The sequence below is a fragment of the Pongo pygmaeus genome, chromosome 7, assembly GCF_028885625.2.
Source record: "Pongo pygmaeus isolate AG05252 chromosome 7, NHGRI_mPonPyg2-v2.0_pri, whole genome shotgun sequence".
Classification (NCBI taxonomy): domain Eukaryota; kingdom Metazoa; phylum Chordata; class Mammalia; order Primates; family Hominidae; genus Pongo; species Pongo pygmaeus.
In genome coordinates this window covers 146,525,718-146,597,806 of record NC_072380.2, presented here as the reverse complement: position 1 = coordinate 146,597,806, position 72,089 = coordinate 146,525,718, and the positions used below count along the sequence as shown (strand labels likewise).

General features: G+C 44.6%; 1 long non-coding RNA gene across 1 annotated transcript; it reads left to right on the top strand.

Moving 5' to 3' along the window:
* The first annotated feature begins 31,510 nt into the window (after positions 1 to 31,510).
* LOC129043056 (uncharacterized) lies at positions 31,511 to 52,919 on the top strand. Its single transcript, XR_008504279.2, has 4 exons — positions 31,511 to 31,608; positions 32,289 to 32,367; positions 51,699 to 51,972; positions 52,746 to 52,919. It is a non-coding gene; the product is annotated as an uncharacterized LOC129043056 (long non-coding RNA).
* The last annotated feature ends 19,170 nt before the right edge of the window (positions 52,920 to 72,089 follow it).

Sequence of the window (72,089 nt, the reverse complement as noted above, 5' to 3'; positions counted from 1 at the left end):
GTTCCTTGCCATGTGGACCTCCAATATAACCACTTGCTTCACCAAGCCTGCAAGAGAGAGAAAAACTCCAACAAGATAAGCTTGACAGTCATATACAGTGTGCATTCTTTGCCATATTCTCTTGGTTAGAAGCAAGTCATAGGTCCTGCCTACACTGAACACCAGGAGTGCCTAGTTCACTAGGCACTGAACACCAGGAGGCAGTTATTATGGAAAGCCACATTAGAATCTGTCCACCACTTTAACAGATCACTGTGTCAGACTAACTACATAAATAGTTATGGTGGAATTAAATTTTCAGCTCAGTTTTTAGACCAGGTCTGTATGAAATATGATAAAACTTCCAGTGTTCTTATTTATCACTTATGAACTTTTTGACCTTGAGTCAGTTGTTCAGTCTGTCTGAGATTGGATTTCTTCACTAGTAAATTGAAGGAAAATAAAAACACCTTCTTTGGCTGGGCACGGTGGCTCATGCCTGTAATCCCAGCATTTTGGGAGGCTGAGGTGGGTGGATCATCTGAGGACAGAAATTTGAGACCAGCCTGGCCAACATGGTGAAACCCCATCTCTACCAAAAATACACAAATTAGCTGGGCGTGATGGTGGGCACCTGTAGCCCCAGCTACTCGGGAGGCTAAGGCAGGAGAATCGCTTGAACCCAGGAGGCAGAGGTTGCAGTGAGCCGAGATCACACCACTGCACTCCAGCCTGGGTGACAAGAGCTAAACTCCACATTTAAAAAAAAAAAAACACCTTCTTCATAGTGTTGTCAGAATTAAATGTGTAGAGTGCTTTAAGTAGTCCCAGCATGTATTTAAAGCTGCGTAAATGTCAGCATTTACAGCATTTATACACACACTAAACACATGTAAGTCTGAACAACATGCTGGCTTTTTCCTTTATCAGAACCCTCCAAATACAATATGAAAGCCCCACTTTACAGATGAGAAAAACAGAGACTTGACACAGCTATAGGACCTACTTGAGCTCTCAGAGTTTCTGAGTGGCTGAACTAGGTTAGAGACTCAAATCTTCTATGATTCCCCAAGCTAGAAGGTATCAGACTATCTAACCCTAAGAATTCCACTTGTTCCCCACAGCCTGATTTCCCAAGGGCTTCTAAGGGAGTAATGGGCTGACCAGGAGGATAGAACTGTAAGCCCAGAGCTGCCACAGGCTTGTCCATCTCCCAACTTTACAGAAAAACAGAGTAAGTCTCAGGAAAGAGACGTGCTGGCCCAGGCTCAGCGTTGTTTGAAGTCAAGGAGAGCATGAGAAATCAGGTCTGCTAACTGCCGTCTCTCCAGGTCCTCTCAGTCCATGCAGTTCCGTAGAGTGTTTTACCCTGAGTTTGACTGGGCCACTTTAAATTATACAACTGACTCTACTCACTGTGTCTTTGTTTAAAACAACCGTGAAGACAACTGGAAATACCAAGCTAATGACGTCTCAGGCTGGCACAATTCTATGAGTGGATACATGCCATTTTAAACATAGACTGCATTTCTAAGCAGTGCAACGCTAATAAAATGTGGGCAATAAATTGCATTTTAAAAGCATCCTGGGAGACTGAGATTGCTCTTTTAAGAAACCCTATGAGGAATACTTTGATAGAGTAAGAAGGAAAAAAAAAAGCCTTGAACAGTGGAATAACAATCACTCATTTGAGTCTTATAAATCCAGACTTTGGTATATGAGGCTTCCTTTGAGCACACTGCTTTTTATGTGTGTAACATATGCCTGCATATTCGTAAATAAATCAGCGAAGTAACTACGGCTGAAAAGCAACAGCCCTGCTCACTACCAGTCCTCTCACTTTGCTGCTACCGCCTCCTCAAAATCTACGTCCACCCGTAAAATATCTAAGTGACTGAGGTCAGAAATTTAGAGAGAGAACAGATTGGCTGTTTGGACACTTGAGAAAATTGATTTTAAAGTAACCCATTCTGTCACCTCTCTGAGACTCAGTTTCTTCATCTGTAAAGTCAAAATAAATTCACTCAAACTAAATTAGAAGACAATTTTGAGGATTAAATTAGGTGACAATGCAAAAGCCTTTACCCAAAGAAAACTAGCTAAGTGAGTGGAAAGAACACAGGCTTTGGAGTGAGACCACTCTCTTTCTTCTCCTGCATTCTTATATACAGTCAGTCACCAAGTCCTGCAGGTTCCATCCCGTTGAGTTCTCAGTCTGCGTGTCCCTGCTCCTCCATCCCTATGCCATGAGCCTCATGCAGGCTCCCTTCTCCTTGGACCCGTAGGGTTAAAACAGGCTCCTCCTGAGTTTCCTTGCATTGAGGTTTATTCTCCCCAGATCCATTCTCCACATTGCAGCTAGGGTGATTTTTTTTTTTCAAAATGCAGTTTTGAATTTTTTTTCAAAATGCAATCTTAATGTCTCCCCATTGCTCACAGGAAAATAAGAACAAACAGCTCCTCTGTAAAGCATAACAGAACCTCCAGATTCTGCCCTGTCATGTCTCCATTTTCCTGTGTCATACTTTATACAATAGCCATATTAAGCTTTTAGAGTTTTTCATATCCAAGAGGCTATTTCTCACCTCCACATATTTTCTTGTGCTCTTTTTTCTTGTATTTGTATTTTATTTATTTATTTATTTATTTATTTATTTATTTATTTATTTTTGAGACGGAATCTCACTCTGTCACCCAGGCTGGAGTGTGGTGGTGTGATCTCAGCTCACTGCAACCTCTGCCTCCAGGGTTCAAGCAATTCTCCTGCCTCAGCCTCCCAAGTAGCTGGGATTATATGCACCCACCACCAGGCCCAGCTAATTTTTGTATTTTCAGTAGAGAGGGGTTTCAACTTGTTGGCCAGGCTGGTCTTGAACTCCCGACCCCAGGTGATCCACCTGCCTTGGCCTCCCGAAGTGCTGGGATTACAAGTGTGAGCCACTGTGCCCAGCCTTCCTGTGCTATTTCTACTGCCCTTGGTGATGCCTTCATGTTTTAGTTAGGGTGAGCTAAGTTATGCTGCAGAAACAAACATCCCCTTAATTTTATTCTACATGCCCAAAGTTGTAACTGGGAGCAGGAGTTGTGGGGGGAATATCTGCTCATTTAGTCACTCTATGACTCAAACTGATAAAGCTTTATTCTGTCATCACAGCAAGAAGAAAAGACCATGGCAAATCATTTTCTATCTCTTAATCTTTTCATTCAACTTTCCACTGACCAAAGCACATTGGGAGAGGCATGGGAATGCAATCATACCCTAGCTTAGAGAGTAGGGAGGGACAGCAATATTTGGATCAAGAGATCTAATGATTTTTACATTTTAATGATTTTTTTCAGGCACTCTTTCTGCCTGGTAAATAAATCTATACTTTTTGGCATATCCCAAGTGCCTCCTTCAGGAAGACTTCTTTACACATGCTTCCCTCATGGACCACACTGTATCTGCACTGGTTTAATCAGGCTCTTTCTCCTTTGCTACATAGAACACTTCTCTGGGGCAGGCACCACATTTCACTGATGTCTGTATTTCTTGGGTCTAGCATAGTGTCTGGAGAGAGGTAGAAACCAGATATCTCTACATCGAAGGAATGAGGTTTTTGGTATATGGCTCCACATATGGCTTGCCAATTCCATGTACCCAAAAGTTTCCTGGATGCTGGTGGGTATGGAAGGAGAGGTGAGAGTGCTCTAAGGGTTCTGGAGTCTGCTGAGCTCCCCCTCAGATGTCGGCAACTCCAAAGACAACTCAGATGTGAGGCTGTAGACACAAGGCAGTCAACTGCATTTTCCCCTAATCACCAGCCTTTCCAATCTGAGTATCTTTTATTTATTTTTGTTTTTATTTAATTTTTCTTCTTTTGGCCTCATTACCCTGGCCAGAACCTCTAACATATCAGAGGTTAAATGGAAGTGGTGAGAGCAAATATCCTTCTTCCTGATCTTAAGGGAGAAACTTTCAGTTTTCAGAACCATTAAGTAGGGTATTATCTGTGGGGCTTTCATGGACAAACTTGATCGAGTTGAGAAAGTGCTATTTCTTTTTTTTTTTTTTTTTTTCTTTTATTGTAATTATTATTATTATTATTATTATTATACTTTAGGTTTTATGGTACATGTGCCCAATGTGCAGTAAGTTACATATGTATACATGTGCCATGCTGGTGCACTGCACCCACCAACTCGTCATCTAGCATTAGGTATATCTCCCAATGTTATCCCTCCCCCCTCCCCCCAACCCACAACAGTCCCTGAAGTGTGATGTTCCCCTTCCTGTGTCCATGTGTTCTCATTGTTCAATTCCCACCTATGAGTGAGAATATGCGGTGTTTGGTTTTTTGTTCTTGCGATAGTTTACTGAGAATGATGATTTCCAATTTCATCCATGTCCCTACAAAGGACATGAACTCATCATTTCTTATGGCTGCATAGTATTCCATGGTGTAGATGTGCCACATTTTCTTAATCCAGTCTATCATTGTTGGACATTTGGGTTGGTTCCAAGTCTTTGCTATTGTGAATAATGCCGCAATAAACATACGTGTGCATGTGTCTTTATAGCAGCATGATTTATAGTCCTTTGGGTATATACCCAGTAATGGGATGGCTGGGTCGAATGGAATTTCTAGTTCTAGATCCCTGAGGAATCGCCACACTGACTTCCACAAGGGTTGAACTAGTTTACAGTCCCACCAACAGTGTAAAAGTGTTCCTATTTCTCCACATCCTCTCCAGCACCTGTTGTTTCCTGACTTTTTAATGATCGCCATTCTAACTGGTGTGAGATGGTATCTCATTGTGGTTTTGATTTGCATTTCTCTGATGGCCAGTGATGGTGAGCATTTTTTCATGTGTCTTTTGGCTGCATAAATGTCTTCTTTTGAGAAGTGTCTGTTCATGTCCTTCGCCCACTTTTTGATGGGGTTGTTTGTTTTTTTCTTGTAAATTTGTTGGAGTTCATTGTAGATTCTGGATATTAGCCCTTTGTCAGATGAGTAGGTTGCGAAAATTTTCTCCCATTTTGTAGGTTGCCTGTTCACTCTGATGGTAGTTTCCTTTGCTGTGCAGAAGCTCTTTAGTTTAATTAGATCCCATTTGTCAATTTTGGCTTTTGTTGCCATTGCTTTTGGTGTTTTAGACATGAAGTCCTTGCCCATGCCTATGTCCTGAATGGTATTGCCTAGGTTTTCTTCTAGGGTTTTTATGGTTTTAGGTCTAACATTTAAGTCTTTAATCCATCTTGAATTGATTTTTGTATAAGGTGTAAGGAAGGGATCCAGTTTCAGCTTTCTACATATGGCTAGCCAGTTTTCCCAGCACCATTTATTAAATAGGGAATCCTTTCCCCATTTCTTGTTTTTCTCAGGTTTGTCAAAGATCAGATGGTTGTAGATATGTGGCATTATTTCTGACGGCTCTGTTCTGTTCCATTGATCTATATCTCTGTTTTGGTACCAGTACCATGCTGTTTTGGTTACTGTAGCCTTGTAGTATAGTTTGAAGTCAGGTAGCGTGATGCCTCCAGCTTTGTTCTTTTGGCTTAGGATTGACTTGGCGATGCGGGCTCTTTTTTGGTTCCATATGAACTTTAGAGTAGTTTTTTCCAATTCTGTGAAGAAAGTCATTGGTAGCTTGATGGGGATGGCAGTGAATCTGTAAATTACCTTGGGAAGGATGGCCATTTTCATGATATTGATTCTTCCTACCCATGAGCATGGAATGTTCTTCCATTTGTTTGTATCCTCTTTTATTTCCTTGAGCAGTGGTTTGTAGTTCTCCTTGAAGAGGTCTTTCACATCCCTTGTAAGTTGGATTCCTAGGTATTTTATTCTCTTTGAAGCAATTGTGAATGGGAGTTCACTCATGATTTGGCTCTCTGTTTGTCTGTTATTGATGTATAAGAATGCTTGTGATTTTTGCACATTGATTTTGTATCCTGAGACTTTGCTGAAGTTGCTTATCAGCTTAAGGAGATTTTGGGCTGAGACAATGGGGTTTTCTAGATATACTATCATGTCATCTGCAAACAGGGACAATTTGACTTCCTCTTTTCCTAATTGAATACCCTTGATTTCCTTCTCCTGCCTAATTGCCCTGGCCAGAACTTCCAACACTATGTTGAATAGAAGTGGCGAGAGAGGGCATCCCTGTCTTGTGCCAGTTTTCAAAGGGAATGCTTTCAGTTTTTGCCCATTCAGTATGATATTGGCTGTGGGTTTGTCATAAATAGCTCTTATTATTTTGAGATACGTCCCATCAATTCCTAATTTATTGAGAGTTTTTAGCATGAAGGGTTGTTGAATTTTGTCAAAGGCCTTTTCTGCATCTATTGAGATAATCATGTGGTTTTTGTCTTTGGTTCTGTTTATATGCTGGATTACATTTATTGATTTGTGTATATTGAACCAGCCTTGCATCCCAGGGATGAAGCCCACTTGATCATGGTGGATAAGCTTTTTGATGTGCTGCTGGATTCTGTTTGCCAGTATTTTATTGAGGATTTTTGCATCAATGTTCATCAAGGATATTGGTCTAAAATTCTCTTTTTTTGTTGTGTCTCTGCCAGGCTTTGGTATCAGGATGATGCTGGCCTCATAAAATGAGTTAGGGAGGATTCCCTCTTTTTCTATTGATTGGAATAGTTTCAGAAGGAATGGTACCAGCTCCTCCTTGTACCTCTGGTAGAATTCGGCTGTGAACCCATCTGGTCCTGGACTTTTTTTGGTTGGTAAGCTATTGATTATTGCCATAATTTCAGCTCCTGTTATTGGTCTATTCAGAGATTGAACTTCTTCTTGGTTTAGTCTTGGGAGGGTGTATGTGTTGAGGAATTTATCCATTTCTTCTAGATTTTCTAGTTTATTTGCATAGAGGTGTTTGTAATATTATCTGATGGTAGTTTGTATTTCTGTGGGATCGGTGGTGATATCCCCTTTATCATTTTTTATTGCATCTATTTGATTCTTCTCTCTTTTTTTCTTTATTAATCTTGCTAGCGGTCTATCAATTTTGTTGATCCTTTCAAAAAACCAGCTCCTGGATTCATTGATTTTTTGAAGGGTTTTTTGTGTCTCTATTTCCTTCAGTTCTGCTCTGATTTTAGTTATTTCTTGCCTTCTGCTAGCTTTTGAATGTGTTTGCTCTTGCTTTTCTAGTTCTTTTAATTGTGATGTTAGGGTGTCAATTTTGGATCTTTCCTGCTTTCTCTTGTGGGCATTTAGTGCTATAAATTTCCCTCTACACACTGCTTTGAATGCATCCCAGAGATTCTGGTATGTTGTGTCTTGGTTCTCGTTGGTTTCAAAGAACATCTTTATTTCTGCCTTCATTTCGTTATGTACCCAGTAGTCATTCAGGAGCAGGTTGTTCAGTTTCCACGTAGTTGAGCGGTTTTGAGTGAGATTCTTAATCCTGAGTTCTAGCTTGATTGCACTGTGATCTGAGAGACAGTTTGTTACAATTTCTGTTCTTTTACATTTATTGAGGAGAGCTTTACTTCCAAGGATATGGTCAATTTTGGAATAGGTGTGGTGTGGTGCTGAAAAAAATGTATATTCTGTTGATTTGGGGTGGAGAGTTCTGTAGATGTCTATTAGGTCTGCTTGGTGCAGAGCTGAGTTCAATTCCTGGGTATCCTTGCTGACTTTCTGTCTCGTTGATCTGTCTAATGTTGACAGTGGGGTGTTAAAGTCTCCCATTATTAATGTGTGGGAGTCTAAGTCTCTTTGTAGGTCACTCAGGACTTGCTTTATGAATCTGGGTGCTCCTGTATTGGGTGCATATATATTTAGGATAGTTAGCTCTTCTTGTTGAATTAATCCCTTTACCATTATGTAATGGCCTTCTTTGTCTCTTTTGATCTTTGTTGGTTTAAAGTCTGTTTTATCAGAGACTAGGATTGCAACCCCTGCCTTTTTTTGTTTTCCATTTGCTTGGTAGATCTTCCTCCATCCTTTTATTTTGAGCCTATGTGTGTCTCTGCACGTGAGATGGGTTTCCTGAATACAGCACACTGATGGGTCTTGAGTCTTTATCCAATTTGCCAGTCTGTGTCTTTTAATTGGACCATTTAGTCCATTTACATTTAAAGTTAATATTGTTATGTGTGAATTTGATCCTGTCATTATGATGTTAGCTCGACGTTTTGCTCGTTAGTTGATGCAGTCTCTTCCTAGTCTCAATGGTCTTTACATTTCGGTATGATTTTGCAGTGGCTGGTACCGGTTGTGCCTTTCCATGTTTAGCGCTTCCTTCAAGAGCTCTTTTAGGGCAGGCCTGGTGGTGACAAAATCTCTCAGCATTTGCTTGTCTGTAAAGTATTTTATTTCTCCTTCACTTATGAAGCTTAGTTTGGCAGGATATGAAATTCTGGGTTGAAAATTCTTTTCTTTAAGAATGTTGAATATTGGCCCCCACTCTCTTCTGGCTTGTAGGGTTTCTGCCGAGAGATCCGCTGTTAGTCTGATGGGCTTCCCTTTGATGGTAACCCGTCCTTTCTCTCTGGCTGCCCTTAACATTTTTTCCTTCATTTCAACTTTGGTGAATCTGACAATTATGTGTCTTGGAGTTGCTCTTCTCGAAGAGTATCTTTGTGGCGTTCTCTGTATTTCCTGAATCTGAATGTTGGCCTGCCTTGCTAGATTGGGGAAGTTCTCCTGGATAATATCCTGCAGAGTGTTTTCCAACTTGTTTCCATTCTCCCCATCACTTTCAGGTACACCAATCAGACGTAGATTTGGTCTTTTCACATAGTCCCACATTTCTTGGAGGCTTTGCTCGTTTCTTTTTATTCTTTTTTCTCTAAACTTCCCTTCTCGCTTCATTTCATTCATTTCATCTTCCAGGGCTGATACCCTTTCTTCCATTTGATCGCATCGGCTCCTGAGGCTTCTGCATTCTTCACGTAGTTCTCGAGCCTTGGTTTTCAGCTCCATCAGCTCCTTTAAGCACTTCTCTGTATTGGTTATTCTAGTTATACATTCTTCTAAATTTTTTTCAAAGTTTTCAACTTCTTTGCCTTTGGATTGAATATCCTCCCGTAGCTCGGAGTAATTTGATCGTCTGAAGCCTTCTTCTCTCAGCTCGTCAAAGTCATTCTCCGTCCAGCTTTGTTCCGTTGCTGGTGAGGAACTGCGTTCCTTTGGAGGAGGAGAGGTACTCTGGTTTTTAGAGTTTCCAGTTTTTCTGCTCTGTTTTTTCCCCATCTTTGTGGTTTTATCTACTTTTGGTCTTTGATGATGGTGATGTACAGATGGGTTTTTGGTGTGGATGTCCTTTCTGTTAGTTTTCCTTCTAACAGACAGAACCCTCAGCTGCAGGTCTGTTGGAGTACCTGGCCGGCCGTGTGAGGTGTCAGTCTGCCCCTGCTGGGGGGTGCCTCCCAGTTAGGCTGCTCGGGGGTCAGGGGTCAGGGACCCACTTGAGGAGGCAGTCAGCCCGTTCTCAGATCTCCAGCTGCGTGCTGGGAGAACCACTGCTCTCCTCACAGCTGTCAGACAGGGACATTTCAGTCTGCAGAGGTTACTGCTGTCTTTTTGTTTGTCTGTGCCCTGCCCCCAGAGGTGGAGCCTACAGAGGCAGGCAGGCCTCCTTGAGCTGTGGTGGGCTCCACCCAGTTCAAGCTTCCAGGCTGCTTTGTTTACCTAAGCGAGCCTGGGCAATGGCGGGCGCCCCTCCCCCAGCCTCGCTGCCGACTTGCTGCTTGATCTCAGACTGCTGTGCTAGCAATCAGCGAGACTCCGTGGGCGTAGGACCCTCTGAGCCAGGTGCGGGCTATACTCTCCTGGGGCACCGTTTCCTAAGCCCGTCGGAAAAGCACAGTATTCGGGTGGGAGTGGCCCGATTTTCCAGGTGCCGTCTGTCACCTCTGGAAGGGGAACTCCCTGACCCCTTGCGCTTCCCGAGTGAGGCAATGCCTCGCCCCTGCTTCGGCTGGCGCACGGTGCGCTCACCCACTGACCTGCGCCCACTGTCTGGCACTCCCTAGTGAGATGAACACGGTACCTCAGATGGAAATGCAGAAATCACCCGTCTTCTGCGTCGCTCGCGCTGGGAGCTGTAGACCGGAGCTGTTCCTATTCGGCCATCTTGGCTCCTCCCGAGAAAGTGCTATTTCTAATCTGTTGACGTTTCTCATAATGAAGAGATTACAGATTTTGTCAAATGCTTTTTCTGCATTTATTGAGATCATCATGTGGTTTTTGTTAATCAGCGTGTCTCTAGATATTGAAAAGTGTCCTCTGGGGGGCAAAATCACACCCAGTTGAGAGCTATTGCCTTTGAGGACTGAATTAAATGGTGCATGCAGAGTGCCCATTTCAGTGTCTGGGACTTAATGGACACATGAGAAAAAGTGGGCTATTTTGATTCTTAGCCTCCCCTTGGATACTGGTCAGGGCCTGAAGAAAAGTATGAGTTTGGGAAAGGGTGGAGCTGCCCATATTCCTTGGAGGTCTCCTCCATGACCTCAGCTTCAGAAATTTCAGTGCTGGGCAGGGCCCAATGAAGACAAGCAGATTCAACCACCTAATGTATGTTCCATTAGGCTGAATTCTGCCAGCCCCTCCCCAAGGCCTATTCAGAAAAAAATCAGGCTGAACATTATGGCTTCTCTAGGATGTTGCCGGGTCAAGAGCCCATGGCTCAGGTCTGTCCTTGTCTTGGCTCAATGGGTCCCTGGCCAGGTCTAGCTCATAGGTTCAAACCTGAAGCTGTCAATGCCCTTCATTGGCATGGGATGAACCCCTGAGCATTGTAGCAGGTGAGTTGAGAAGTGGAATTAATCAAAACCTTAGATGTCAGGTGCTTTAAATGCAGTATATCTAATCCTCATAACAGTTTTCCAAGGGGACGCTTGTGCTCATGTTACTGATAAGGAAACTGAGGATCCAAGAGGTCAAGTGATGACATAGCAACAAATGACCATGTAGGTGATTAGAACTTACAGCCTGAATCCAAAGGTAGGAATATAACTTCCGCTAAAGCATGTTGAGTCACAAACACATGCATATATCATACACCACATGCACACACACTCACACCACATATACACACAACCCACACCTCCTGATTCACGGAGCACTCTAACTACACATTTTCTTGGAAGGCAGATGGACAGGGAGTGCAGGCGTCTAATATTCAAAGAGTGGCATTTGCAGAATTTTGTGTCTACCTGCAATTGCTGCCACTGAATTCTCTGTATCTAACTCAAAAGAGGTGTATCTTGGGCCAAGCTAGAAGAAATGAGAGATTCAATACATTTCTGAGCAGGAAAAGCAACAACAACAGTGAGAGGTGGGGCAGCAGGAGGAGTCTTCACACAAATGATGAAGAGATAGAAAAGAGACTATTCCCTTCTTTATTTAGTCTCCCACTGACAGTAATATTTCTTGAGTGTCCACTAAGCACTGAGGATGTAGAATAAGAGAAGACAAGGCCTCTGGCCTCAGGAAACTCTGGGGACAGGGCAGAAAACAAATGCTCACAAATAAGCAAGTGACTATCATTCAAGTGGCAACACGTTCAAGTGCTGCAGGACCCAACCCAGAGGCAGGTTCCCCATATCCATTTGTCCTAGTGCTGGTTGTTCCCCCTCTCCCTGGTATGCCCTGCAGAGCCTGGTCAACTTCTCCTAGTCATCAGCATTTAGCTCACATGGCAACTCCCAAGGCATGTTGTTATTTATCCCAACTAGACAGACGAGGTAAGCCTTCCCTATGTCCACACTCAGAGTGCCCCAATGTGTGAATGACGGAAATGGTCACAGCTGTGGACAATGAGCACAGACTAGCCACCAGCTCCATGAGGGCACAGGCTGCATCTGTTTGCTCAATGCTTTCAGGTAGAAGCCAGTAGATAGAAGCCAGTAGATAGAAGCCATCAAAGCATGGCAAACGGGGAATTGAGATGATCATATCTGGAAAGATTGCTCTGGCCACAGGATGGAGAATGGATTACGAGAGTCCATACCAAAGGCAGTGCTGGAAGGCAGGAAGAGAGGCCTGCTGCAGGAAACCAGTGGCTGGGTGGCAAGAGTGTACACACGTGAGGAAATGGGTATACCAGAGAGATATTTGAGAGGTCAATTTGAAAGAAGCCACTGAGAACAGGAATGGAGAAGAGTGAGTTTTAGGATGTGTAACCTGGCTTCTCCCTGAGACAAAGGATGGAGTATGTTCTATGCCCACATGACTAAAGGTTCTCCATTTTCAGAGAGATGAAGGAAGAAAGGAGTAATTAAATGTTTAGCTTTGCCTCTCTTGAGGAAATAAACAGAAATGGATGCTCCCAACCATGGATGATTGAATGAATGTAGAAGGGAATTACAGATGCCTTCAATGTCAGAGCTAAAAGAAATATGTAAGGGCTCATGATCCCAGGTTTCTCCACTCCAACCCCTCCCTTCTCATACCAAGCTGCTTGGCATTTATCTGTCCCACTGGAGCCTGTTATGTGAATGACTTGCTCAGGAAGGACTTAGTTAATGCACAGGTCCTATGAATGTCTACGCCACAAAGAGGTAACAGTATCCAAAGCATCCCAGGCTATATTCAGATCAACCTATTTCAATTAAGCACCTCCACCTGGACTCTGTGCTGAGCACTAAGCTCTGAGATGCAAGAAGACAATGGTGAATAAGACATCACCCCCTGCAAAAGATCTGCAGCATGAGCACTCACAGCTGTGGCTCAGGTAGAGGTTTTAAATAAAACCAACGCGGCAAGAGGTTTTAAATAAAAACCAATGCTCATAATGCATTTAAAATGTTCCAGGCTCTGTTCTAATACTTTCCCTATGCTAGCTTGATAAATCCTCTCAAAAACTTTCAGATGTAGAATTTTCTTGTTTCTGTCTTTTGCTAATGAGGACAATGGAACTCTTGTCCAAGATTTTGTACATCTTAGCAATGGAGCTGGGGTAGAACCCAGATAACCCAGTCCCAGAACTTGTTTATGTGACCATCACACTATCTCACTGACATAATAAGTTGATGTTTGTGGACTGCTGCTTATGTGCTAGCCACACTTTTGCACGCAGTTGACATCTGTTGAATCCTCACAGTACCTCTAGGAGGAGAAATAGTGGTACTGGACCGTGAGTTCTGCAATACAATTTTATGGGATCAGCTTCCAATTCCAGCATTCACTAGCCATGTGACATGGCCAAGTTTTTAACTCCCCTGTACTTCAATTTTCTCATCTGTAATAGGAGATAATTATATGTCGACTTTGAAGGCTATTGAGAAGATTTAATGAGTTCACACATTTAAAACAATGGAAGTGTAGCTGTCACAAAAGAAATGCTTTTGTTACAGAAGAGAAAGTGAAACCTACTAAGGTTACTTGCACTGCCCACCACTTCACATCTGGTAGGTGATGGAGAATGACTCCTACCAGAGTGTTCAAGTTCACTACCAGGGTGTTCACATGCTGCATCTTGCAGACCCAGAAGTTGATATAAGGGATGAGTGAAGAGTGAATAAATGAATGAACTAAACATAGGGTTTTGGTACCTATTATACTGTACCTGGACAATTTCACATTTGTTATTTCCTTTGACAATAAATTACCTGGAGTTTAAGGACTATTACCCCTTTTAGAGAATAAAAAAACAACTAAGACTCAGGAGAAAAAAAAATCAATCTATGCCATGACACCTCCCCCTCTCCCCATCATCACCTCAACAGACAGACTAGGATTCAATCCCAGGTTCTTGACATTAAGGTTAATGTTGTTTCTCCTTTACCACCAGAACAAGCCAAGAACTGGTGCAAATCTAAAACAGATGCTTCCCTTTGCAAAACTCTTAGAGAAGTGTAATCAGGGAGAATTGCAGAGGTGATATCCTACCTCTGCTGATTTCCAATCAGAATGTGGGCCTTTGGGCACATTAATGAATGATCTCAACCTTGGGTTCTTTCTTGTAAAATATGCATAGCAAAACTCACCTTCTTGGGTTGTTGGGAGGATCAATGAGAGAATGCAGCACAACATGTAGCATCAGACCAGACACACAGGGGACATTTAGTAGACTGTAGTTAATTAATGTCACCATATATTAATAACTATAAGTGTATTAATTAATAATGATCTCAGCTTGGAAGCTGAGCAAAGTAATGAGGAAATTGGGGCCTGATGGAAACACAGGTAGGTCTGCCCTTCACAGGGCAAACCATCTCGAAATACTGTGAAAGCTCCAGGGGGTCAAAGTCAGCTTGGACAACGGTGTCTTTTTCCATTACTCTCCATGCAGCCTGTTAAGATAGTACCATGCCACTGGGATGAGGGTGAGCTCACTATCCGGATCACAGCTGTAAACTCAGAAGTGAAGGGAAATATCCTTAGAGAGGCAGAACCGCTATGACGAAACCCATGCACTAAGGTTTTTCCACCTAGACTATCAAAATATACTGCCACAATCTGCTCATGACTCTAGCAGACCTTTCATGTCAGTTAGAATGCTTGGGGCTGCAAGCAAAAGAACCTTCAACTAAAAATGGCATAAACAATCAGTGGTATAACCTCATAGGACAAGGAACTTGGGGAAAGAAGGTCCTGTGTTAATTCGCCAGTTCACAATCTTGTCTGAGCCCTGAGACTTCACCTTTCCACGTGCCATCTTCAGCAGGTGGTCCATGCCGCCCTCATGGTTTTGAGATGGCTGTCAGAGCTGTCCTTGCACAACCTGTCCAAAAGCAAAGAGAGGAGTGTTACTATCTTATTTTTTGGAAAACCAGGAATGCCTTCACAGAAGCATCCAAGCAGAATTCCCTTCATGTCTCCTCTGGTGCAGTGTCACATGGTCCTACCTAACTCAAGACCCAACAAGGGAAAATAAATTACCATGAGTACCATGGAAGGAGAGTCACCCCTTCCAAAGGTGGGGTTAACACTTGAGCACAATCAAGCCCCATCCACAAGGAATAAGCAGGATGATGGATCTCTACAGTGGAAGCTATAATGATTCACTCTCTCATTCCAGCCCTCCAGGACCCTGTAAGGTAGGAGGAATCAGGTATTTGTTTGTCCACTTCATCTATAATGGAGCTGAGACTGATATTTTAGTGGTGTCCTTGGCAGCTGATGCACCTCACTTCAAGTCCAATGTAAATTTTTTCCCAGGTGGTTTCCAACAGGCAGATGCCTACACAACACAAGTTCAAGTTGGATTCATGTGCAAACACGAGGGCAACAGGTATGAGACTCTTATTTGAAATCATGTTATCCAGTTCCTCTTTAAAGCTTAACATCTGGGCCAGGTGCAGTGGCTCCCACCTGTAATCCCAACACTTTGGGAGGCTGAGGAGGCAGGATCACTTGAGTCCAGGAGTTTGAGACCAGCCTATGGTCTCACTATGTTAAGGCAACATAGTGAGACCCTCCTCTCTACAAAAACAAAAATAAATTAGCCAGGTATGGTGGCGTGAACCTGTAGTCCTAGCTACAAGGGAGGGTGAAGTGGGAGGATCACTTGAGCCTGGGAGGTTGAGGCTGCAGTGAGCTTTGAATGCACTACTGCACTCCAGCCTGGGTGGCAGAGTGAGATCTTGTCTCAAAAAATGAAATAAAATAAAAATAAAATACAAAGCTTAGCATCTGTATCATCAAAATATGTCAGGCTGAGCAATAATCTCTGGGTAGATAGACATAGGTCTTGAGAGTCATCTAATCTGTTTTGCAGGCAAGATAGCAATGCTGACCTGGTATAGGTCTGGCTTTAACATAATTCTCACAGTTAATGGAGAGACGAGTCATGACAGCTGCAGACAGCTGGGAAGTGAGCAGAAGCCAGCGGTGCCCTCTAGCCCAGGGTATGAAATATTTATCACCCACTTTAATGGGCCATGGCTGCCTGAGCCACCGTGCCCTGGAGTGGCTCATTCTTATGAGGCTTTAACAAGAACAATTCTGTGTTCTGCAAAGTTGGTTCAGCCTTGACTTGCCCCTGGACTATGGGAAGCAGCTTTTCACGGAACAAGCTGCAGGTGTTCTCTGTGGGTTCTTTCCTCGAACAGTAGCGATGTCTTGCTGGCCCATTACACACACTGTCCTTCATGTGTGTCTTCATTTGGTGACTGTTCACCAGCCAGCTATGGATGCTGGGGCTTCAAAGTGGAATTGCTTCTCTTCTTTGTGGATCCCAAAGCGCTTTCCATATGATCTGCCACCCTGTGCTCTGTCAACATCATGGGATGACAGGAAACACCTTTGAGAGATGCAAAGAATCATAGCATTGAACATTTCCTCTCCCGAAGCCCAGCCCTCTGCTCTGGGTCTCAGTACTTACCGCAGAGAGAGAGCTCATTGTCTTGCCTTTGATAGTGTTACTACTGATCAAAAACAAACAAACAAAAATAATAAACTATATGATCAAAAAAAAAAAAAAGCCCAACCTGTGAAGGTTAAAAAAAACAAACTCAAAACACCTCTGAGACCCTCCATCCAGATGCTCTTAGCCTCCTCTGGCTTTCCCAAAACATCCGTGGTTCCCTTTGCAGAATAATGTTTGTAAATGCATAAAACAAAATACACGGGATGAGAGAGCTACCAATTAAGTTGCAATATGGTCATCAAAATAGTTTATTTATTTTTAGTTTATTTTACTTTTCCTTTTTTTGAGACAGGGCCTCACTCTGTGGCCCAGGCTGGAGTGCAGTGGCATGATCCTAGTTCACTGCAGCCTCAAACTCCTGGGCTCAAGTGATCCTCCAACTCAGCCTCCCAAGTAGCTGGGACTACAGGCACACACCATCATGTTCAGCTAACTTTCCAAATTTTTTTGTAGGGCAGGGTCTTGCTATGTTGCTCAGGCTGGACTCAAACTCCCGGCCTCAAGTGATCCACCTACTTTGGCTTTCCAAAGTGCTCAGATTACAGGCAGGAGCCACCATGCCCAACCTTTCAAACTGGTTTAAAAACAAATTGGTAAAAGAATGACATATGAGCTCTCTAGTATCAGATTCTATAACAAGAACTAATGGGGAGTCTGATAAGGGCTGTGTTTATGAAAATGATGAGCATCTTTTTCTCCTATGGCAAAAATCTCTGTGATATCAACTAATGACAAATTGATAGACATCTGCGCTGAGGGGACTGCGCTCTGTGCCTGTATTCGTGATTGAAGCAAATCCTAAATATTGGTTAAAAGTTAGGCAAAATGAAGATGGATTTTTATTCCTGCCTCTTAATAGGTTGAACAGTGGCTCCACAAACAGTATGTCCATGTCCTAATCTCTGGAATCGATGAATGTAAACTTCTTGGGGGAAAAAAATGTGGTCTTTGCAGACATGTAAGTTGAGGATCTAGAGATGAGAGCATCCTGGATTACCCAGGTGGGCCCTAAATCCAATGACAAGTGTTATTATGAGAGATGAAAGGGAAGACATAGAGAACAGGAAAAGCCCGTGTGAAGATGGAGACAATGTGACCAGCAAGACAGAAATTGGAATGATGTGTCCGGGCGCAATGGCTCATGCCTGTAATCCCAGCACTCTGGGAGGCCGAAGGGGGTAGATCACGAGGTCAGGAGTTTGAGACCAGCCTGGCCAACATGGTGAAACCCCATCTCTACTAAAAATACAAAAAAAAAAACAAATTAGTCAGGTGTGGTGGCAGGCGCCTGTAATCCCAGCTACTCAGGAGGCTGAGGCAGAATTGCTTGAACCCGGGAGGGGGAGGTTGTCGTGAGCCGAGATCGTGCCACTGCACTCCAGCCTGGGGGGCAGAGCAAGACTCCCTCTCAAAAAAAAGAAAAAAAGGAATGATGTGTCCAAGGAAGCCAAGGAACGCCTGCAGCCACCAGAAGCTGGGCAAAGCAAGGAGGTATTCTTCCTGCAAGCCTTCGGGGAGAGCACAGCCCTGCCAACGCCTTCATTTAGGACTCTGGCCACCAGAACAGTGTGATGATAAGTCCCTGTTGCTTTAAGCCACACAACTTGCAGCCATCTGTTACACTTAATGCACCATCCAAGTGCGTGGATGTCCCAGATCCTAGGATAAGGACCCTGTCTGGTACCACCTTGTCTCCCATTCACTCTACACATATTTGTCAAGGGCTTACCTTGTTCCAGGTTCACTTGTTAGCGCTGCGGATGGGGCAGCAGCCAAGCTGCAGATCCTGTGCTCAGGGAACTTTCATTTCAAAGGGTGACAGAAAATAAACAACTGCACAATTAACAAACCTAATATCAGGGAGTGATAAAGGCCTTGAAAAAAAATAAAACAGTGATGTATTCAGATTAATTGAGGGAAGAACCCTAGATGGGGTGGTCAGGGAAGGCCTTGCTGAGGACATGACCATTTCGCTGAGATTTAAATGGTAGGAAGCCACCTACAAAGGTGGGGGGAAGAGTTTTCTACAGAAGGAAGGTGCAAAGGCCCTGAGGCTTGAGTGTGCTTTGATGAAGAGAAGGGCTGCACAGCCCTCAGCAGAGTGAAGGACAGTGGAGGAGGGGCCATCACAGAGGTGCAGACCACTGGGGTGTTGGTCTGGGATCTCCTGAGATGGAAGTCTACAGGCAGGGGCTGCTCTTGGGACCGTGCCTTTGAAAAGGAGTGAAAGGGAAGCAGAAGTCTAGCAGAGAAGCCGGGCTGCTCTGCATTCACAAGAAAGGTCTCTGCCGGCGCCGCAGGGAGCATGGAGCTGGGATGGCCTGCAGAGGTATTAGGCCGGGGGCTGGGCCTGACACCTGCATGGGTGTGTCCCCAGCTGGCTGCTCCCTAGGGATGGGAGTGTGACCTTGGATGAAGGACTTTTCGTTTCTGAGGAGCACAAGTTGCCCACACTCCCGCAGCTGGGAGACATGGGGCTCAGTCCTGAAGGAGAGTCACGCACCGCAGCACCCACTACAGGCCTGGAACACCTTGGCAAGGAGTTTGGATTTTACAGCTTCACATGTGGGGAAAACCAGGCTCAGGAGGTTAATGAGTCTCCTGAAGTAGCCCAGCAGCCTGGGAGCAGAGACAGGGCTTAGTCCCTTGCTTTCTAAATCGGTATTCCTTCCATTACTCCGCATCCTTTCCTAGAGTCATTATGTAAAATTCTGCTTCACAATCTGATGCTCTGAGCTTCCCAGGGCCAGGCCACTTCCATAAAGGCCTTGCTAGTAGTTGTTTCTAAGGAACTGTCTTGATCTGTCCCTCTGTGAGACCTCTATAGGGCTGGAGATGCACATGTGTGTACATCAATGCACTCGTGCACACACAAATGCACACATGTGTGCACACAGGCGCATGCAAAGCATGTAAATTCACATATGCGTGCACACACACTTCAATATCTGTGCATTCCCTCCACTTCTGTATCTCGGGTGAAGCAAATTCTCCAGCCTTCTCCCGCCAGTGCGTGATTCATTACACCCCCACCCCAGCAGTCATCAAGGGAGGTGCGGCCACACTTCGAAGAAATCACCTAAAGACGGATAACCTGCCATGTGTGATTTCTTCTCAGCAGATAACATCCTCCAGGGGCCTGAGGCACTCAGATGAGATGTCACCTTCTCCAAAGAGAAAATGCATTTTGCACACGTTTCAGATTTTAGTTTACCAGCACTGGCCAATGAATGACTTTGGATTCTAATAACACTCTCATCTTCATACACTCTGAGGGCAGCCAGTCAAAGCAAGCTTGGTGCCTTGCAGGGCCTGGAAACGGACCAGACAAGATTTTAATGACCTCTCGGAATATCAGAAAAGGCCCTGCTAGACCTCACCCCCACTTTCCAGTGCATTGTGAATCTTTACACTTACCCTTTAAGTTATGTTTTAAAGAAAGCACGCACAGGCTTAGGGCCAATTTCACAGTCTTGCCAATGCTCTTAATGAGGTGAGTGGATAATGAAGGCAGTTCATGCAGTCAATGCCCCCTCGACTTCGAAGCCAAGAACTGGACCTAGCTGCTCCATCTACCAGCTGCATCTCCTTGGGTTTATCGCTTACCCCCCAAACCACATCCACAAAATGGAAATCACAATCCAGTTTTCACATTTGTCCTGAAGACAAAGTGACGCTTTATATAAATGTACCTTTCAAACTCTAACTCCAATGTCCCTTTCAGGAACTGTTGTGATGAGGCACAGGTAGGCTAGAGCGTGAGCTGCTCAAACACCCCACAGGCAGAAGCAACAAGTGTGTCCTGGGACTCCAGCTTTGTATCTGGGGCTACACCTTCCCTCCAGGTCCACAACCGGGAGCCAGTGAATCCTTGGAATCTGGTTCTGCCACAAGTTTGCTGAGTGACTCTAGGCAAGTGACCCACCGTTGACCTCAGTTTCTTCATCTTCTATAAAATGCTATCTGCCCTACCTATCTGTCCTTCCAATTTCTGTGGTTGGAATGAAAGACTCCAGCCTGGAAAAGTGTCAGCCTACTGGATAAGGTCTCTCATGGCTCACACTTGCCTCCATCCCGGCTGCCGCTGCACTGGTTTGAGGCCTCTGTCTGGGCTTCGTGTCCGGCCTACCCCCCTCAGCCTCCCACCCTCACCCAATCATCCCTCAGGAATGGTGAAGCAGTCCATCAGAGGTCTAGATTCTTGTGTGTCATTTCCGAACTCAAAAAATGCTACAGGCCCTCAAAAATGTGAGGAAAAACCTCACTGGTATTAGAACCACATCGTATAATGGGGAAAAGTGCAGAATCTTGAGGCTGCCTGGGTTCAAATCCCATTTTCATCACTTACCAGCTGTGTGACTTTGGGCAAGTTCATTATCATCTCTGTACCTTACTTTCTTTACCTATAAAGTGAAGATGATGCTGATGAAGGCAAGAGTACCTACTTAATGGGAGATTTTGTGAAGATTATAGCCCATTGCGAATCCTCAGTAAGTGGTATTCTCATCGTGATAGAATCTTTCATGTCACGCTTTCTAGTGCCAAAGACAACACTGCATCCAAGATGAAATAAACAAATGACATTTATCCATAAAATTGCAGCAAGGGAGGTAGCCTGCTGTTGCCTTCATTTCAGCAGGGGTTCAAAGGTGTTAGAAAGGAGAGTCAGTTTTATAGAATGAAAACAGGAAATGCTGAGACAATCTTGGACTGACAAGTATACTATTAAGGTGGGATTTTTAGCTGTGAGGAAACATCCTAATAGGTCCTCAGGTAGATTCAGCTGCCCTTAGCTGCAAGGGCAGACAAGCAGCTCCTCAGTTTCAAAAGAGGAAGGATTGTTCAATATTAGGGCTAAGGGTTTCTGTGGCTAACCGTTTCCTGAAACAGGTCGGCGGTAGATGGGGTGCTTTTTTTTTTGTGGTCAAACTGTCATAATGCATAATCACTGGTGTGGGGGTCACCAAGACAGGCACTTTTCACCCTCCCCCAGGCCCTCTGTCCCAAAAGAGTACCTGCAATGTGGCCACAGGGCCCCCAGTAGCTGCCCGCCACTTTCCAGCTCTCCCTGTCACCCATATCTCTCCACTACTGCCCATTCTGCTCTTCCGCCTACCTGGATTCCCAGGCTTCCCTGAAACCCCATGAGCCGTCCCACACTGACGGCTTCCACAGCACCAGCCCCACTCCACCCTGACCCAGTTATCCCTTGGGGATGCCTTTCCTGACATTCTGCCCTGGGGAGACCTCCTCTAAGGATGCCTCTGCCCTTGGTCTGGGATTGGCCAATCTACACTCCTAGCACTAGTTCTGCTTCTCACCTTGCCCCCATGACACCATGTGTGTACATCTTTACCTATCACCTCTTATCTTCTGCACTTCAGCTTCTGGGAGAAAGACTTTCTCACATCTCTGCAAGGTTCACTGTCTAGCATGGTAGGTTTTTAAGAGATGTTGATGGAATATAGGAATGTGTTCATGCCTGAATGACTGATGTGGTTTCCACGGTGGGTCTCAAAGGTGAGTAGAGCTTTACCAAGGAGAGGTGGACAGTAGAAAATAAGCCCCAGTGCATAGGGATTTAGTCTGCTTTGCTCATCTCCTATTCCAGGGCCTAGAATGACTTCAGCATATTTAACTCTAGACAAGTATGTATTGGATTGGACAAATGGCAGGAAGCCACTCTTCTCCGCCTTTCTCAGTTACTGAGTAAATGAAGAGGCTTAGCCTACAGATAGATTTCAGCAGTGATGCTTGTCACAGGGTAGTGTTTCTTCTCTGCATCCGTGAAAGCCTCCCAATCACCAAAGCTTGGAGCCCCAGGCAACTCTAAGAGCATGCCAAGACTTCATCCAGACTAGAACCTGGGTTATCAAAGCATCAACCATGTTTATAACATTCCCAGATTCTTTCTGAAATTCCCAAGCAAATGGCCCTTGGATTCACTTCAACCTGATGCTCCTCCCACTTTATCTGAATTTCATGAATTCAGGCTGAGTCCTCTCACTTCCCAAGGCATGAGTCCTGGGAGCCCTGGGTACTAGGGAGCATGTATGTCTGTGTGAGAGAGATGGGGTTGGTATGGAGAGAGAGAGAACAAAATGAGTCACTATTGAGGAATGAAACACTGTGGTTATTAGTGTAAAATATTCAAATCTCACACTCTTAATTTGTCATGAACCTTTCTCCTTGAGGTCTGACATTTTGAAAGATACATATTTTTTTCCATTTGTTAAATTGGCCCTTTGGCATAGTAGCTTTTAAGTTTTACTTTAATGGGATCACCCCAAAATCTGCTTCTACAACTGTGGACACTTCCCCTCTTACATCTTCCCAGTATGCTCACCTAATGTCCACTTAAGTATTCACATTTGTCAGCCCATGGCCTTTTGATGTTTTGCTTTTGGTTCAGAAATGTGATTCCTGTCACTGTAACCAGTTTCTCAGTCTTGCCCACTGGCCACCTTACCAAGTAAATTGTCCTCTTGTCATTCCTTTAGAACCACTTCTGCTAGATTTCATCGTATTTTGTAAAATTCTCTTTTATAGTCATGCAATATGCAAACTACGCATGGTTCTGGGTAATCCAACTTCTTTGTAATGATGACAATGAAGATGAAGATAGTAATGATGTGTGTGTTAGGCAGAATGACCCCCAAAGATGTCCACTTTCTAATCATTTGATCCTGTGAATATGTTACGGACCTGACAAAAGTAACTTTGCAGATATGATTAAGGTTAACGGCCATGAGATTGGAGGATTAGCCTAGATTATCCAGGTGGACCCACTCTAACCTCATGAATCCTTAAAAGCAGAGAACTTTTCCCAGCTGTGGTCAGAGAAAGAGGCATGACAACAGAAGCCAAGTCAGAGAGGTGCAACATTGCTGGCTTTAAGAGGGAAAAAAGGAACCTAAGCAGGGGAACATGGGTAGCCTCCAGAAGGTGGAAAATACAAGAAAATTGATTTTTCCCTAGAGCCTCCAGGAGGAACCCAGCCCTGCTGATACCTTATTTTTAGCCCAGTGGGACCCATTAGGACTTCTGAACAACAGAACTATAAGACAATGCATTTGTGTTGTCTTAAGCCACTGCCTTGGTATTCATTTGTTACAGCAGCAAGAGGAAACTAATACAATGATGATGGTAATAGCATGCCTGATGGATTAAGAATTGTTTCCAGCCGGGCAGGGTGGCTCATGCCTGTAATCCCAGCACTTTGGGAGGCTGAGGTGGGTGGATCACGAGGTCAGGAGATCGAGACCATCCTGGCTAACACAGCGAAACCCCGTCTCTACTAAAAATACAAAAAATTAGCTGGGCGTGGTAGTGGGCACCTGTAGTCCCAGCTACTCGGGAGGCTGAGGCAGGAGAATGGCGTGAGCCTGGGAGGTGGAGCTTGCAGTGAGCCGAGATGGCACCACTGCACTCCAGCCTGGGCGACAGAGCGAGACTCCATCTCAAAAAAAAAAAAAATTGTTTCCATGGGTTATGCAATGTGCCAAGCACTTCACACATAGTTTCTCATTTAATCCTCACAATCACCCTGGCAAGGTAAGGACTCTTATCATCCACACTTTACAGAGGGGGATATTTAACCTTGGGGAGATTAAGGGACCTACCTAAAGTCTCATGGCTTGAGTATGAGAAAGTCAGGATTCATACTAATTTCTTTTAGACTCCAAGACTTAGATTCTGTCTATCAGAGAGCTCTGGCTGGGATGGGTTTCTGGTGTGTATCTTCTCTTATTTTAACTGAAAGTCATGGTAGGGTGCCTGTTGGTGCCAAGGTATTTTAACCCCATGCTAACACCAGTCAGGAAACCATTGGGTAAGGTTGCTTCCCAGATGAGCCAAGATTTTAGAGATGCCCTTGTTATGGGATGGCAATTATTATTTCCATGACACAGGATCAAATCTCCACCCAAGCTGACAAAGCTCAAGTTTCATTTATTATTCAGGATTCTTTGAGTACAAGCAACAGAAACTGATCTTAGCTAACATACAAAAATATTGGAATTGGAATTGGAATATATTGGAAAGTACGATCAACTATGACTAACTTAAAAAGAGAAGGAATATATTGGAAAGTACAATGAGCTTTTTTTTTTTTTTTCTGAGACAGAGTTTCACTCCGTCGCCCAGGCTGGGTTGCAGTGGCACCACCTTGGCTCACTGAAACCTCCGCCTCCCAGGCTCAAGCAATTCTTGTGCCTCAGCCACCCAAGTAGCTAGGATTACAGGCATGTGCCACCGTGCTTGGCTAATTTTTATATTTTTAGTAGAGACGGGGTTTTGCCATGTTGGCCAGGCTGGTCTCAAACTCCTGGTCTCAAGCCATCCTCCTGCTTCAGCCTCCCAAAATGCTGGGATTGTAGATGAGCCACCTGCCCAGGCTACAATGGACTTTTGTTGATTTTTTTGGCTACCTGTTGTCATCCTCTCACACTAATGATTCCAGCAGCCCTCAACTGTCACTTGTGGATCCATCAACCCACTATTCTCCATCCACATGATTCTGGTGGTGCTGACTTTACCCCCATGCCTGAGCTGGAGCATAAGCCCTCTGTCTAAAAAAAATGGTACATTCCTTCTTCCTGGCTTTAGTGATGGGTTCAGGGAAGAGTGGTTGACTCAAGACAGAGGGCAGGCAATTTAACCTCAGTCCAGCTAACCCTGCATTTGCCCTTTTCCACCAGGTCTGACCCTGCAGGGATGCAGGAAGGAGCTACTGCAACCATTTTGCCACCATGAACACAATACCTGTGTAGATAACGGAGCCAATGTCACAGGGGGTGGAGCCAATGTCACAGGAGGCCCAGCCAAGAGATGATGGAAGGAAAAAAACCAAACCCCAAGTCAATACCTATGTCTGGACTTTTTAGTTATTTGAGCCAATACATTTATGTTTCAAGCCAGGTAAGAGCTGCATTTTCTGTTCACTGCAGTCCTTTAAGAGCTCTCAGGTAGCAGGGGATTTCTTCTAAGATGCATGCAACCAGCTGTGGTTGATTGTCTGCTCGTTCTTTCTGTTTTTGTCTTATTTTGTCAAGATGCAAAGCCCCAAGAGATTCCCTACAAGGTCTAATTTCAAGTCTGAGCCTGCCCTTTACATGTGGAGGATAAGCACCTTCACGCATTATCCCCCAATGGGAAACCATTTTCCAAAAAGAAATTAAGTTTGCTGTTGATTCCATAAAAAGTGGCAGCTGAAAATATAATTATTACAATAGCTAGAAGAAACATTGCTACAACTCCTGCCCCTTCCAAATTGCCCTCTCTTGGAGTTAGTTTGGCCAATCTTTGCCTCCCATCCCAACTTGGATGCTGGAGTGCCTTGTCCACATATCTCTGTGTGTAGGGTCTGTTTTATATCTGGGCCCCCTGTCAACTTCCTCGACCTCATCCTGCCAGGCCAAGCACATTCTTTCTTCCCAGAAATGTGCCTCTTATCGCTACCCCTGTCCATCACTCGAGGCTGCCAGGAGCTGCTTTATGCAATAGCCAGAGTCTTGCACAATCCAGAAGACAAGATTGATGGAGGGGAGTTATGGGCCTTGAGTCCATTTGTTCCTGTGCTCGGGGCTCTTTGTCTCTGTAAATCCAGGGTTTCTATGACAAATGTTTATGGTTCACACAGCCCAGCCTGCAAAAGGGAATTCCAACCCCCTACTGCCTAACAATGTCCACCCCCCACTTTGCAAATCTGAGGCCTTGGTCTGGGAGAGGAAACGCTAGGTAGAATATGCAAAGCTGTTAATTCAAGTGGTGACTCAGGCCAAGAGTGACCTGCATGTCACTTTCCTCCATGTTCATGATGCCTCTAAGACTCTGCAGACAGAGATCTGGTCCTGCCCTCAATGCACCATGGACCTTCTGGACAGTTCCTTCCTCTCTCTGGGCTTCACTTTACCTGCTCAGCTACCTCCTATCCGGGGCAGGAGTCTCCTTTATAATTTCTTTGATAAGCATGCATCCCTGCATACCTCCAGTGCCAGGGACTCACTTGCTCACAGGCAGCCTATTCCAACATTAGAGACCTCTCAAGCTTTGCATGCATAGGTAGGGACTGGACCGAGGTCAGCCCAATGCCACTTCTAGTCTCTTGGTGGCCACCCACTCACCAACTGCTCTTAGTGTGGCTTTGAGGATCTGGGTCACACCATCATGTGGTCAAATAAAGCCTCAGTTACTAGACACATGATCTGTCTCTAAGCTACTTCTCTTCCATCTATTTTAAAGCCAAAGGGTTTTACAAGACTGAATCTGGGGTTTTACACTGATCCCTGTGAAATCCCAGAAACATTTTTGCTCACAGAGTTTGTTTCTTTGTTTGTTTTCCAGAGTGAAGTCTCTGGAGTCAGGTAGACCTGGTTTGCATTTTGATTCCAGCTTACTTGCTGTGTGACTTAGAGAAGGTTTCATAAACTATCTGACCCTCCACTTCCTCAGCTAGCAGGTAGGGATGATAAAATCCACGTGTTTTGTGAATGCTGGAAGGAAGATTCAGCAAATGAAAACAGAATATAAAAGACTTTCTCATTACCTGGCGCAGGGTGAGTGTCCAGTGAAAAGCTGTTATTATCCCATGCGTACCTGCCCAGGGAGGATTCCAGGTGTATGAATGTACTTTGTGAACTCTGGGGGCACCTCCTAAGAAGCCCTGCACATCTGGGTGCCATTTCTCTGGTTACCATCCTGCCAGGGATGGTAGCTGAGCAGGAGGAAGGAGAGGAACATGAACCTTAGACCCTGGATGAGTCACTCCGTAACTGTGATTCCGTGGTACTGCTTGAGGATAAGAGGGCACTGTGTTTGGGGAAGGAAGGGTCTAGTCTTTGGGTTGCAGTCATTCCTGAAGGTGGAGAGATTTTGAATGTTAAGTGTTAGATGTCCTGGCTCTATCTTGCCCTGAGAAGGGCCTTCGCCCCCAAACCAGCATGGCCTTTAGCCCAGAAGGCTATGAGTTGAAATCCCACTCTACCGTCACACACACACAAGTTCTTTTCCCACTGAGACTGGCTTCCTCTCCCTCCTCTTTCCTGACTCTTTTTTGACAAGCTGTATTCTCTTTTCTCCTTAAAATTTAGTTCAAGCAGCACCTTTCCCAGAAACTCTTGGAAGCCCCCGAAAAGACTCAGGGATTTCTTCCCCTGTTGCCCCCAGCCTACCCTGTGTTCTGACACCAGCCACACAGAATTGAAATTGCCTGTTCAGTATCAGTCTCCCTGACCACCTGGGAGCAATTTGAGAGGAGAGACAGAGTCCTGTTCATCTGTGTCTCCAGTGCCCAGAATGATGCCTGGCACCATGAAATGCACCACAAATATTGGCTGAGCTAATTAATTTAAAATAAAAACAGAACCAAAACCAACTGGCTGGATGCTAGAAACCATCACAGGCTGGAGAAGAAGGAGGAAAGGGAACAGGAATGGACTGTTTCCTGAACCCAGAAGAAACCTGGACCAGGTGTGACCCAGATTCTAGTCCAGGCTCAGCCACGAACTGCTTTAGCCTTGAAAAAAGGCAACTCCAGTCTCTGGATCCAGCCTCTCTTCCTACAAATTCAAACCTCTCTAAGTTCCCTTTCATTTCTAAAGCACTTTGTAGAAGGAGGCCATTGATTCAGGTCAGGGTTCTAGTCCTCCCATCTTCCTTTCAGCTCAGGACCAAGCCTTTCTAGGAAAAAATACACCTCCAGGAGAGGGCAGGTTGTTATCTCCCCAGACAAGCCTCTAGTGGGCTGCACAGTTTAAGACAAAGAAGAGAACAATTGTTTTAGGCATGCATGCCTCATGATCCAGCCTTATTACCAGCAGGTTTTCCATCCTATTTGTTTCCTTCTGAGTGATTTGAGACATTCATTCTGCATCAGCAACACTTAGAAGAAATATGAGCGGAAATAAATTTGCCACAGACACTATACACCATGCTGCAGTAATTACAAACTGCTGTCCTGAAAGCAGCCTGGGGTAGTTGAAGCATATGAATGCATAATGCTGGGGAGGAGGAAAGCTAAAAAAGAGAGAAAGAAGGAAGAGGAGGAGAAGGAGGGAAAATGGGAGGGAAAGAAAATAGACCCCACCGATTATCAATGATCTATATGGCAAGCACAATGCCAGGCTTCTCACCGGTGCAATCTCATGTAATTCTTTCAGGATTCATATGAAATAAGATGATTGTTGACTTCAGGTTATGGAAGAGAAAGGGAGATGAAAAGTAGAAAAACAGATACAGCAACAGTAGAATAGAACAATGAGAAATGAGTCAAATCACCCTGCAGAAGCTCCAAAAGACCCTCATGCAGAGCGCCGGGTACTTAGGAAGGTAGGAGCAAGGCTGAGGGTGGAATTGGCTGGAAATCCATATGCAAAGCAGGTAGACACCCATCCACCGAATTCCTACTGATCCTGTCCAGCCAGGCAGCCAGCCACACCAGTGCGTGCACATGGGCATACACAGATCAGAGGCTTATCTTCCACACAAATTGAAGGGTTCTCAGACTCAACACACCAGGACATTGGAAAGGAGTGATAAGGGATCAAACAGAATTAGGAGGATCTGATGAGACCACTCCTGCCTCGTTCTCAGAATACCAGCAACCAAGTTTATACCACCCAGTAGCGTACTGAAGGATTTATTTTAGTAAGAAACAACACTGCAACAAGAATGATGATGATGACGATGATGATGAAAAATATTTATATGCAATAATCCCTCTTTGTCTATGGGGGTTACATTCCAAGTCCCCCAGGGGATGCCTGAAACTACAGTTGCTACCAAACCCTAACCAAGGAATACCAGTGTTAACTTTTTACTTAAAAGTCACCTTACTGGCTAACACAGTGAAACCCCGTCTCTACTAAAAATGCAAAAAAATTAGCCGGGCATGGTGGCAGGTGCCTGTAGCCCAGCTACTCGGGAGGCTGAGGCAGGAGAATGGCGTGAACCCAGGAGGCGGAGCTTACAGTGAGCCAAGATCGTGCTACTGCATTCCAGCCTGGGCAACAGAGTGAGACTCTGTCTCAAAAAAAAAAAAAAAGAAAAAAATCATTTTACAATTTCTCTTTGGCATATCTGAATTGCGAGCATCACTACTCTTGCAATCTGAGGCAATTCTTAAGTAATGTAATGGTGACTTGAACACAAGCATTGGCGATACTACGACAGTTAATCTGGTAACTGAGACAGCTCCAAAGTGACTCAATGACGGGCAGTGTCTACAGTGTGGAGACACAGGGCAGAATGACTCATGTCCAAGGCGGGATGGAGACAGGCAGTGGGAGACTTCCTCACTCTACTCAGCATGGCGCACAGTTTAAAACAGGAATTGTTTATTTCTGGAATTTTCCATTTAATATTTTCTGACCACAGTTGACCAAAGGTAACTGAGACCACAGAAAGTGAAGCCTCAGAGAAGGGGCAACTACTGTAGTGCTTGACTCTGTGCCAAGCATTTTTCTAAGCATTTTACATTCATTCATTCATTCATTTTATCCTCATCTTAAAAGATAAGTACTATTATTACTACCATTGTTTCTTTGAGCAAACTGAGGCATTGAAAAGTTAATCATCCTAATACTTAGTTCTGTTACTAAGAAACTAGTAATTGTCAGATACTGGTGTTTCAGTTTCACTCACTAAAAAAGTCAACTCACACATAGTCCTCCTGAAAAGAAATCAATAATCCATAAGTTCTGTCTACCCGTAAACAGCTCACAATAATCTTTTTTATGATTCACTCACTTCGTATTGGGACATGGAAACCAGAAATTATAAATCATTAAAGAAAGCTTCCAAACTAGAAAAGACAGACAAAAACAAGCAGTGGAAGGAGAGAGTCAGAAGAAATGAAGCTAATGCAGGAGATGGAAGAAAACTTTTCTAAAATTCATTTCTATCTCCAAAAGAGTAAGAGAAGATATGATATCTGTCCAAAAAGAATAGTTAGCAACAAAAAAGAAACAAATGAGAAACAAAATAAAAAAAAGTCTTCAACAATTAAACAAGAAAAGAAGAAAAAATAAAATCTAGAGAAAAACATAGACAGCCTGAAATTTTAAAAAATAAAAAACTCTCAGAAATATAACAAGAAGAAAGAGAAAAAAGACTAAAATAAATCAAAATTAAAAGAATAAACCAAGAGGTTTGACATATGGTCTTCCAAAATGAGCTAAAAGAAAAATAAGGTGAAATTGTCAAAGATATAAGACAGGGAAGTTTCTGTACCTGAAAGGCATGCACATCCAGTAACAAGTATAATAAATGAAGGGGCCCACTGAGCACTCACATAATGAATAAGAAGTTGCCTTATCAGGAAATTTCAAAACTACAAGTAATAATGACATGATTCTAAAAGTTTTTATAGGGGGAAACATATAAAGAACCTGAAGAAAAAAACAATAGTGGTCTTTTCAACAGCAACATTGGTACCTAGAAAATAAGAGGAAAATTTCTTAAATATGTATATGAGAAAAAAAATAGATTTCTACCTGCATTTTGGCTAAGGTTCCATTGAAGACAACAGAAACCATGCAAGTTGCTAGAACAGAGATTTACTTCTAGGGTATTGTGTAGATTTTAAAAATATGATATAACATCTGGAAAACAAGCTCTAGGCTGAGCTTCCAGAACAACTCTTGGCCCTCAGAAAGACTCTGGTCTTGCTAAGACAGAAAAGTTGCTGCCATCACTATAGGGAATTGTCAAATAGGGGAGCTTTTGACCAAAATAGCCTCCCTATCTCTGCCATCCGTCCTATTAAAAATGAATTATCGTACAGTTAACTTCCGTCCTGTTCCAAGGTTCACATGAGTAATTCTAATCAATAAAACCCGAATTACTCAGGAACCCTAGCTACAAGGAAATGCTTCTTCTTGTTGTATTATGACTTTTAACTTTTTATTATTGTGAAAATTTGAAACCATACTAAAGTTGAAAGAGTGAGATAATGCACATCTATATAGTCCTCAATTAGAGTCACTGATTTTGCCAGTTGAAAGGACACTAATGATGAGACTGAGTTAGGATGCCAGAGGAGAGTTTATGAGACATCAAGGGAATTGAAGCAGCACTGGCAGGGAGTGTCTCAGACTATGATAAGGATCTGACAAGGTCTCAGCCGACCTAACACGGAGCTCCAGAGCAAAGATTTCCCACTGCACAGCTGGTATCGTGCACTGATCAGTCACTGGCTGGGCACTGCTGGGGAAGAGTGTGGCCTCAGCTCAAAAGCAGAATCGGATCCTGAAGGACCTAATGACTAGAAACTTCCAGCTGACTACACTCTGCAACTGACTGGTAACTGCTTTCTTAAAGGGAAATTGGAGCAGGGAGCTTCTATGTCTGTGACAGCAATTTCTGATATTTTACTTTTTTTTCCCCCTAAACCATTTGAAGGCAAGTTGTAATCACCAGTCATGGCATTTTGACCACTAATTATACAGCAATATGACCCTCTTAACAACTAAACATTTTCCTACATAACCACAATACAATGATCACACTGGATAATTATTTGAAACAATAATATTACCTGACACGTTGTCCATATTCAAATCAAGTTCCATTAATCATCCCAATTAAGTCTTGTTTTTTCCGGGTGTGCATGCACATGTCCACTTGTGTGTATCTGTGTGTTTGAGCCATAATCCAATTCAGGGTTATGAGTTGCATTTGATTCTCATGTCTTTTTAGTCTCCTTTAATGAAAAATAGTTCTCTTACCTTTTTGCATTTTCAAGACATTGGTCTTTCTGAAAATTCCACGTCATTTGTCTTTTAGGATGAACATCAGAATTTGTCTTCTTATTACTTCATGACTAAATTCAGGATATAATTGTAATACCTCACTTTTTAGTGTTTTTGTTTGTGCTTTAAATAGTCAGTTGTGTTTTATGTGAGTTACAAGAAACAAGAAAACAGTCTTTTATATTTACCTACTTATTTAATATATCTAGTGCTTTTTATTTTCTCTCGTAGATTTGAAAGTCTATAGAATATTACATCTCTGACCTGAAGGACTTGCTTTAGCATTTCTTGTACTACAAGTCTGATGGAGGTAAAATCACTAAATTTTAATTTAACTGAAAATGCCTATATTGCACCTTGTTCAAAGGATATTTTTGTTGAGTACAGAATTCTGTACTGACAGTTTGGTTTGGTTATTGCTTTTCTCATTCAGCACTTCAAAGATGTTATTCCATTATCTTCTGGCCTCCATTGTTTCTGATAACAAGTCAGTAATAATTCTTATGCTTGTCCCCTACATATAATGTGTCTGTTTGCTCTGGCTTCTTTCATGATGTTCTCCTTATCTCTGTTTCTCAATCATTTGACTATCATACTACTGGAGAATACCTTCTTGTATTTATCAGGTTTTGGTGTTTGTTTAACTGCTTGGACCTATAAATCATCAAATTTGGAGAATTAGAGACGATAGTTTCTTCAATTTTTTTTTTTTTGAGACAGAATCTCACTCTGTCGCCCATGCTGGAATGCAGTGGTGCAATCTCAGCTCACTGCTACCTCTGCCTCCCAAGTTCAAGTGATTCTCCTGCCTCAGACTCTCGAGTAGCTGGCCACCATGCCTGGCTAAGTTTTTTGTATTTTAAGTAGAGATGGGGTTTCACCAAGCTGGTCAGGCTGGTCTTGAACTCTTGACCTCAAATGATCCACCCGCCTCGGCCTCCCAAAGTGCTGGGATTACAGGTGTGAGCCACTGTGCCAGGCCAAATATTTTCTTTGCATTTTGTTTACTAGCTTGTCTCCTAATGCTTATGTATTAGACTATTTGCTATTTTCACACAGAGCCCTGGGGTTCTTTTAAACTTTATTCAATCTTTTATCCTTCTTTCCTTCAAATTGGGCAATTTTTATTATCTATGATCAAGTTCACTGACTTTTTCTTCTGCAATTTCCAATCTTCTATTAGACCTGTTCAGTAAACTTTTTATTTCTGTTCATTTGTTTCAGTTCCAGAAATTCTATTTAATTCTTTTTCTGTTTTTTTAGATAGAGTTTTGTTCTTATTGCCCAGGCTGGAGTACAATGGTGCAATCTCAGCTCACTACAACCTCTGCCTCCCAGGTTCAAGCAATTTTCCTGCCTCAGCCTCCTAAGTAGCTGGGATTACAGGCACCCACCACCACGCCTGGCTAATTTTTGTATTTTTAGTAGAGGTGGGGTTTCACCACGTTTGCTAGGATGGTCTTGATCTCTTGACCTCATGATCCACCTGCCTCAGCCTCCCAAAGTGCTAGGATTACAGGCACGAGCCTCTGCAACTGGCCACTATTTAATTTTATAGTCTACATTTTTTTCTATTGAATTTTTTTATCTGCTCACTAATTAAAATCAAATTTTCCTTTAAGTAAACATCTTTACAAGAGTAATTTTCAAGTCTTTTCTTAGTACAACATGTGCATTATCTTAGATTTGGTCCCTGTTGATGGTTTTGTTTTGTTTTGTTTTTTACTATGAATCATATGTTTCTCTTTCTTTGTATATCTACTGAAATTTGCATTGAATGCTGAATGTTGTAGAAAAGACATTGAAGAGACTCTGGCTTCAGTATTGTCCTCTCAAATTAACAAGTCATTCAGTTACTGGTTAATCACCTGAACTTTTAAATGCTTGGTTTAACACTTTGTTCATTCAAGTCTGTGAAACGCTCAAGGTGTTTTCCAAACCTCTCTAATCTCGAAGGACCAAACACTAAACTCAGTATTTTCTAGGGATCTTTTCTGTGACCTTGGTTAGGCCAGGTCCATGCTATGATCCCTATTGTTAAGACACAAGCTTTCTGGGGTCTCGGCTAGGTGCTAGGGTATTAATGATGGATTAAGAAGATGTCTCCACTCTGACAGGGCAAGAACTCCAACTTCCCTTGCACTTCTCCTTCCAAGAACTGCTTGACTTCTCGTATCTGTGTTCTGCTCTTAACAGCATAGTATGTGCTATATGGTAAGGCTGGATGGCTTATCCTGTACAGGTACAACGAAAATTCAGCCACAGAACCTCAGGGATTCTCCATCAATTTATGGAATCTCCTTTCCACAGAGGTTCCTCTACTCAAGACCCACCTTGAGGATTCCATCTGCCTCAAGCCCATAACTCTTAATTGTGATCTCTGTTTGGTCAGCTCACTGGGGCCATGCTTTCTGTTTGGACTCCAGCTTATTGTGCTGCAACCAGGAAATTGTTCTAAGCACAGAGCTGGATACTTACAAGAGTCATCTCAGAAGTTTCCCTTCTCTCAAGAATTGCAGATTTGCATTACCTACTGCCCACTGACTGAAAATAGTTATCTCATATTTTTATCCAGTTTTATATTTGTTTACAGCAGGAGGGATAATCCAGTCCCAGCTACTGCATCATGACCAGAAGCCTGTGAAATATATTTTTAATTTCTCAGACTCTAAATTATAGGAAAGCACAGAAAAGGCAAGATGAAATGGCTGTTGGGTGAACCAATCCATGGTATGATTTACCAACCTGGAAATATATTATCAATCAACTCCAAGGAAATGAGAGCAGTTTCAGACTTGCCAACACTATAATAATGATAATGATAATAATAATAATAAATGTAAAATGGCCTTCTATATTTCCTTTCTTAGGAAGTACTGAAGGAGGCACTTACTGAGATGAAGGAATAGAAAAGGGAGACCCAAGATCCAAGAGACAGAGGATCCAACTGAGAAGAGCAACATTAGCAAAAGAATGGCCATTGTATATCAGATTGAAAAAGTGATCTATGCAGACTGAAAGAAAAACATGATGCAAAAGGCAATACCATAAAAATAAAACTGAGCCGGGCGTAGTGATTCATGCCTGTAATCCCAGCACCTTGAGAGGCCAAGACGGGTGGATCACCTGAGGTCAGGAGTTCAAGACCAGGCTGGTCAACATGTCGAAACCTCATCTCTACTAAAAATACAAAAATTAGCCAGGCGTGGTGGCAAGTGCCTGTAATCCCAGCTACTCAGGAGGCTGAGGCAGGACAATCACTTGAACCTGGGAGGTAGAGTTTGCAGTGAGCCGATATCATGCCACTGCACTCCAGCCTGGGCAATAGAGCAAGACTCTGCCTTAAAATAAATAAATAAATACATAAATACAACTGAAAGCTTATAACTGTGGTTAAATATTTGAAGAGCTATTTACAGGCATATGACGGAGGGTGGAAACACTAAAAATGATAATAATAGGCAAGTAGAAAATAAAAAATAGAAAATCAAGGCAATTATTAACTCCAAGTAAAACAAAAATTTTAAGGAGAAAGTTGATCTAACTGTGCACTACTTAGCTTAGCAGGGACCTATATTTACATAGTTATAATTCCATAAACATTGTTACTGGTTTAACCAAAAATTGTGTACATATCTCATTCAGGGATATGGGTGAAAAGACACAGGCAAGGGAGTGATTGTGTAAAAAAAAGTGGAAGTTCTTTCATTCAGATAGGCCTGTCTAAAATCCCGGCTCTACTTACTGCCACTTACCTGGGTCTACTTGGGCAGCTTCTTTTAACTTTCTGAGCCTCAATTTCCCCTTCTACAAAATGTATAATCTCTCATAAGACTGTTGTATTAAGTAAAATAATATATACAAAGACTCCCACACAAGTCGACACTAAATATGTATTTCTTTCCAAGGTTTTCTTACTTATGCACCCAGACAACTCTTGTGCAAAAGAAAGTGGTAAAATTGGATCTAACCCAGCCCCAGCTCCCACAGCTTCCTCATCCAACTCCAGCCCCAGGCATCGGAGAAGTCTGTGCTGTGATCACACAGAACTGCTCACCAGTCCTCAGAATACATTGCACTGCAAGTTATACTGCTGTACCGTGATGTTTTGTCTGCCAAGAGTTCCTTCTTTAAACATCATGTCCATTTGTTAAGAACATCAATATTCTATTATACTTCCAAAGCTTCCAATTATAATGAATTATTCTTTTAGTGTTTGGCACATTCTTAGTTGTATTGTGATCTATTTATGTATCTATGTCTTTCACCAGATTGTATAAGCAAGGACTTTGCTTTAAATTAGTCTAACCGATACTTATTTTTTGAGTAACTATTGTGTGCCAAGCACTGTGCACATTACAAATTGAGGATCTAGGATAATTTAGACACATGTATTCATTCAAAAATGAACCTACTAAGTGCCAAGAATTCTAATAGGCATTGAGATCCACGTGACCATGAGAAATAAGGTCTCCTGCCTCATCGTATTTGCAGTGTGGAGAGAAGGGGCAGGCACATAGAGAGGGAATTACAAAGCTAAGTAATGTCTATATCAGGGGAAGTATCTAGGTCAATGAGAGACAAAGAAGGGACATCTGCACAGACATGAGAATTCAGGGAAGGCTTTTTGGAAAAAGGAACTTCTAAACTAAAAATAAAATGAGTAGTAGCTCACTAAGGGATTGGAGAAGAGAGTTCAAGATGAAGAAAAACATAAAAATACGTACACAATACAATAGAAGCCAGAGTAATAGGTATTCATCTCTACCTAGAGGAATCAGGGAAAGCTGTGGGGGCATTTGAGCAGAAACTTCAAGGATAAGTAATAATTATTGGTAATACTCTCATTCTTTTTGTTGAACAACTATATTAATGCATTAATTAATAGTCATCCTTAGTTCAGAAAGAATAATCTAATTGCTACTATAATAATTTTAATTCAGTAATGTTATGTTTGCTACCTAAATGGTAGGAATTTTTATTATCAAAAAAGCATGGACTTACTTCATTTTGAAATATATACTACAAACTGAAAATTAATTTATATTTTTGAATCTTGCTTATTTTTGACTCCATTCTAGTATCCAATTTAATTAGCATTTTTAAATAAATTCAGGTTGCTTTGTAGAGGAAAACACAGAAAACTAGAAGAAAAGATTGGCAAGTATATGTCATGACGTTTACTATAAAGCAAGACTTCAAAACAAACCATTGCATTTCAAAATTAATAATTTTGGTTGTATTATCATTATCTATAAATATAGGGCCAACATGACTTCAAGAAGAAGCAAGTGTCTAGTTAAACTGAGTGGTACAGGCTGGGCGCAGTGGCTCATGCCTGTAATCCCAGCACTTTGGGAGGCCGAGACGGGTGGATCACCTGAGGTCGGGAGTTCGAGACCAGCCTAACCAACATGGAAAAACCCCATCTCTACTAAAAATACAAAATTAGCCAAGCATGGTGGCACATGCCTGTAATCCCAGCTACTCAGGAAGGCTGAGGCAGGAGAATCGCTTGAACCTGGGAGGCGGAGGTTGCGGTGAACCAAGATTGCACCCTTGCACTCCAGCTTGAGCAACAAGAGCAAAACTCTGTCTCAAAAACAAACAAACAAACAAACAAAACTGAGAGGTATAGACAAGAGTCAGCACAAAGAACGGCGACTAGAATCGAAATGATATTTTCTAAGAGCCACCAGTGTGCTTATTCTATGTCCTGAGGAATCAGAGATGAAGAAGTCACAACTTCTGCTATTGAAAATGTGCATTGAAGGAAGAGTAATATTTCCTAGGCAAACAACAGTCTATATCTCTCCAACTCATCTCTCTCTTTATTCCTACAATAACTGTAGGAATAACTTAGGCTCTCATAATCTGATATCAAGATCCTTAAAATATTCTCTTCCCTTGAGTCTTTCCTACCCATGTATTCATTACCCTGTGAACAGAGTGACCCTTCTAAAATGTATATCTAAACACATATCTCCTCTTATTTACCTGCATTTGGCCTTCATTTTTGAAAGATACTTTTGCTGAGTATAGAATTCTAAGTATTTTGTCTTTTTGTTAAGTATTTTAAAGATGTTGCCCCATCATCTTCTGGTTTGTGTTGCCAACAAAGTTTGTTGTCATTCTCATTGTTGTTTCCCTGCACATAATGCATTTACTTTTCCTGGATACTTTTATGATATTCTCTTTATATCAGTTTTAAGAAAATTGATTACAATGTGCACTGGTGTCATTTTCTTCAAGCTTCTTCAGCTTGAAGAGTTCTCTGGGTTTCTTGGATTTAGGGGTTTATAGTTTTTATCAAATTTGGAAAAATTTTGAACAGACTTCTTTGAATATCCTTGTCTTCCCCTTTTTCTCTGGGACTCCAATTACACATATCTTAGACTTTGTGAAACTACCCCATGGCACACTGATGGGATAATGCACATTGATGTTCACTTTATTTTCCATATTTTTTCTGTTTTATTTTAAATGTTTTCTACTGCTTTTTTTTCAAGCTCACTAATCTTTTCCTCTGTAGCCTCTAATTAGCTATTAGTGGCATCTCATGTATTTTACATCTCAGGTATTTTTTATCTCTAGAAGTCTGATTTGGATCTTTGTCATATCTTTTACATGTCCATTTAACATGGTCATGTTTTCTCTATCTTCTTAAATATACAGAATGTATTTATAATAGCTTTTTTAATTTCCACATGTACTAATTATATTATCTGTGTCATTTAATTAATGTCTGTTTCTACGGATTGATTTTTAAATCTTTATTATGGATTATATTTTTCTTTGACTAGTGCTGTTTGGTAGGATGCTAGATATTGGTAACTTTTAATTTTGGGGTATTACATTTTTTCTGTATTCCTATAAGTATTATTCAGATTTGTTCTTGGGTTCAGTTAAGGTAGTTGGGAACAAACTCATCCTCTCAAGTCCTGTTTCTATGCTTTGCTAGGCAGAGACACAAACTAATCTGTCCCCATCAATGAGACAATCCCCTTTTGAATACTCAACCTGATGCCCTGTGCCATATGAGGTATCTTATAATGGCTGTCAGGAACATGAATTATTCCCAGTCCTGTATGGCTCCAGAAATTTTTCTATCTACTCCTTCCGGGTGTTTTTTTGGTTTGTTTGTTTGTTTTTTCCTCCCTGGCCTCAGGTAGTTTTCTTTAGTGCATGTGCTGATTAGTACTCAGTTAAGACTCAAAAAGGACTCTTCCACAAAACTCCAAAGCTCTTTTTCTGTGAAGCTCGCTCCTTTAAGGAACACTGCTGAAAGAATCCCAGCCACAATGGCCTCCCTAAATTCTCAGTCCTGCCTCCTAAACTTAGGAAGACCACTGGACTCAGTTTGAGCTGCTGCTTCTTGCACTGCAGCCTGGAAACTCTCTCCAGGCAAAACAGAGAAATATTCCTAGAACTCGCCCTATTTGTTCTTTTTTCTCAAGGATTCCTGTCCTGTACTGCCTGTTTTCTAGTGTATGAATACTGTTATTTCATATATTTTATCCATGTGATTAGCTATCTAAAGTGGGAGGATAAGTTCAGTCCCTGTTACTTCATCATGGCTGGAAGTGAAAGCTGACCATTATTTAAACAGTTGGTAGCTTCTAAATGCTTTCAGAAAAACACGCCAACTGAAAGGCTACAACCTTAAGTCCAGGCCTGGAGCCTCGCCTTCTCTTTCATTTCCTGCTCCCATGCTTGCCCCATGGGGTCTTGTTTGACCTTCATCCACTTCAGTGGTGGTGTTGAGGGTCTTGAGATCCCTCTTGGGACCTGGCCAAGGGCATGTGGGCTCCAGGGTTAGGTACCAGGGGAAGTCGAAGAATCTCCATAGGACCCAAGCCTCCATCCCACTCTCCAGCTCCATTTTCCCAGAAATCTCAGCAGTAAACAATACACATTGCTTTCCCAGTGATTCTGTGAATGAAATGTGTTTGCTTCCCCCTGTATGGCTTTCTTTTTTTTTTGTTTTTTTGTTTTTTTGAGACAGAGTCTCGCACTGTCGCCCAGGGTGGAGTGCAGTGGCACGATCTTGGCTCACTGCAACCTCTGCCTCCCAGGTTCAGGTGATTCTCCTGCCTCAGCCTCCCGAGTAGCTGGGATTACAGGCGCCTGCCACCATGCCCAGCTAATTTTTTATATTTTTAGTAGAGACAGGGTTTTACTGTGTTGATCAGGCTGGTCTCGAACTCCTGACCCTGTGATCTACCTGCCTCGGCCTCCCAAGTGCTGGGATTCCAGGCATGAGCCACCGCGCCCAGCCTTGGCTTTCATTCTTGTATGTACAGTTCTCTTGCTCTGGATCTCCAGAGAACAGAAGTGAGTTTTGGGATCAGCATGCTGCGTCCCCACCCTAAATTCCTAATAAGACAAAGAAACTCACTGTATAGTCCAGAAGAAAGACATTTAAACAAATATAACAGAATGCTTCATGTAAATCCCTCATGAATGCTTGTCACATTAAATAAAATATAAGCACAAAGATACGCACTCAGTTCTTAAAGAACCCAGGAGAGAAGCCTGTCACTTGGCCTGGGGCTATCTAGGAAGGCTTTCAGAAGGAAGTGACTAGCCCCTTCCCTGACATTTACCCAGAACATGTATTTCCATAATGACTTTCCAATGACAGTGACTCAATAGAACAACTCTGGCACTTTAGAAACATTTTGACAACATCCTAGTTTGGAGAGCTCGGCGGTTATTAAGATAGAAGAAGCCAGCCAGCGGCTCTGTCAAGCAGCCAGGAAGGTTCCTGCTGAGGCCGTTATAGAAGGAAGCAGTGGGGGAAGGCATTAGGAGAGTTGAGGATTGGGTAAAGACCCCAGACTGGGTCTCCCCGAGCCTTTGATTAAGATGGGCCAAGTTTGTCCTCACCACTCTCAAAAACGTGCTTTCCGTGAATCCAGGGCGCAGAGTTCTAAACAAGGAGGCTGTTAAAAGATAGATTAAAAGGCATAAAAATAGTATTAGATTTCACGGCACAGTGAGGCCTGTCAAGTCCAGGCTCACAGAGTGAATTGCTTAAAGGCGATGATCAAAATGAGTCACCAGTGTCTGCTCCGATTGTGCTGATGCCTCTTGGAAAAGCAAAAGCCGGGACTATTGTTTGTGTCAAAAATACTTCTGAAGAGGCTACAGAAATCAAAAGGCGCTGATGTGCCAAAGTCTGAAGGGAGAGGAAGGGGAGAGAAGAGAGGAGAGTCAGGGGCTCGAAAATGCAGGGGAAGCAGATGAGCAAGAGACAGCATCTCAGGGCAGGGTAGAAGGGAGGGGCTGATGGTGGAAAGGGGCTGAGTTGTGCAAGCAGAGTGGAGTTGAGTCCTCGGAGACCCTCACTTTATCAAGCTCCTACTGTGTGCTAGACCTTGTGCTGGGCACCTTAGGTGTGATAACTCAGAAAACAACAAACAGTTACTTGAGGGAGTGGTGTGGCCTTAAAGGTATCACTGAGCCTCTCTGAACTTACGCATCTTCTTCTGGAAAGTGAAGTTAAACAGCCATACCTCTCAAGGTGGTTGAGGATTTTATGTAAGATAACAGGGGCAAAAATGTCAAGCATCCAAAAAGGGTTCAATATACAAAGTTGAATCTGAAGACAAATCACTGGGCAATCCTAATCACAAGAACATTCACTGAGAAGTGGTTCTACTCCAGGCACTGAGATGAGCAGTCTATATTCAGGCATTATCTAATTTAAACTCTGCAGACCTCTGAGTTAGGTAATATTTCCATCCCCATTTGACTTATAAAGAGACAGAGTCTTTATGTAAAGACTGGGACAGTAAGTTGCCCAATGTCACACAAGAGAAAAGCCACAATCTAAAAATCCATCTGCCTAGTTCCAAAAACCTGTGATGCTTATCATTTTGCTGGCTGGTTGTCTAGAATGATAGAAGGCTAACATTGGCGTCATCTTCAAGGTGACTCAGTATCAAGCCATCCACCTCCCTGCAGGCCTCCTTTTCATGTGTGAACCCCTCTGAAACATCCTGCCAACTAGCCGGCCTGCTCCTGTTTGCACTCTTCCCGTGACGGGGTGCTCACTTCCTGCTGAGGCAGCCTGACCAATTTCCCGACAATTCGACTGGTTTGAAAGTACTTCTTTCTCCAGTCCATTGGATTGATTACAGATTCAAGATCAGCACCAAGTAGACGCATTCTCAATTGTCACTTCCAGGGAGGAAATCTTTGACAAGTTCCCGCTGCTTTTTTGAAGTAAAATAGTCATAACTTGTTCTTCTTAAAAACTGCCAACAGCATGAAGAGAATCAAGACTGGAGACCAAAATTGCTTTTCTCTCCTCTCGATAACACTGTCAGCGTGGAGCAGGCCGACTATGGAGGAACTTCAATCGGGGCTAAATTTATATTCATTCAGGTGTCACCGGACTCTGCTTTCTTGCGTCTCTTTTCTGATCAATGCACTCATTAAAGGGCTCAAGCTTGGCAATAGATTCACCTTAATGCTCGTCACCCTGGGGTTTCAATAACACAGGCTCTGAGACTCTAACAAGCTGCTGAAGAATGAAAAGAAAAAAAGAAAGAAAAGCTTTATCTTTCCCTTCTTGTATAGAGTCCTGAAATTGTTTCTCTTTGTCTTTTACAAACAGTTCTGTCAACTGTATTAATTTTATGGAGGAGCTTTGAGGGGCATATATGGGAAGAGGGAAATTTGGAAAATATTTATGTGGAGCAGGCGTACAGAACGAATATACATCTATTTATTCCAAAACAGTGAGAAATTTGGATCACATTTATTTCTGTTTTTCCTAACTTGGAAGATTTGTTTGGAAACTCAAAAGGTTTGTTTAACTTTTACCAAATTACGTTTTATTTGTCTTAACAGAAGGATGCTTTCACTTCTACACATTCCATTGTAGAATCTGTCTACATGCTCATGTATTTTCACAGTCCCAAGCATGGTATGCAGGTTGATATGTGGTTTGGATCTGTGTCCCCAACCAAATCTCATGTCAAATTGTAATCCTCAGAGGGGCATGGTGGCTCACACCTGTATCCCGGCACTTTGGGGGGCCGAGGCAGGCAGATCACTTGAGGTCAGGAGGTTGAGACCAGCCTGGCCAACGTGGTGAAACCCCGTCTCCACTAAAAATACAAAAATTAGCTGGGCATGGTGATGCGTGCCTGTAATCTCAGCTAAACAGGAGGCTGAGGCAGGAGAATTGCTTGAACCTGGAAGACAGAGGTTACAGTGAGCTGAGATTGCACTACTGCACTCCAGCCTGGGCAACAGAGCAAGAGTCTGTCTCAAATAAATAAATAAACAAACAAATAAAATTGTAATCCTCAATGTTGGAGCAGGGGACTGGTGGGAAGTGATTGGATCATGGGGGCGGATTTCCCCTTTGGTGCTGTTCTCATGACAACGAGTGAGTTATTATAAGATCTGGTCATTTATAAGTGTGTAGCACCTCCCAGTCCCCCTCTTCCTCCTGGTCTGGCCATGGAAGACATGCCTGCTTCCCCTTCACCTTCTGCCACGATTGTTAGTTTCCTGAGGCCTCCCCAGTCATGCTTCCTGTATAGTTAGCAGAACCGTCAGCCAATTAAACCTCTTTTCTTTGTAAATTACTCAGGTTTTTCTTTATAGCAGTTCAAGTATGAACTAATACACGTCATGTCCTTATTATTGTCTACACTAAACAATTTATCGTGAGTGTTCCCTATGTTGCTTCACTTCTTATTAGCCAATTGTTACTGAATAACTTGTAAAATAGAAGCTCTTAACCATTCTCATTAGATAATTTCCTTTATTTTCCATTAATTACCTAACATTAGTCACCTTTGCACTTTTATTTTTTCACAGGGAAATGATAATCACCTTTGAAGTCCCTCATTGTCTGTTTCTACGATGCATACCGACTATGTTATCTGAAATCAAACCACTGTCATAACCTCATCCACTTTGGGTGTCATGAGACTTTGCACCTGTAGGGTAAACATATCTGACAGCAATCATTTAAGCATACCTTACAGTGATCCTGTATGGCAGATGCACTTGAATGGGTGCTCCAAGCTAGGGAATCCGGGAGTGACTAACCTGGAGATTCATTTGTTCCTTATCTGTGGTAAATGTCTGAGCCCCCACACTGCCCCAGCTCATGGAACACAGTTCCATACAGAAGATTAAAGCCCTGAGTTTGGGGTTAAATGAAGGTTGCCAAGCAAAGGCCATTATGGAGAGGATATTAGTCTGTTTTCACACTGCTGATAAAGACACACCCATGACTGGGCAATTTACAAAAGAAAGAGGTTTAATGGACTTACAGTTCCACGTGGCTAGAGAGGGCTCACAATCATGGAGGAAGGTGAAAGGCACTTCTTCTATGGTGGTGGCAAGAGAGAGAATGAGAGCTAAGAGAAATGGGTTTCCCCTTATCAAACCATCAGTTCTCCTGAGACTCATTCCCTACCACGAGAACAGTATAGGAGAAACTGCCCCCATAATTCAATGATCTCCCGCTGTGTCCCTCTCACAACACGTAGGAATTATGGGAGTACAATTCAAAATGAGATTTGGATGGGGACACAGACCCAAACCATATCAGATGTTAAGTGAAAATCATATATGAACTGCATAATATTTGTAGGTGGTTGTGGTTTTCCTGCTCAGCCCACCACCACTGGGCCGTGAGGTTATCTTTTCCCACCCACTGCCACTAGATCTTTTCTGTACATAAGGCAGTTCTCCTGCCCAGCCCACCACCACTGGACTCCCTCCCCCTATACATAAGCCTCCTGTACATAAGCCCCTTGTCTCATTTGCTGGCTCTGGGTCCTTCTTTGGCCTCTTGAACTTGGTACTTCTCCCACTGAGGCTAACAGGGGCTCAGCACAACACTGCCTTCTGACAGTTAATGGCTGTGTGCCCATCTATTCTTTTGCAATAAGCAGTTTGTGATGGGTGGGCCAGCTATTGAGCTCAGGAATGAATCTTCACCAGGTGGTGGTCACTGTGCTAGGAGCTACAATAGTCATGCTTATTTGACAGATGAAGAAACTGAGGCACAGATGAAAATGTTCTGCTGCTCAGTGGTTGGGCTGACTCAAAGCCATGTTTTCCACCTGACATTCGAGATGGGCTCTGTTGACTTTGCCAAAACTGTAATTGTGTAAAAGTCAGAAGTTAAGCTAGGGTTGGTGTTGTGATGTTACTACTATAGATACCACGTTTCAGCAAGGCTGGAAAAAGTCCTAAAATACCTTTCAATATCATAAGAAGAGAAATAATTCTATACATTCATCGGATACCATTAAACACTGCTTTCGACTAGTGTATAACTGAGCTGCTATTCGATCAAAATAACAGCTGGAACTTGTGCGTCCCTACACACAAAGTTCTGTGCTAAATGCGTTACAGGTGATATCTCAGTATCAGTTTCATTCCATTTTATAGACAAGGCACCTGAATGTTATAGAGTTTAAGAAACTTATCTAAAGGCATGTGTGCAAGTGGTGGACCTGAAACCTAAAGCTTCATCTTTCTAATTTCAGAATCTGTCACCCTAACAACAGGTTAAGCACTGGGCATTCAGGCTGGCCACACCATGGAATGCATCTTTGTGCAACTTCTCTTTTTTAGAAGAAAAATCTTAGTTAGACTAAGAGAGGTTGAGTTATGGGCCCAAAATCACATACTGACAGATCCATCTTTAAGGCCAGGCTCCCCAAATCTTCCTTTCAGAAGAATTCCAAATAATGTATCACATACATATCCATGAGGCAGAGCTCAATTCCTTTCCTCTTGATTCTGGGCTAGACTTAGTAACTTGTTTCCAAAGAAAGAGGTATAGAAGTGAAAATATAGAAACCAGGTGGACACTACGTTGATCAAGGTTAACATCACCAGTCATAAGTTATCTTGCTTGCTATCACATACCCCTTAACATGTAACCAGAAGAACACTTCACCTCCGTGATATTTTTCTCAAAAATCTATAACCCCAATCTAATCAGACAAGTTCAAACAGGAGAACATTCTACAAACTACTTGACTAATAGTCTTCAAAATTCTTTAGAGAATCAAAGAAAAAGATTAAGAAGCCCTTGAATCAGAAAAGACTACATAGATATGACAACTAAATGCAATGTGCAATTCTGGATTGAATTGGATCCCTTTGAGGAAGAGGACATCAGTGAAATAATAGGTACCAACAAAATGAAGTCTGCTAGCGCAGGGTACTAGACCAGTATTAATTTCTTAGTTGTCATAGTTACACCACGGTTATGTAAAATGTTAGTATTAGGGTAAGTTAGGTAAAGGGTATGTTTGCAACTTTGCTATAAATCTAAAAATATTACAAAATACAGTTTCAGGTAACATAAAAATAAAAATAAACAGGTCACCAAAACTGTAGCTGCCTGTTTCATGGCCATTTCCTTATAGCTTGTAATTCACTCACTCCTTTTGTTTTGTTTTGTTTTGAGATGGAGTCTCACTCTGTTGCCCAGGCTGGAGTGCAGTTGCACGATCTCTGCTCACTGCAACCTCCACCTCCTAGGTTTAAGCAGTTCTTCTGCCTCAGCCTCCTGAGTAGCTGGGATTACAGGCACCTGCCACCACACCTGGCTAATTTTTGTACTTTTAGTAGAGATGGGGTTTCGCCATGTTGGCCAGGCTGGTCTCAAACTCCTGACCTCAGGTGATCTGCCCACCTTGGCCTTCTAAAGTGCTGGGATTACAGGCATGAGCCACTGTGCCCAGCCTCTCTCACTCCTTACAAAAATTAAAAAAAAAAAAACAAAAAAACGAAAAACAGGGGCCCAAGAGGATATGTGTGAAGACCACTATTCACTGAAAACAACCTAGAGCAATTATTCTTGGAAGGTGTGTGGCCTCACAAACACCATGCCCTACACATACACACTGCACACTGCTAAGACTGGTTCCAAACACACAGCTACATTATTTTCCCTTCAGGCTGAGAGCCTGGGGTTTCACTTGGCCACTGGCTAGGGCAGGATTGTTCCGGGTTGTTTTTTTTTTTTTTTTCTTTTCCTTTATTGGGGCAACAATGCTGCAGCTGAGCCTCTGTAAAAAGAGAATGACATTCTTTCCATTTTCTTTTAAGAGGAGCAGTTAAAAATACACATTGGTACATACTGCAATTATCATTCAGAATAAATGCAGGAACGGTGACATTAACTAATGGGAGTGCAGCAGCTGCTGGCTTGTTGAAAGCTGTACTCAGGGTCGTGTGGAGGTGTCCAATGCTAACTGTTCCTTTAGTCTATCTGTCTGATGTCAGGAGGGAATCCACTTGGTAAACCCAAGGCTGCTTTTTACCTCAGCATGGCCCAGAGTTGGCTTGTCCTCAATAAGGTGTTTGTTGGCAAGCGGGTAAAAAGCTACAATATGATCATGGTTTCATTAACTTAACCTTTAGCAGTGCCTTTGATTAGCTGGAATTGCCCAACAGAAGGTTCAAGGAAAACCCATAACAGACTATTAAAGAGGCACTAATGTTAACTGAAAACCAACCAAATGCCAGATAGCACCAGGTGCTTGACCAGGTCTTTAATCCTCTGACCAATCTGCTGAGAAGCAGTGCCGTGCAACTTGTAGAAATGGGCTTGGAGCTGGGAAATGACCACCAGGTTGACACTTTGGCAAGCGGCAGGCACGGACTTCTCTACAGCCCAGCCCAGAGTGTCAGCGTCATGCCTTGCACTCTGGGTGCCTAGATGACTGTTTTACTCGTTTATTGATTCTATCATACCCCCCCCATTCTAAAAAGGAATGAGGATGTCTTACAGAAACTCCATAAAACTGGAGAGAAAATTATATGAATTCCCAGCTGGGCGCGGTGGCTCACGCCTATAATCCCAACAGTTTGGAATGCCGAGGTAGGCAAATTGCTTGAGCTCAGGAGTTCGAGAGTAGCCTGGACAACATGGTAAACCCTTGTGTCTACCAAAACTACAAAATCTTAGCTGGGCATGGGGATGCACATCTGTGGTCCCAGCTACTTAGGATGCTGAGGAGAGAGGATCGCTTGAGCTCAGGGCAGAGGTTGCAGTGAGCCAAGATCGCACCACTGCACTTCAGCCTGAGCAACAGAGTGAGGCCCTATCTCATTAAAAAAAAAAAAAAAAAAAAAAAAAAATGCATTCCCAAAAGTATCTAGTGCAGAAGTTGGGGCTGGAGGTTTCTGATGAGAATCTAGCAGTCAAAGCTGCAAGATCCATGATGTGAGTGAGGAAAACGCAAACAGCAGAGAAGGTGGGGAGGGCACAGCAGGATACATGCTTAAGTCATGCCCCCCTTCTTAGAATCTGCCTTAGACTGTGGGGGGCTTTTGTAGCACTCCGTTGGGCTATGTGTCCTTTAAGAGCAGTAGACCATGTGTTAAATCATTTTTTTCCATTCTCCACAGTGCCTTGCACCTACTGAATCACAGGTGATGCAATTTGCTCATCTATAAATAATAATATCCACTTCAAAGGAATACCGTGAATGTGATTAGGCAACACATGTCAGCATGTCAATGGCTCAGCACACGCCTGTCATATGGGAGGGTTCAACATAAACGTAATGCAAGGTTATTAACTTGGGTTAAAATTGTTCAAAGCAGACAAAACTGCTAAAGGTTACATAGTAGCGGGGTGACATGTTTCAGCACTGCCCACCTGAGAGGTAGAAGAGGAAAAGGAGACTAGAAGAGGGAAAGGAAAAGGGGAAGAAGGCATGAAATAAGAAGAGAGGTGAAAAACAAAGGGAAGGGAATGGGAAATGGGAAAAGCAGAGGAGGACAGGGAGAAGGGAGAGGTGGAGTGGAGAGAAAGAAGAGGGAAATGAGAAGTGGGGAAGAAGAGAAGATGAAAGGGAGGGAAGAGGAGGGGAGGAGACCAAAGAGATTATCAATCTGACCAGAAAGAGGAGCCTCTGCTCCTGAAGATTCCAGAGTGGGAGGAGGAGGAAGAGGGAGTTCCCCCCATCTTACTGGGCCTCTCCCCAGGCACAGAAGCCACATCTCTGTCTATTTCAGTATCATCCTGTCACCTCATCCCGTGGAGAACAACTGAGCTCCTCTGTGCTTTGGTGATATGGAAACGGTCCTTCCCTCTGCCTCTCGGAAGCTGGGCAGGACCAACCCCCATCCGCTCACCCTTTCATTTACTCAAAAAATGCCTGTGGGTACCACAGCAAGCAAACAGATGAACCCCGCCCTAGTGGAGATGGTGGACTACTGGAGGACGCAGGCAGAGAACTGGAAGTTACAACGTGGGGTATAAAATCTTTGACAAGAAAATCCCAAGGCAGGAGCCAAGTCTGGAGGAACATGGGAAGTTCCCCAGAGAAAGAAAGCAATGTCCCCAGAGGGACTGAGGTTCCCTTGGAGTCTACCCACAAAGAGAGAGCTGAGAGCAAAACAGAGGGAGGAAGCAGAATGTGCAAATCTCAGAGTTCAGCAGGAACACGGCAGATCCTGGAAACGGAGAGACAATGACCAAAGCTGGAACACAGGGCTGTGCTGGACAGGGTTGGGGGAAATCCCTAGGAAGGAGGAGAGACCAGGCAGGGATGGCCTCAGAGAGAACAATGAGAAGCTAGGCTTCTAAACTGTGTCTCATCAAAGTCTCTTGTAATGAGACAAGAAGATCCTCTTGGTTGTTTTGTTTTGTTTTGTTTTTCCAGGAAGAGCCTCTGATGGCAGTACGAGAGGGGACCAGGCTGGAGAAGGAGCCAGAAGATATTGTGAAGGCTGTCACAGGCAGCTAGAGAGGACCCAGGGAGAGTGCCAGGGTGCTGGGGAAGATATCCAAGGGCTACTCAGAAGACTGGATTTGTTGGACTGGATGTAGTATTGGGTATTGGGTTGTAGGGAGATGTGGAGAAAGTCAAAGACAACTCTAGGGCTTCAGGTCTGGACAAATGGTGGAGGGAGATGTGGAGAAAGTCAAAGACAACTCTAGGGCTTCACGTCTGGACAAATGGTGGAGGGAGATGCTGTCCCTGAGACACAGAAAGAAAAAGAAGGTAGTTGGTCTTATACAGAAGAAGGTTTGTGGTCTCATGGGAAGGCCATGTAAATTGCGCAGAGAAGTTGGATATTTGGGTCTAGAGCAGAGGTCAGCAAACTCTGAAAATGGCCAAGGAGAGGATGTTTTTTGTCTTGCGGGTTGTATAATCCTTACTACAACTACTCACCTCCACTGTTGCAGCTGGAAAGCAGTCACAGTTGATGTGTAAATCATTGGATGTGGCTGTATTCCAGTAAAACTGATTTACCAAGGTAATGACAGGCTGGATTTGGCTAGAGAGCCACAGCGTGCTGACCCCTGATTGAGAGCATCAGATAGATGTCTGGGCTGGAAATAAATATTCAGGGAAAGTGATTTGAAGTAATGAGTGTGGATTATATAGAGAGACATAGATTTAGATATATCTATTAAGACATATAGTCTATTTTTCTATGTATAGATATACAGATATTGAGAGATTTATTTTAAGGAATTGGCTCACATGACTGTGGGCCTGGCAAATCTGAAGTCTGCAGGGCTTGGTAGCAGGCTAGGAACTCAGGCAGGAGTTGATGCTGCAGTCTTGAGGCAGACTTTCTTTCTTTCTGGGAAACCTCAGTGTTTGCTCTTACAGCTTACAACGAATTGGATGAGGCCCACCCTCATTATCGAGGCTAATCTGTATTCCTTAAGGTCAACCGCATCTGCAAAATACCTGCCCAGTGCACCTGGATTAGGTTTCAATTAAATGACTGGGTACTATAGCCTAGCTGAGTGGACACATGAAAGTCACCATCACAGAGGTCATCTTAGAATTCTGCTACTCCACTTTTGTAAGCAGCCACATCATGCTAATAACCCATGTTGTGGTTACGGTCAATGAAGACCCCAATATGTTAGGGTATCATTTCTGTTTTGATCCCAGATGCCCCAAGTGCCCATATCAATATATATATATATATATATATATATAGAGAGAGAGAGAGAGAGAGAGACAGAGTTTCATTCCTGTTGCTGAGGCTGGAGTGCAGTGGCATGATCTCGGCCCACTGCAACCTCTGCCTCCCAGGTTCAAGCGATTCTCCTGCCTCAGCCTCCCAAGTAGCTGGGATTACAGGCATGTGGCACCACACCCAGCTAATTTTTGTATTTTTAGTAGAGATGAGGTTTCACAATGTTGGTCAGGCTGGTCTCGAACCCCTGATCTCAAGTGATCTTCCTGCCTCAGACTCCCAAGCTGCTGGGATTACAGGCATGAGCCACTGCACCCAGCCCAGTGCCATATCAATATCAATGTTTCAGGTTATGGCTGCCTTTGCCCAAGGGCAGAACAGCATTCACTGCTCTTTTCCCGCCTGGAAAAGCCCCATTAAATGCCTCTCAGGTAAGATGGTCACCCAGGGCCCTCACTTCTCTGAGGCTCATGGGTTCAGAAGGTTGTGAAAGGGATCACAAACTTCCTGCCTCCTTCCTCATGCAAACCCCAGTCATGACTGCCTGCGTATCAGCAGCAGAGGAGCCCCGTGTACTGGCAATTCTTCAGTGGGAGAAAGGCATTTGCAAAGCCTAATAATGGCACCATACATATATATATTTTTTACACAAAGTCTGTTCATTTTAAAAAATCAATTTCTCTCCTACAGATGGCACATTGCACAAAGAAACACGAACCCAGCAGCACCCCTGCCAGTGGCAATTCTGAGCGCACATTTCCACTTTGCCAAGACATTACATGGGAAGGCATGTGCGTTTAAGGGCATCCAATTGTTTCTGTACCAGAACAGCAGCAACATCCCTAGCAGGCCTTTCCTCTGGAGTTCACATGTAGGTCGTACTGACACACAATACAGCCTAAAGGGACCATGGAGGAGGAAGGGACCCCAAATCCAGGCCAAATGGGGGCAGGGTTGTCCTCAGGTAAGTGCCAAGAACATAGTGTCTGGAAAGTTTATTGCATTCCCTCAGTTTCCCCAGTCAGAAACATTCAGGATCTGATGACTTCCTTATGAAAGGTAAGGTGGATTTGCCACCTTCTAGAGAGCATGCGCTACCCCACCCACATCCCACATCACCTTACCCACATCCACGTACATTGGCAACAGAACTGACAGTCAGTTTGCCTTTCCAGGAACACAAGCATGTTCAATACTACTGGGCACACACGTTTTATTGCAAATCACATCATAATATGGAAGCAGACATGACTGTCACTGTCACTGTGACTGTCATTCTCTGCCTCACCTTTGACGATGGCTGCCACTGGTGTGGATGTTTCCATCCAGGGGACTTCTGTTCCCCTGGTGCTAGCAGCATCCTGCCTCAAACACGCACAGCATGGCCCTGCTTTCTGTGCCATTGGAAGAGCACCACTCCTACAGTGATATTCCTCCAGCCTATATGTACAAGCATAGGTCAGACGTAAAAGGGTGTGAGCAGCCCTGGGGGTGCCCTCAATTAAGAAGGCAAGGTGGGAACCAAAAGCCTCCTTCCCTCCCTGCTGACACTTCTCAGCAGCATCCTGAGTGTTTCGCAGACAGCCCTGGAGAAACCGTGCTCCACAGCCCACAGCAGCATCCTCAGTAACACACCTGGCACTGGTATTCCCTTCTTCCCTACTTCCTCAGCCCTTGATAACCTGCCAAATAAACCATCTAGGTAGAAGTCCTCGTCCCAGCTCCTTCTGATTTCAGGAGGACTCCAGCTAGAAGACTTTCTCTGGAACCCATGGTGCCCTCTCACTAAAGTGCCCCAATGTTGGCACAACACCTACCGAATTGTTGGTGCTGACTCTCTATACCCATGATTCAACCAGAACAATGTTGATTGTTAAAAAAGTGCATTAATAAACTTGACTCTGGAAACAACAACAGGTCCCCAAAAAATTTATGTCTCTAGGAAATTAAGATGCTACGGGAATCCCGGGAGGCCAAGGCGGGTGGATCACGAGGTCAGGAGATTGAGACCATCCTGGCTAACACAGTGAAACCCCGTCTGTACTGAAAATACAAAAAATTAGCTGAGCGTGGTGGTGGGCACCTGTAGTCCCAGCTATGAAGGAGGCTGAGGCAGGAGAATGGCGTGAACCCGGGAGGCAGAGCTTGCAGTGAGCTGAGATCGCGCCACTGCACTCCAGCCTGGGTGACAGAGCGAGACTCCGTCTCAAAAAAAAAAAAAAGAAAAGAAAAGTAAAGAAACTATGGTAATCCCTTCACAACCTCAAACTCCCATCCAGGGAAATTATAATCCATTCACCTTTACTTCTCCATAGTTACTTTCAACAATGCTGTGGGTCAAGGGTGTAGAGGGGAGAACACTCACAAAACATACTGACACGATAGCAGTGAGGGGATCGGGGTCAGGGCCAGAGTAGAGATTTTTTGCAATGAGATCTTGGGATGGAAAGGAAGCAAAACACACTCTCATCCTGGGGCCTGCTTTCTCTGAAATGCTGCAGAAAGAAGGAAAATTTTTGTTGAGGGCCTTCAGACCGTGAACGGCCATTGCTCTCTAGAAGGTAGAGCGGTAGGAAATCAAAAAGGTAACAAGTATATGGTCAAGAGCCAGACACACAAAATAAGAGTCATGTGTCTACACAAACATCATAGTGTTTTGTATCAGTCCGAATAAACTAGGTTGTGTTGTGTAAGAAATAATGCAACATCTCAGTGACCTAAAGCCACCGACTTTTACTTCCCTCTTAGGTTGGCTGCCCATTGAGGGCTATGCTCCACGCTGTCTTCCCTCCAGGGCCAGGCTGATAGGGCAGCCCCTGTCAGATTCATGACCATGATTGCAGGGGGAAGAGTTGGCAAATTGCTCACTGGCCCTCAAAGCTCCCACCCAGGTGTAACATGTCACTGTTGCTTACTTGTCTTTGGCAAACACCCATCACATGGCCACACCTAAAGGTTAGAAAATACAATCTGGTCTGGCATGGTGGCTCATGCCTGTAATTCCAGCACTTTGGGAGGCCAAGGCAGGCAGATCACTTCCCCATACTTACTTTCAACAAGCAGAGCCCAGGAGGTGGAGATCAGCCTGGGCAACATGGAGAAACCCCGTGTCTACAACATATACAAAAATTAGCCAGGTGTGGTGGCATGCACCTGTAGTCCCAGCTACTTGGGGCACTGAGACAGTAGGATCGCTTAAACCTGGAGGTCAAGGCTGCAGTGAGCCAAGATGACACCACTGCCCTCCAGCCTGGGCAACAAAGTGAGTCCCTATTTCAAAAAAAGAAAAGAAAATACAGCCTTACCAGAGGGCTGAGAGCTAGAAATACTTGGTAAAGAACAATGTTAATTACTACAAACCACATTTGTGAACACCTCCTTTAGGCTTCAGAAGAGGAAGCTCTTGGACTTTCAGGGCACAAAGGATGCTAAATGGGTATTCCGTGTGTAATTGGTTTTTATTTTTCTTGCAATTTTCAGGTACAGAAAATGCTATTCACACTTTGTTACCTGTAGTCTATCTCTATTGTCTTAATAATTTTCATTAATATACATACATGAATTTTAAAATAGTCACATTTTAGTTATATAGAAATGTATACATTTTAAGATTACTTTATTTTTAATGTAATTTAATTTATATATGAAGGCATTCATCTTTGCACTCAAGGACTTCAGCCACCCTCGTTCTTTTTTTCCCATAAAGCCCTACATTCTAGAATCACACATTTGCCTCTTCTGAGTAACTTTATGATCTCTTTTTTGGTGCTTGGGGAACCCCATCACAGAAAACCAATTCCATGGTCCTAATATTGAGAAGCACTCCATATTAAGGGCAAAAATAAGCATGAAAAGGAGAGGGAGAGAAACAAAAATTAAATAACCAAGAAGGTCAGAATGAAGACAGAGAGGGACAGGGGTTGATGAGAGGGTGTAGAGGGCCCACCTGTCCCACGCCCCTGCCACATGAGGTGGCTGATCACTGGGACAGTCTTGCAAGGGATTGCAGCTGCAGAAGAGCCGTTCAGAATGGCAGAGCTGTTCTTCCAGGCAGCCCTAGTCCTTCCCACGCAGCTTGAGCCTTAATTAGGAATGTGGTCCTTAGGCCTCAGGGCGACCACCTCTGCACACTGTGGTGCCAGGGCCCCAAAGCCTATGGTGCTGATGGTGAAGGAGGAATCTGAGGTTCAGCCTGGGGACCAGGAGGGTCATCTCAGCCCCAGGATCCACCCTGCAAAGTGGCCCAGAGACTTGTCCTCCTCACCCGGCCAAGCATGATCACCCACAACACACACACTCCAAACCATGTGTCTCCCTCCAACCTGACCACGGCAACGCCCCCTCTCAGAACCCATCCACTGAGAATTCACAACCAAATTTGAGAATTAAAGCAGATAGGGCCTTCGTGGAAGAAGAAAGTCTTTCTGTTTGTCTGTCTCTTGCTCAGTAACCAAATGCATCTCGATAATAAAATAACCCAGAGGGAAGGAGCGTCAGGAAAATGGGTTTATTTATGGTTTCTAGCCAGGACTGCACTTAAGTTTTTCTGATATTCATAATTAGTTGGGGAGGGAAAGATCACTGACTTTTCAAGCACCGTGTCTTCATTAGGCATATGGTCTTTAGGCCTTGTGGGAACTGCCTCTGCACCCTGTGGTGCGGGTGCCCTAAAGCCCGTGGGGTTGGTAAAAGAGGAGGAAAAATCCGAGGTTCAGCTCAAGAATCGTGTGCTCTGGGAGAGGAGGTACCCAGGGCCCACGTGCTGCCTGTGACCACTCACAGGCTTTGTGTCTCTGCACAAGTCTCTTAGCACCTCTGAGTCTATCTCCTCAGCTCTAAAATAGAAAACAAGAAGAGGCTGGATCAAAGGCCGGCAAAGGTCCCTTCCCACTCTAAATAACATACTGTTATGAATGCCAGGATTTGGGCCCTATTTTATACCACTCTAGAGTATAGTAAAAAACTTCAACACCTCATCCTCTCCACCTGGGCTACACTTGACCCTTCTTCTCATGCAGGCAAAGTCCCTGGAGGCAGACTCCATGTTCCCCCTTGATATGGTTTGGTTGTGTCCCCACCCAAAATCTCATCTTGAATTATAATCCCCATAACCTCCATAATTCCTGTAATTCCCGTGTGTTAAGGGAAAGACCAGGTGGAGGTAATAGAATCATGAGGGCGGTTTCCCCCATGCTGTTCTCATGATAGTGAGTGAGTTATCATGAGATCTGATGTTTTTATAAGGGGCCCTTCCCTGCTTTGCTTAGCACTTCTCCTTCATGCCGCCTTATGAAGAAGGTGCCTTGCTTCCCCTTCCCCTTAGAACATGATTGTGAGTTTCCTGAGGCCTCCCCAGCCATGCTGAACTGTGACTCAATTAAACCTCTCTTTTCTGTATAAATTACCCAGCCGTGGTCAGTTCTTTACAGCATTATGGAAACAGAATAATACACCCCTTCCTACATCTTCCCTCTGACTGTCCAGAAGTGGAGATGCATCATAGATATTCTTTCAAGAGTCATCTTGAGACTACACAAATGACAAACCCTTCTAGGCCTCAGTGTTCTTAGCTCTTGTCAGCTTTACTTAGATATGTTAATTCACTTGTAATAAGAGTTCACATTTTCTTAACACTTGCTATATGCCAGGCATTGCTCTAAACAGGTTCCTTTTTCTAAACTTTCTCATATTCAGTCCTAACTAATGTGATGAGTCAGGTGCTATTATCATTACCCGCATTTCACAGATGAGTTCACTGAGACACAGAAAGGTAAGTACCTTTCCCAAGGTCATACCTCTAGGGAGGTGAGGAGCAGGACCCAAACCTGCAAGTCCAGCTTGAGAGCCTATGTCCTTCAATTTCTATTGATCTGTCCACCCATCCACTTCTAGAGGCTTCTCTCTGCTCATGCCTCTTCCCTTCTTCTAAAGGTCAGCCACCATTTCTCTGCTCAGGATTATACAGTGTCTCTGTTTCAAGACAGTTGCTATCTTTGTACAACTATTTGCCTCCTATCATCTCTCAAAACAAAAGCCTGAGAATAGAAGAGATGAAAATACAACCTTCGTAAGATTGTATGTGTGTGTGTGTGTGTGTGTGTGTGGCAAGGAGGCCAAGGGCGCTGTGCCAATGCCAGTTGTGAATGGAGTTAGGGGTCTCTACCGTGCCTCTTCCTCATCCACATCCACTAAACCCCAGCATTGCCCAAACAGCAGGCCAGCTCTACTGCAAGAAACTCCACTCTGGCCCAGAAGATATTTTCTAATTTCACCTCCTTGGAGTTTTCATTTCAGCAATGAATCTTATCAAATAGCTATTGCTCCAGAAACATTTTCAAAGAAGAAATGAAAACCACGATCACCAGGGTGAGGAAACAGATGCATTTTATTCAGTTGTAGAAGTGAGGAGACCAAAATCACTCTCCCACCTGGAAAATGTGCACCTGTTGGCTCCTGATCCAGGCTTCTCTGTGTTTCTGACATCAGACAAACAGCAGCAAAGGACTTTACCCAGCGATCCCTGTCTGCAGTTTCCCCAGGCCCCGTCTCTACCCTCACTCATCTCTGGAAGACCAGGCCTGGTGGAATGAGCATCTGTCCATGGCTCCGTTTCCTCCCTTGTCAGATAATAAGACTAACACCTGACCCACCGGCAGTCACCAGCGTTAAATCCACGTGGCATGAAAAGTCTACCAAACAGCCCTGAGAACCGGAGGGTGTCTGTGAATGACAGTTGAATTCAAATGGAAAAGGATCTTGAGAATGAATGTGTTTGATGAGCTCAAATTGGGCAAATTCTGGCTACCAGGTGGTTGTTTAGATGCTATCTGAGAAAGAAATCCGTCTCTTCACTCAGAGTTTGCAGAAATTTAAAATGGCAAATATGCATATAACCCATGCTAACTCAGATACAGGGAGATTGTCTTGTTATTTCAGACACAACCAGAGTAGTTTCTGCTGTGGCCGTTGAACACTTTGCTTGTAGAGGCTCAGATGAATGGCAAAATACAGAACATCCGTGAGACCAACAAACATAATTATGCAATCATAACTTTCATCTATGGAGCACCTTCCATGTGTCACGCATTGTGCTCATATTAGCTTCATTCATTCCAAGAGCCCTTTCATGCTTCCCATTGCAGAGATGAGGAAATTGACCTAATTTGCTCAAAAACAGAAAACATGGTTGGATCCAGTGTCCCTAAGATTCACTAGAGATGGGGATCACTATTCCCTCTTTCTAGGTGAGGAAGTTGAAGTGGTTTGTCCATCTCAGCCAGTCAGGAGTGGAATCTGGTCTACATTTTAGGTCTTGCTGACTCCAGACCCCACGGCATCAAGTACTACTCACCAGCAAACTCAGCACCTGATGAAGTCCATGATGCAGCAAACCGGGACCCTAACACGGGGGTCAGGTGAACCTCCCACAGCCCAGCAGCTTGGTAGGAGAAACCTGCCAGAGGATGTGAATACAGATGTTGAGGACAGTCCTGGAGCACTCTTTCTGTATCAGCCGTTCAGAATCCCAGTGTTGCTGAAGGGAGAGGTACCATAGCAGAGATAAGATTTGAGGTACCATGGGGATACAGACAAAAGAGTCAGAAGTGGGGGCATCAGGAGGGAAGCAGAGGTTAAGCCATGGCGACCTTGACTTTGCCCAGGACTGCAGACTCTGTGCTGCCCATGATGGGAAGCCTTTGAAGCAAGGATCTGGCAGAGTCAGGTTTGTGGGTTAGAATGAGCTCTCTGCAGGAATTGCTGAGGGTGCAGGAAGCTGGGTCTGCATGGAAGAGGATTGGTGGCCCCAGTTGCAAGGAGACCTTGGGAAACAAAGAACTGTTTGGCTTTTTTCTTTTCATTTTTTCTTTCTTTTATTTTCTTTTTCTTTTTTCTTTTTTTGTGCCTTTTTCATCGGCCTCCATTTCCTGGTGATGAGAGGGACTAAGAACTTCTAAGTGGGGGCTGTCACTGATGCGTGTGCTCATTCCACACACTTATTATTCACCTGGTTTGTTCACTGATGTATCTCTAGAAGAGTACCTAGTACAGAGTAGGCACCCGGTGATCTCCATCGAATAAATATATGAATAAGTGAACAGTGGAAAGATGGCAAGAGCTGGGTGGGGTGGAGTATGAGAGTACCCAGCCCCCAAGTTTTAAATTGGAGCCCTCAGAGGATTCACCTCATGGCTTGTGCCTAACTCCAGCCTGGTGGGAGTCTGAGCACCTGGTATGTGCCAGGTGCAGTTTTGGTCCTGGGGTTGGAGAGGACACAGAGATGAAGACCGTGCGGCTCTCTGCCTTGCAAAAACCGAGCATCTCCCAGGCGTGTGGGTTTCCACCTCAGTGAGCAAAAGAATGAACAAGGCTTCTTTGTCTCTGAGACTCATTTGAGAGACATGGAGGCCAGGGATGGAAGCAAGATGTGAGGAAGTGAGATCCCCGTTAGTGCAGATCAGCCTGAGACCTTCCACTTTAATGCTGAGAGAAGCTTCTCTGGGCCAGGCTACCTGCCCAAGCCTACCTCGCCCTGGGGCTGTCTGGAAACAATGCCCTGCGGGAGGCTGAATAAAGGCCACCTGAAGATGTACATGTCCTAATCCCTCATCAGAACCTGTGACTATGTGGCCCTCCATGGTGTCTTAGTCTTCTCAGGCTGCCTTAAAAACATACCATGGACTGGGTGGCTTAAAAACAAATTTGTTTTTTCTTAGTCCTGGAGCCTGGAAAGTCCAGGGTCAAGGTGCCAGCTGACTCAGTTTCTGGCAGCAACAGTTCAAGGTTGATGTTATTAAGATGCCCACTTTAGAGATGGGAACAGTGAGGCTCTTCCAAGATTACACAAGGGGTTAGTGACTTGAATTAGACTAGATCGGTTGGCTCCATTTAATGCAATGCTGTCTGGGCACCTGGTACGTGCCAGGCACAGTTCTGGTCCCACGTAGGGGGACAGATATAAAGACCATGTGGCCCTCTGCTCTGCACAGACTGCGTGTGTATCTCCCAGCCCTATGAGGTCCTGCTTCTTTGTTGCTCTGAGCAGAGTGAACTGTCCATCTCTCAGCAGCTCCAAGAGGGCAGGTTTCCCTGTAACTGACCACCCACCAGAGCCCTCTGTTCCTGGCTTGTAGATGGCTGGCTCTCCTCTTGCTGCATCCTTACATGGCCTTTTTCTGTGATCGCTGTTGCAAGGCCACTAATCCCATTGTGAGGGCCCACTCTCATGATCCAGTGTAAACCCTAACCTTCCCAAAGGCCCCATCTCCAAAGACCATCACATCAAGGGTTAGGGCTTCAACATATGGATATTGAGGGAGCACAAGCATTCAGTACCTAACACAAAGGGACTTTGCAAATAGGATATTACCCTGGATTATCTGGATAGGCCCAGTGTCATCACAAAGGACCTTATAAGAAGGAAGCAGGAAGGCCGAAGTCAAAGAAGCAGAAACAAGGTCAGAGTGATGTGGCCATGAGCCAAGGAAGACAGGCTGCCTCTAGAGGCTGGAAAAGGGAAGGAAGCAGATTTGCCCTTAGAGCTTCCAGGAGGAAGGTAGCTCTGCCCACACCTTGATTTTAGACTTCCCCTGCAGAACTGTAAAAAGATGAATTTGTGTCTTTCAAACCACTAAGTTCATGGTCATTTGTTACAGCAGCAAGAGGAAGCTGCAATATACCCTCTGACCCCCTCCTTAGCCACCTGCATTTCAGCCTCAGGAGAGCCTAAAACTAGAGCCCTGTTTCCGTCAAGTATTGCTGGGACATACTGGAGATTTGAAAATGTTGTTAGCCAATAACTAAGGAGAATACCAGGGAAGTAAACAGTCTGACTTGCAAAGAACAAATTCTGCTCCCTCCCCACCAGCTTGTTCCCTTTCCATACGTTGTCTCCAGATACTGACATTCTAATACATTCAGAACAACCTATATTAACACAAAAGCCACTTCAGGAAAAATTAAAATACTTACAAGCTCTAACTTTTTTCGTTCAAAATGAAAATAGCTTTACCAGGCCCTAGGCAGATAATGTATGTTTGTACAGCATAGAAAACTATTAGAATTGAGCAATTCCCATGGGGAAACTGGCATGTTCAGACTCTAACATTTGGACGAGTTGCACAGTAGGAACTGAGAGGCAGCTTTCTAATCTTTTGTTAAAGTTCATAAAGAGTGTCTATGTCCATTTCTCATTTAAACTTTAAAACAGTCCAAGGTTAATGTTATTGAGATCCCTGCTTCACAGCTGGGAACACTGAGGCTCTTCCAAGATTACACAAGGGGTTAGTGACTTGGATTAGACTAGATCAGTTGGGTCTGTTTAGTGCAATGTTGTCATGTCGTCTGAGCACCTGCTATGTGCCAGGAACAGTTTTGGTCCCAGGTAGGCAGACAGATATGGGGGCCATATTGCCCTCTGCCCTGCACAGACTGTGTGGGTATCTCCCAGGCCTATGGGGTCCCCCACTTTGTTACTCTGAGCAGAGTAAACTGTGCAGCTCTCAGCAGCTCCAAGGGGGCAGTTTCCCTGGAACAGACCTCCCACTAGAACCCTCATGGAGCCCCCGGCACGGACCTTAGACCTACCTCACCCACCCACAGGAGCACTGGGACTTTGGGATAAGGAAGGGGACTTTTCCTCTAAGCCTGTGGGATCTCCTTGAGGAATCCACCTGCACTCATCCTAACCCATCTACGAAATAAAAATCAAAAGTGGCGTTTCAAGTAGATGGGGCCCATTCACAACTGGGGGCCATGAGGAGGAGTCATGCATTACCTTCTTTTTATGACCACAGATATCTTCATGTTAAAAAGAGAAAAATCAAAGCAGAGTAAATCCAGTCCCTTCTGCCTGCTGGGCTCCTTCCAGGGACCCGCCTTTCCCCCCCAGTGACAGGTGACACCTGCCCCGGCCCCCAGTTGATGTGACCTCTGCCCTAGTTGGTGTGACCTTCTTGGGCTGAGATCAAACCACCCTGGTGTGATGTCATTGCCAGAGCATATGGAAAACAAGAACAACTCTCAGGAAGCAATGGGGAAGGGTCGCCCTGCAGCCTTCTGGGTGGAAACAGATGGGAGGCAGATAGAGAACCTAAAATAGCAACTCTGTGGCCCCAAGCAGAGGATGAATACACAGCAGGCTGTGATGGCAACTCTCAAGCCCTCCATCATGAGGCAACCTTATCTCACAGTTCACACAAGGAAGTGGAAATCTTCACCAGCATCCAGACTGGAGATTTGGAATCTGCTCAGCCCCACGGTATTGGTTTGTTCTCAATTGCTATACCTACAATTGGGTAATTTATGAAGAAAATAAGTTTAATTGGTTCATGGCTCTGCAGGCTGTACAGGAAGCATGGTGCTGGCATCTGTTCAGTTTCTGGTGAAACCTCATGGAGTTTTCAATCATGGTGGAAGACAAAGGGGGAACGGGCATGTCACAAGACGAAAGCAGGAGCAAGCAAGACAGAGTGCGGGGGAAGGTGACACAGACTTAAACAACCAGATCTTATCTCAACTCAGAGCAAGAGCTCACTTATCACCAAAGGGATGGCCCAAGCCATTCATGAGGGATCCACCCCCATGACCCCAACGCCTCCCACCAGAATCCACCTCCAATATTGGAGATTACAATTCAACAAGAAATTTGGGCAGGGACAAATATTCAAACTATATCACCCTCCTCTGGCTTAATGGTCACCTACTAAGAGCCACGTGCTTTCCACTCATCAGTGGAGGTCATGCAGGTATCATGCGTGACACCACTGTCAGATGATGGCCAAAAGCATACCTATCCATCCCCTTGAAGCTCACTTGAAGTCCATCTGAGAAGGACAGCGGGATTCCCTTCCGTCTCTGGTTTTCCTTCTCCTATGATTGCAGTAATGTGAATTCATTCCCTTCTTCTCCCTGTGCCCTGCACCCACACCCCACCCCAGACCCCACCCTGGATGGGAGCACCTGATATTTGAGTTTCCATGACATGGGGCCTACCCTGCACCAAGTGAGCAACTGAGCTCTGTCTTTACTCAGGCCCAGCACTGTTCCATCCCATCTTGTCCTGTCCTGCCATCTACAGAGGAGTCCTGTGTCTGGAGCTTGGCTTGCCAATTGGCTATAGTCACCTGTGATGATATTATCTTCCTTTTCAACCTTCCTGTGCTTTCTTACCCCCTCTCCTCTTAGCTCCCAAGCATCGGTGAAGATCTCCTTTAAATTTGACTCCCTTTACCTTATCAAAATTACCTGCTTCAACATTTTTTATAACTGCTTCATAACTGGGGGTGATTTTGCCCCTTAGATGACATTTGGGATCTCTAACGGGCATTTCTGATAGTCACAACTGCAGGGTAGGGGGTTGGTTTCCTACTTGTGTTGAGTGGGTAGAGTGTTGGAATGCTGGTAAGCATCTTGTAGTGCCCAAAACAAACCCCCGTCCCTAACAAAGGATTCACTGATCCAAAATGTCAACTGTGCTAAGTTGAGAAACCCTGCTCTTGACTAGGTGTTGGTTGAGGGTAGAAATCTCAAGTTACTCATTTTTAAATCCCCAACGCCTAAACATAAAACTTGATACAGAGTAGTCATCCAATATACTTTTGCTGCTGGTAAATAAATGTATGAGTGAATGAATTCTCACCTTCCTGAATCCCTTGTGCTTGCAGAATCACCTACACGCAAGCCAGTCCTCAGGCCCCCAAGTATCTATGTAAGCATACCTGCACACACATGCATGGACACACAGAGATGTGCACACACCCAAAGACAGACCATGCACACACACTCCCACCTAATGCTGAAGTCCAGGGACCTGCCTGACTCTGAGACTTAATCACTCAATTCCTGTTCATCTGAGAATCGGGAGCTGCTTTTCTCTGCTACACTCAGAACGATCTCTGCACAAACACCTCGGCAGAGGCACTAAATGTTCTCCATAATAAGACGCATTTTCTTATTGTGACTCTAGGATTAAATAAGCAGTGAACTCAAAAGAAGGAAGATCTTTTTTTGCAATTACACATGCAGAAGGCAACTCAATAACTGGAAAAGTGAGATATCAATTTTGACAATGGCATAACAGCCCAGGAGTGTGGCAGGCAGGCCTGACTCATTACATCTAGCAATATTGGTGGGCGTTGAAAATAGGGTGGCGGGGTTGCGGGGAGGCAGGCTGGAGGAAACAGTGGGATTGATGCCAACCCTGTGGGCAGCACAAGCTGGAGCAGGCCCAGGAGAGCAGGGGGTGACAGTGACTATGAAGCAAAGGTGCTCCTCTTTCTTCCATGCCACTTCTTCTACTGGGGACTGAGGACACTGTAGAAATGGACAGCAAAGAGGAAGGCCAGTCCACAGGGGAGTTGGCACTGATGTCTTCATGCCAGTTTCATGGAAATATTGGAACAGCAAAAGACTGTGATATATATACTAGATATTGGCTCTGTGAGGCAACTACAATTACACCTTCCTCACTTCCTCATTGAAAACCCCTGCAGGTTCCTCAAGGGTTTGCATGGCTGCAAGCACCCTGGGCTTCCCTTTATCCTGGTATTTGTCACCTTGTAGATATTTCCTGATTACTCATTTTCCTTCCCTGTTAGGCTGTGAGCTTCTCAAGCAAAAATAAATCTTACTCATTTCTGTATTTGCATTGCCTATCTTAATAAATGTGTGATGAATGAATAAGTAAGTAAACAAATCAGTGAGCACACTTCAGTCAGATGAATCTGCCTAGAGTTTCAGAATGAAGCAGGGCATAAGACCAAGGTGACAAAAGACAATGTTTGCTGTGTCGAGGACTTAGGATTTTAGCTGAGAGCAACAAAGAATTGGCCAGGGGAAGAGCGTGTTAAGTTCAGTGTGTTAAAGTGATCCCTTGGCATAAGCACAGGCACTGAGACTTTAAACTTATCACTGATGTACTGAGTTTTTACTTTGTGCTTTGGGTCTAGCTTGTAATTGGAAAAACAAATGAACCCCTTGGTGCTGAATAGCCTCTGACAATGAAACCCTCTTCATGTCATCTTCAGCCTAAGGCCTAGAATTTGTCTCTGCTAACTACACTTTAACTTAGTATATGCCATACAGTTTCAACGATGTAGTACAACTCTGTACTCCAAAAATATAATAGTCCAGAAACAGTGGCTCACGCCTGTAGTCCCAGCACTTTGGGAGGCTGAGGCAGGTGGATCATGAGGTCAGGAGTTCGAGACCAGCCTGACCAACATGGTGAAACCCCATCTCTACTAAAAATATAAAAATTAGCTGGGCGTGGTGGCAGGTGCCTGTAATCACTCCGGAGGCTGAGGCAGGATCGCTTGAACCTGGGAGGCAGAAGTTGCAGTGAGCCAAGATTGTGGCACTGCACTCCAGCCTGGGTGACAGAACAAGACTCAGCCTCAAATAATAATAATAATAATAATAAAGAAACGTACTAGGATATCCAGTTTGTTGCCTCTGGAAGATAGGATTCTTTGTGTTTGCTTCAAATTATTTTCTGTTTGGTCTAAATATTCTCTGGTGCACGTGCCAATTGAACCTTTATGGAGTTGCCCACCCCATCCTCAGCTGTTCATTTGGAACCTTCCACTTCATGAGTTCAGTAACATAAACACTGCCACGTGTGCAACATGACCACACGCCAGGATACTGTCCACCACTTAGATATGGACCCATGAATCAGATTGCACCACATCGAAGTCTTTTTCACAGGGTTTCTGGAAAAGAAACTGAGACGACCCTTTCCAGGTGGTTGAAACATGACGTATGAGAGCTTGAGAGTTCACAGCAGCTGGGTGAGGCTGAAACAGAAAAGAAAGAAGCTATTTTCCAAAGAGGCATCTCTAAGAGTAGGTTAGAAAGAATCCCGTTGTTTTTCAGGCTCTGGCTTCTGAAGTTCGTGTTCCCAAGACCTGCCATATTCCCGTCCCTGGTTCTGGGAACTGCCTCCGTAGCTTCCCAACAACTCTCTCTCTCTCTCTCACAAAAACAAGCTCCAGTTGGATTCCTTCCACTCACACTCCAACTGATTATAATTCATAGATTTGATTTCCTTTTACAATCTCAAAAATGTCTTGAGAACATGAGTGGATATCATTTAAATTTCTGGAGCCTCTTGCCTTTCCTGTAGTTCAGATCTAGGCCTTGACAAACCCACCAAACTTTGCTTTGAGGGATTTCTCTCAGAATGAAAGATGGACAACCCGTGCTTTCTGGGTACACCAGTAGAGCAATTTGCTCTAACAAAGCTTGCCCACTGAGACCTCCCTCCCCACAAGGTCCTGGCCAGGAGCTACCATTTAATGGGCAGCCCTGCAGGTAACCTGGCCAGGAATCCACCCATTATGAGTAGGTAGATGCTGGCATCAGAGAGACCTGAACACGAATTATTGCTCTACTGTGTGTGAGCTACGTGAGTGTGTCAGTTACTAACTTCCCTAAGCTTCAATTTCCTGAGCTTTAAAATGCTGCTAATCATGGATATCCCCCTTCTAGAACTTGGGGAAGGATCAAATGATATAAGGCCTGTAATCTCACTTTGCAGGGCTGTTGGCACACAGGAAGCACCATATAAATGGTGGCTCACATTGTTAATGGTGTATCTCATCTTCTTGGTCCTCTTTAGAGTAACCACCACTTTAACAAGAGCAGCTCTCTCCCAGAATGTTGTACTCCTGTATCACCACCGCCACCACTATGTCTGCTTGAACTGCATAATACTAATGTTTTATTTTTGATATTCCTAGCCCTTGGCTTTTAGATCTTCTGAGGGTAACCACCTTGCATGACTGGCTCAGCCATCAACAGAGGTGTATCAGTTAGCTTAGGCTTATGTTGAAGGAACAAATGACCCCCAGATTCTTGGTGGATTGCAGCAACTAAGATTTATTTCTTGCAGGCAATCACATTCATCTCAAGATGCACATGGGCAACATCTCTGCTCCACACCTCTTTATTCCAGGACTAAGGAGCAGCCTCTATCCAGCACAAACCTGCCTCAAGACAGTGAGAAGAAAAAGAGAAAACCTTAAAACAGCCACCAGAGTTGATATACATTAATTGCACTTAAATTTGATTGGCCAAAGCAAATCACTTGGTCAAACGTTATATCAGTGGGAAGTACAGTCTTCTTGCATGGATGGATTCAAGAAAATATTTTGAACAAATAATAGTCTTCCAATGAGAGTTCCTCCTCCTGGTTTTAGGGACACTCTGGCTGTACACAGAAGAAAATATATAACTATAATGCCCCACATCTTGATTCCCTGTGGGTGGGGGAGGTGGGAAGGATGACTCGGTTTCTCATTTGCCTTCCTCCTCTGAGCTCCTATCTCCCTGGGCTCCAGTGGCCTCCTGCCCTAGTAGCAACTGATAACTTAATTCTAGCTATCACAACGATGTCCCTGTCATAATAATTGGAAGGAAATTATCCAAAATCTGATTTTGATTTTTCCTCTGAAATGATTTTTGGGGTATCTTCCAGATTTTCTAGAATGAATGTGTATTTATTGACTACAAGACTAAAAACACTCTATTAAAAAGGATGAGTGTAGCAGCATGGGGAAGATCAATTAGTGTGTCAGAGGCTCAAGGAGGAAGATGAACCTGAACCAGGGCAGTGACGGGGTGGGGCAAGGTGCAAGAGCAGGCTGGATCCAGTCCTCTCAACTTGGACTTGGTAAGACTGGCCACCCCAGGGGGTGGGGAGTCAGGAAAAGGGAGGCTTCTTGTTGACTATGGACCTTGGGCCAGCACTGAGGGATGTGAAGTCCCTTCTGACCTGCAGAAGAGGGTATCCCTCTATGAGAAGGCTGTAAGAGTCATCTTTGAGTGCAGAAAAGTTACAAGAAGTTGCTTCCTTGGATCCTCACTCCCAAAACCAGTATCCCACTCAGGTTCTGCTCTGGTAAGTCAGGTCCACGTCTGATCTTTAGACATAATTTTATGATTTGGAAACTGTCATTGAACTGCCACCATCTTACTTTTAGAGAACAAAGACTTAATGGACAACTAATGGGTTATTTCATTCATCTTCCTGTCATCATGGGAGGAAAGTTCATATTCAGTTTCTCTTGACATTGCAAAAGACATAAGCTCCCAGAATAGAGAGTTGTATTCAAATGGTGTGGCCCTGGCCAAGTCAGTTGGCATCTCTGAGATTCAGGTTCCTTATTATTTAGATGAAACTATAGTACCTGTTTTAAAGAGTTTGTTACAATAGAAAGAGACCATCTTTGCCAGATTAAAAATCCTTGTAATTGTTAATATTACAATGTCTAGTACATTATTAATTATTATAAGGATAGAGATATACCAGTAAAACAACACAATGGTAAAAACTTTTAGCAAGGAAATAGCTGTGGCAAACACCTATAGTCATAATCAAAATAATAAGCAAAGGCCATTGTCTTAGTTCATTTTGCACTGCTATAAAGGAATACTTGAGGCTGGATAATTGACAAAGAAAAGAGGTTTATTTGGCTCACAGTTCTGCAGGCTATACAAGAAGCATGGCACCGGCATCTGCTTCTGGTGAGGGCCTCCAGCTGCTTCCACTCATGGTGGAAGGGGAAGGGGAGCTCGCTGTGCAAAAATCACATGGTGAGAGAGGAAGCAAAGGTTAAGGGATGGGGAGGTGCCAGGCTCTTTTTAACCACCAGCTCTTGCAGGAATTAATAGAGCAATAAATTATCACCAAGAGGACAGCACCAAGACATTCATGAGGGATCCACTGTCACAACCCAAACACCTCCTTTAGGCCACACCTTCAACGTTGGGGATCAAATTTCAACATGAGGCTTGGCAGACGAATGTCTAAATGATAGCAACCATCTATAACTTATCTATCCATTGTACCATTTAATGCTCAGCAGGTCCTTCCTTACATCCTACCTAAATTTCTCCACTGCTCCTGAACCTATAAACCAACAACCTACCATGTGACAGTGGCCCCGATCAGAAATGAGTAGAGTCTCATGAGTAGAACATTTGCTCTGGGGTCACATTGGTCTACTTTATAACAGCTTAACTCTGAGTATGTCACTCAAATCTCTTGAGCCTCAATTTTGTCCTTTTAAAACGGGAGTAATATTATCTCTCTTAGAATCCTGTTTTGAGAATCATTTTCAGAGCAATATATGCAATACATCTGGCTCATAGAAGGTGTGTATTAAATGAGAGCTCCGCCCTCTCCCTCTCCCTCTCCCTCTCCCTCTCCCTCTCCCTCTCCCTCTCCCTCTCCCTCTCCCTCTCCCTCTCCCCTTTCTTCGGTCTCCCTCTCCTTTTTTCGGTCTCCCACTATTATCGAAGCTGGACTGTACTGCCATGATCTCGGCTCGCTGCAACCTCCCTGTCTCGGGCTCCTGTGACTCTCCTGCCTCGGCCTGCCGAGTGCCTGGGATTGCAGGCGCGCGCCGCCACGCCTGAATGGTTTTTGTATTTTTGGTGGAGACGGGGTTTCGCCGTGTTGACCGGGCTGGTCTCCAGCTCCTGGCCTCGAGTGATCTGCCTGCCTCGGCCTCCCGAGGTGCTGGGATTGCAGACGGAGTCTCGCTCACTCAATGCTCAATGGTGCTCAGGCTGGAGTGCAGTGGTGTGATCTCGGCTCGCTGCAAACTCCACCTACCAGCCTCCTGCCTTGGCCTCTTAAAGTGCTAAGATTACAGCCTCTGCCCCGCCGCCACCCCGTCTAGGAAGTGAGGAGCATCTCTGCCTGGCCGCCCATCGTCTGGGATGTGAGGAGCCCCTCTGCCCGGCCGCCCTATCTGGGAAGTGAGGAGGGCCTCTGCCCGGCCGCCCATCATCTGGGATGTGAGGAGCGCCTCTGCCCGGTTGCCACCCCGTCTGGGAGGAAGTGAGGAGCGCCTCTGCCCGGCTGCCCCGTCTGGGAGATGAGGAGCACCTCTGCCCGGCCGCCCCGTATGGGAGGTGAGGAGCGCCTCTGCCTGGCCGCCACCCCGTCTGGGAGGAAGTGAGGAGCGCCTCTGCCCGGTTGCCCCATCTGGGAAGTGAGGAGCGCCTCTGCCTGGCCGCCACCCCGTCTGGGAAGTGAGGAGCGCCTCTGCCCGGCTGCCACCCCATATGGGAAGTGAGGAGCGCCTCTGCCCAGCCGCCTCTTCTGGGAGGTGAGGAGTGCCTCTGCCCGGCCGCCCCGCCTGGGAGGTGAGGAGCGCCTCTGCCTGGCCACCACACCGTCTGGGAGGAAGTGAGGAGCACCTCTGCCCAGCTGCCCCATCTGGGAAGTGAGGAGCGCCTCTGCCCGGCTGCCACCCCCTATGGGAAGTGAGGAGCGCCTCTGCCCAGCCGCCCCGTCTGGGAGGTGAGGAGTGCTTCTGCCTGGCCGCCACCCTGTCTGGGAGGAAGTGAGGAGCACCTCTGCCTGGCCACTCCGTCTGGGAGGTGAGGAGCGCCTCTGCCCGGCCGCCCCGTCTGGGAGGTGAGGAGTGCCTCTGCCCGGCCGTCACCCCGTCTGGGAGGAAGTGAGGAGCACCTCTGCCCGGCTGCCCCGTCTGGGAGATGAGGAGCACCTCTGCCCGGCCGCCCCGTCTGGGAGGTGAGGAGTGCCTCTGCCCGGCTGCCCGTCTGGGAGGTGAGGAGTGCCTCTGCCCGGCTGCCACCCCGTCTGGGAGGAAGTGAGGAGCACCTCTGCCCGGCCGCCCCCTCTGGGTAGTGAGGAGCGCCTCTGCCTGGCCGCCACCCCGTCTGGGAGGAAGTGAGGAGCGCCTCTGCCTGGCTGCCCCATCTGGGAAGGGAGGAGCACCTCTGCCCAGCCGCCACACCGTCTGGGAAGTGAGGAGCGCCTCTGCCTGGCCACCCCGTCTAGGACGTGAGGAGCGCCGCTGCCCGGCCGCCCAGTCTGGGAGGTGAGGAGCGCCTCTGCCCGGCCGCCCAGTCTGGGAAGTGAGGAGCGCCTCTGCCCGGCCGCCCTGTCTGGGAGGTGAGGAGCGCCTCTGCCTGGCCGCCACCCCGTCTGGGAGGAAGTGAGGAGCGTCTCTGCCCGGCCGCCCCGTCTGGGAAGTGGGGAGAGCCTCTGCTGGGCCGCCCCGTCTGGGAAGTGAGGAGCGCCTCTGCCCGGCCGCCCCGTCTGGGAGGTGAGGAACGCCTCTGCCCGGCTGCCCTGTCTGGGAGGTGAGGAACGCCTCTGCCCGGATGCCACCCGTTCTGGGAGGAAGTGAGGAGCGCCTCTGCCCGGCCGCCCCGTCTGGGAAGTGAGGAGCGCCTCTGCCCGGCTGCCACCCGGTCTGGGAGGAAGTGAGGAGCGCCTCTGCCCGGCCGCCCCCTCTGGGAAGTGAGGAGCGCCTCTGCTCGGCCGCCCCGTCTGGGAAGTGAGGAGCGCCTCTGCCCGGCCGCCCCGTCTGGGAGGAGAGGAGTGCCTCTGCCCGGCTGCCCTGTCTGGGAGGTGTACCCAACAGCTCCGAAGAGACAGCGACCATCGGGAGCGGGCCATGAGGATGACGGCGGTTTTGTTGAAGAGAAGGGGAGGAAGTGTGGGGAAAGGAAGGAGAGATCAGATTGTTGCTGTGTCTGTGTAGAAAGGGGTGGGCATAGGAGACTCCATTTTGTTCTGACTAGGAGAAGTTCTTCTGCCTTGGGATGCTGTTGATCTCCGGCCTTTCCCCCAGCCCCGTGCTCTCTGAAACATGTGCTCTGTCAACTCAGGGTTAAATGGATTAAGGGCGGTGCAAGATGTGCTTTGTTAAACAGGTGCTTGAAGGCAGCATGCTCTTTAAGAGTCATCACCACTCCCTAATCTCAAGTACCCAGGGGCACAAACACTGCAGAAGGCCGCAGGGTCCTCTGCCTAGGAAAACCAGAGACCTTTGTTCATGTGTTTATCTCCTGACCTTCTCTCCACTATCGTCCTATGACCCTCCCATATCCCCCTCTCCGAGAAACACCCAAGAATCATCAATAAATACTTCATAAATTAAAAAAAAATAAAAAATAAAAAAATAAAAATAAACGAGAGCTCCTTTCCATGTATTCTAATGGATTTTGCCATTTAAGGAAAAGCATATTTTTTAAACTGAAGTTTTTTTCAGCTTATTATTTTGTATCCAGGACCATGATAGCTATTAAGTGTTCTGG